This window comes from Hyla sarda, chromosome 3, assembly GCF_029499605.1.
Source record: "Hyla sarda isolate aHylSar1 chromosome 3, aHylSar1.hap1, whole genome shotgun sequence".
Classification (NCBI taxonomy): domain Eukaryota; kingdom Metazoa; phylum Chordata; class Amphibia; order Anura; family Hylidae; genus Hyla; species Hyla sarda.
Genome location: NC_079191.1, coordinates 252,540,223 through 252,612,311, shown reverse-complemented (window position 1 = coordinate 252,612,311; position 72,089 = coordinate 252,540,223). Strand labels below are relative to the sequence as shown.

Here is a 72,089-nt window from a genome sequence, read left to right as displayed (position 1 = left end):
TTATATATATAGATATTCTAAATTGGGAGATGGTAACCGTTGTGTATAAGCCCCCCCTTCTACTGCAGATGAACGGGGCGTCTTTTGGGGATTAATGCGATAATCATATTGTATATATAGCATAGTCTGTTGGGATCCCACTCTACTTATATACATGACATAATAATAATCACCACGAGAAAACTTATTTTAAGTTTTCCTAATAATTAGTATACTTTTATACTGTATCTTACCAAGGAAAAGTTATGGTTAGGACTGGGCGGGGTTTATTCCCTTTTTATATATCTAGAGATAATATGCCCATAGGATGTCATATAATGTGATGATCTCTACACATAGTAATCTACTGATATCTGAACTAACCCACTTCTGTGATTAGGTTTAATCTTTTAATAACTTAATAATATATCTTTGTCTTATATCTGACATAATATCATTGATCTTTTCTTTATATCATTTCATTGATATCATGGTCTGTTTTTATTACTCTCCTTAATGTTAATCATCTGTAACAAATAAATGTATATATCATTTTTATAATAACTGTGTTATTATTTTATTATATTGCAAAAGTTACTTTACCACTACTATAGAACTCATATCTGGGAAAATAGTCGGGCCCAGATGTGGTAAATTGCATTGTTTGTTTATTTTTGGCAATTCATAACGGTCATAATATTTTTCATATTTTTGTTGACCATAATTCATAATTCATAAATGAGGTATTAACCCCCGACACCGTCTCTAGCGCATGCCTAGGCCGCAAGGCTTTGGCCTAGTAATTGTCTTGTAAGCTGCGGAGGTCCTACCTCGTCCAGAGTCAGCAACCCAAGAAAGAGATAAAATGGCACAGCTCCCTTATATGGGCAGGGGCTGGTCATTTTTGATTGGTTCATATCAGCTGTCACTCACCGTTACAATGGATTGTGGGTGATCACCTGACTAGAACCACCAAAGGTCCTCTAGCGAAACCATAGAGCTCTGTAACCCGGTCACATGACCCGCAGGTCCTGCGACGTTAAAACAAGTAAGTAACACCATATACATAGACAATAGTTATAAATATTAAGTTACTGAGGGGTGACTAGGGGTTAATTCGGGAAGCAAACCCTGACAGTCCTAGGGACTCTAACTTTGGGGACTAATAACCAAGGCACAGTATGAAATACAGTGCCGGGACACCACACTGGGAATTGTAGCTTTGCTGGAGACACATTGACACATTGGGGAATATTACTTGCAATCCTGTGATTGCAGACACTGATAGCCTATTGCACAGCACTGATCAGTGTTATCGGCACTCCATTACTACAGCCTGCTAAGGCCTGCATTATTGTAGCGCCAATCGGACAAGCCGGAGGCAAGTAGGGAACCTCCGCCCGTCAGCGGGTGTACTGATCAGCTCCACTGAGTTACCGGCATGTGCTTTTAACATTTTAGACGCCGTGTGTCAACTTTGATCTCAGGATCTAAAGGGTTAATGCCGGACATCACCCGGATCAGTGATGGCCGGCATTAGCCAGTATGAAGCAGCCACCCCACCCAATCCTAGGCCTCCTCACCTGACCGTTGGAGGTTGGAGGCATCGCAAATCCGGTCATAGCTAGGCTGCACGAACTCCGAGGAAGTCTGAAGGCCCATGCCTTAGCAGCGTGGCCCGTGCGGCACAGGGAGGGGGAGTATCATTGTGAGGTGGGGGGCGGTGCTATTGAGGAAATGGTTAGGGGTTTGTTCCAGGGGGGTGGGGGGAGTGTATGTGTGCTGTCAAAGGCATCTTAGCACATCCCTGCTGCTGCCCGCCACCACGGCACCAGTCACAGTACTGGCCCCCAGTTGTGCTGCTGTGTCCTCTATGGTGCACAGTGCTGGCGCCATGCAGCCTGACGGGCGGCGCCAACGATATCCCCCCCCCCCAAAAAAAAGGGCAGGCCCCTTATTACAGCGCCGTGCCTGCCCTGAATTAACACAGTAGGAGCCTGCACAGAGCCCTACTTGTCATGCCCTCACTTTCTGTATTTGGACTCTTCACAGAGACACACATGCAACAGCTGCAGGGGCAGCCTTCTTTTTTTTTTTTTTTTACCTAAAAATATACAATTTTTTTTAACCAATGTATATAGTATTATCTACATTATATAAAACATTTTTGTTAATAACAGGTACATTTTAACCCTTTCCCACCACTTATATGTGCACTCATAGCTCGATAGTATATACTCAGTGCTCTTGAAATATAAATGTTTAGTGTAATGGGAAAATATGGCTATTATCATTCTACTATTACATGGTTAAGGATGCTACATTTCCTTCTATCCCTGCTATGGTGGACTATCTAAAACACTGTTTTCCAGGCAGTGTAGCTGTTGCAAAACTACAACTCCCAGCGTGCCTGGAGCGCAAAATTTAAATAACTCTTCTTTTTCCATTTTACAAATAAAAAAAATGTAAAAAAACAAACAAAACATATTTGTTATATCCGTATGCATGTTTTTGATCCTGCACAATGAACAGTGTAAAGCTAGGTTTCCACACAGGTTTTTTTCTGGAATTTTTGGGAAAACTGCCACTGCAGTCTTTGAGCCAAATTCAGAAGTGGATCCAGTAGGAAGAAGAAGTAAAAGTCCTTCAATTATATTCCCTATTCCTTTTGAAAATAATTCTGATTTTGGCTCATAAACTAGTGGCAGATTTCCGAAAAACGTTGAAATGTAAAAAAAATACCAAAAACAAACAAGAAAATCAATAAATAGAGTATCATTATAATCATATTAACCTACATAATGACGATAACATGTCATTCTTACAGTAAAGTGCACTGTGTAAAAACAAAACGCCAGAAAACTTGCATTTTTTTTTAAAACTTTTTTTTACTGGTTGTACATTTTATGGTAACATATAAGCTGTCCTTACAAAGTACAACTGGTCACGCAAAAAACAAGCCCTCATATGGGTCTGTAAATGGAAAAAGTTAAGAAAAAAAGGAAAATGGTCGGGTCCCTAAGGGCAAAGCAGGCTGTGTCCTTAAGGGGTTAAATAACATAAAAGTTAATATTTCACAATGAAATGAGGACCAGGTGGAGTTGTGCTTTCTTAGTTTTCTCTCTCTCTCTGTGGCTGGACCTTTGTTTGCCAGTCCAACCTAGATTAAGGCCCTTGGGATTGTATTAGTAAACTCCTGGTGTAACAGGCCCAAATGCTGAATGATAAGCCTCTTGTTTATCATTGTGTAGAATTGTCAATACATAAATGTCTACATATTAATTCATAATACGATTTGTGAAATCTTGTCATATATAAATGTTCACCATCTGACTTTTCCTATTATAGTACATCTCATATGCACAGTTCATCCTGTACTTTATTTCTAAAGCGGATTACTCATTGCCTGAGGCTAGATGTTTTATGATGCTTGAGTGAAGTATCTTTATATGTGGGCACCATTCCCTGCAGTGCATTACCTTTTCTCAAGTGTTTATGTTCCCACATTTAGTACACTTAAGCAATGATCTGATATTCCAATCCTTGGAGCACTTATATATCATCATTGATGTTGCCTGATCAGCACATATCAAATATTTTTCCACTGTGTTTTCAGTAATCCAAGAAGAACACATTTTGTCTATGTCAGAGTCTGATATGAAACTACTATGGGTTATTCCAGGTGTCTTAACCACTTTTCAGTTTTTAAGAATAAGGCTGCACATTACACCACTGATGTCTATGAAAGTAAGGGTTTCAATATTTTGCATGCTCTATCGTCAACCTGTGGTAGTCTAGGGAACATGTTGTGTGAGTTACTGATGTGGGTAGTAGTTCCAGATGTGTCATTTGGCAGGGTGGTGCAACTCTGGAGTTCCTTGGTAGGTTTCACAATATAATTTTTCAACTAAAGCTGTTCCCCTTACACAAAGCCCAAGAAAAAGACGTCTAATGGCCAGGGCTTTGGTGAACAACTGTAAACTTAAAGGGGTTATCCAGGAATAGACAATCACAGCTACTTTCTTTCAAAAACAGCTCCACGTCTGTCTCCAAGTTGGGTGGGGTTCTGCAGCTCAGTTCCATTGAAGTGAATGGAGCCAAGTTGTTAAACCACACCAAACCTGGAGACAGATATGGAGCTGTTTTTGAAAGAAAGTTTTTTTCTATTCCTGTATGACCCCTTCAATGTCTGATGCAGATTAATGCAAGACAGATACTTTAAATGTTGTTTCAATGGGGGAGATTTATCAAAACCTGTGCAGAGGAAAAGTTGCTGAGTTGCCCATAGCAACCAATCAGATCATTGCTTTCATTTTTGAAAAGGCCTCTGAAAAATGAAAGAAGCGATCTGATTGGTTGCTATGGGCAACTCAGCAACTTTTCCTCTGCACAGAGTTTGATAAATCTCCCCCAATATGTAAAAATTTAGTTTGAGAAGAAGCAGAATTTTAGTTACTGTCCCTTTTTAAGGTTGTGGGTTGTTCGCAAATTATGCTTTTAGCACACATTTGTCTTTGATGCTTTTGCACATGTCCTTGTATATGTCTGTATATATCTTAGAAAACTGTTGTATTTGCAATGAAGTCCTTGTAAAAAAAATTCTTTGCTGCTACCTCTTTTTGGCAACTTGCCTAAAGATTTACTTTAATCCTTGCAGGGGGACTGTAGCCTAGGCAAACAGGCTGTTTTTGCTTGCAGACAGGAGTAGTGATAGGACTAGCCTGACTTTTGAAGCTCACTATTGCAGTCTACGCAGAAGTGTGACAGGAACTGCAGAGAAACATGTGCTCTCCTGACTAGACCAATTAACTAGCGAAAACTAGAACCTCCTCTTCCCAGGCTAGGATTGATGTTGGGGCATCACTTGCATCTATGGGCTAGGAGCTTTACATGTGACTAGATTCTGTTCTCTTTACAGTTTGCAATGACAATTTTAGCAAAACTTTAACCCTCTGCATGCTGTAAGACTTTTGCACCTGGAAAACAGGTGCAAAAGGAAAACACAATTATATAGACCTTCAGCCCTTTAAACACACTTTTTTTTTAAATAACATTTTATATGGTTTTCTGCATATAAATATAGCAAAACCTTAGAACAGTCAAGAATAATGTGTGATCACAGGAGGCAACAGTAGATCATTAGTAGGAGAAACTAGTCCAGAAAATAGAGCAGACTCCATCAGGGAGAGCAACTCAAGTCCAATGAAGGAAGAAGTACAGGTGTCAAATCTTCTGGGAGGCAGCTGAAACAAAGCAAATTCTGTAAGAACAAGACATTCAATCTACATAGAATGCAGAAAAAAAAGTCTTATCTCCCACAATGTAGCCTAGGTGGAGGGAGGGGGATTGGAGCAGTTGCTAAGGGGGGAGCTGCAGAGCACCTAACGTGCCCCCCAGCACACTCAGGCAGAGCTAAAGGGGCGAACAATGTCTGCTACCTCAACAGGGGTATATTGTGAAAGAATAAAAATATTCAATTTGTCCAAAAATGTTGCCGTCTGTGTATTTTTATGGTGCTCTGTGTTAATTCTATCGGGGTGGTAGCTGCTAACCAAGAAGTGAACAAACAGCGGAAAGCCGCTAGCAGCACTATATGTACTAATTGCGAAACCCTAGGTAGGGGTCAGCGTTGTTGTCAGGGGGTCTAATTTGGTGGTAATGCAGGGCTTTAGGGGTGCAAGGTAAATCAGGCCCCAATCATCCTTGATAAAAGAAAGAATCAGGTGCCAGTATGTCACGGTGTAAGAGCAGGTCCATATCCCATGCCACAATAGGGGTAGAACATTTAGTTCAGGCAGTTATTCTGTCAGGGAAGTAAGGGGATGGTAGGATATTAAACCCATAAAGCGCCTTGTGTGCCAGTTTGAAATATGTTTCGCGCCACCGTTAATTAATGATACAGTTGCGAATCGTATTAACCTCTTAAGGACCCAGGACGTACGGGGACATCCCCGCACCCTGGGCTTTAAGAACCCAGGACGTCCCCGTACGTCCTGGTGTTTTCCGGTCCCTGCCGCGCCCCGGGCAGAGATCGGATCCGGATGCCTGCTGAAATCCTTCAGCAGGCATCCAGGGCAAACGCCGAGGGGGGCCATGTAGGCCCCCCATGTTGGCGATCGCCGCAAATCGCAAGGGAAATCGCCCTTGCGATCTGCGGCGATACCGGGCTGATCGGGTCTCTGGGACCCGACCGCCCGGTAATTTTGCATGATCCTGGCTGTCACAGACAGCCAGGACCATGCTAAAGAATAGGAGCGAGGTGGCAAGCCGCCCACCTCCTCCTATTCCCTGCGATCTGTCGGTTAGTTAACCGACCAATCGCAGTGGGGGGGGGGGGGGGCGGTTACATCCTCCCTTCCTGCCCGGCCCCTTGAAGTCCGGAGAGGACGGGAGGAAGACCGGAGGACGCGGCGGGGGAGTGCTGGGGACCGGCCCCGGTACTTACCTCGTCCTTGAAGACCCGGATCCAGACGATGAAGGCGGCGGCGACAGGTGAGTAGATCTTCAGCCACGGTCGGGCCCGTGAAGCGACATGCATTGCTGTAATGGGACCCTGTAAACTACAACTCCCAGCATGCCCAGACAGCCCTTGGCGTCTGGCATGCTGGGAGTTGCAGTTTTGCAACTTCTGGAGGTCCACAGTTTTTGGACCACTGTGCCCTTCCAGATGTTGCAAAACTACACATCCTCAGCATGCCCTTACTGTCCAAGCATGCTGGGAGTTGTAGTTCTGTAACATCTGGCCCTTCAGATGTTGCAGAACTACAACTCCCAGCATGCCTGGACAGTTTTGGCATACTGGGAGTTGTAGTTTTGCAACAGCTGGAGGCACACTGGTTGGGAAACATTGTCTGTTTCCTAACTCAGTGTTTCCCAACCCGTGTGCCTCCAGCTGTTGCAAAACTATAACTACCAGCATGCAGAGACTGTGCATGCTGGGAGTTGTAGTTTTGCAACAGCTGGAGGTCCCCCCCCTGTGAATGTACAGGGTACATTCACATGGGCAGGGGGCTTACAGTGAGTATCAGGCTGCAAGTTTGCAATGCAGCAAATTTTGCGCGGCAGCTCAAACTCGCAGCAGGAAACTCGCTGTAATCCCCGGCTCGTGTGACTGTACCCTAAAAACACTACACTACACTACACTACACTAACACAAAATAAAAAGTAAAAAACACTACATAAACACATACCTCTACACAGCCCCCCTCCCTCCCCAATAAAAAACATCTGGTACGCCACTCTTTCCAAAATGGAGCCTCCAGCTGTTGCAAAATAACAACTCCCAGTATTGCCGGACAGCCGTTGACTGTCCAGGCATGCTGGGAGTTTTGCAACAGCTGGAGGCACCCTGTTTGGGAATCACTGGCGTAGAATACCCCTATGTCCACCCCTATGCAAATCCCTAATTCAGGCCTCAAATGCACATGGCGCTCTCAATTCGGAGCCCTGTCGTATTTGAAGGCAACAGTTTAGGGACACATATGGGGTATCGTCGTACTTGGGAGAAATTGCCTAACAAATCTTGGGGGTCTTTTTCTCCTTTCACCCCTTATGAAAAGGGAAGTTGGGGTCTACACCAGCATGTTAGTGTAAAAAAAATTACTTTTTACACTAACATGCTGGTGTTGCCCTATACTTTTCATTTTGACAAGAGGTAAAGGGGGAAAAAAGCCCCCCAAAATTTGTAACACAATTTCTCCCGACTACGGAGATACCCCATATGTGGGCGCAAAGTGCTCTGGGGGCGCACAACAAGGCCCATAAGGGAGAGTGCGCCATGTACATTTGAGGTGATTTGCACAGGGGTGGCTGATTGTTACAGCGGTTTTGACAAACGCAAAAAAAAAAAAAAACCCACATGTGACCCCATTTCGGAAACTACACCCCTCACGGAATGTAATGAGGGGTGCAGTGAGAATTTACACCCCACAGGTGTCTGACAGATCTTTGGAACAGTGGGCTGTGCAAATTAAAAATTTTGTACAGCCCACTGTTCCAAAGATATGACAGACACCAGTGGGGGGTAAATGCTCACTTTACGCCTTGTTACGTTCCTCAAAGGGTCTAGTTTCCAAAATGGTATGCCATGTGGGGGTTATTTTGCTGTCCTGGCACCATATAGGCTTCCTAAATGCGACATGCCCCCCCGAGCAAAATTTGCTCTCAAAAAGCACAAATATGACTCCTTCTCTTATGAGCATTGTAGTTCGCCCGTAGTGCACTTCAGGTCAACTTATGGGGTACCTCCATACTCAGAAGAGATGTGGTTACAAATTTTGGGGGGTATTTTCTGCTATTAACCCTTGCAAAAATGTGAAATTTGGGGGGGAAACACACCTTTTAGTACATTTTTTTTTTTTACGTACGCAAAAGTCGTGAAACCCCTGTGGGGTATTAAGGCTCACTTTATTTCTTGTTACGTTCCACAAAGGGTCTAGTTTCCAAAATGATATGCCATGTGGTTTTTATTTGCTGTCCTGGCACCATAGGGGCTTCCTAAATGCGACATGCCCCCAAGCAAAATTTGCTCTCAAAAAGCCAAATATGACTCCTTCTCTTCTGAGCATTGTAGTTCACCCATAGTACACTTCAGGTCAACTTATGGGGTACCGCCATACTCAGAAGAGATGGGGTTACAATGTTTGGGGGGTATTTTCTGCTATTAACCCTTGCAAAAATGTGAAATTTGGGGGGAAACACACATTTTAGTGAAATTAGATTTTTATTTTTTTACATATGCAAAAGTCGTGAAACCCCTGTGGGGTATTAAGGCTCACTTTATTCCTTGTTACGTACCGCAAGGGGTCTAGTTTCCAAAATGGTATGCCATGTGGGGGATTTTTGCTGTTCTGGCACCATAGGGGCTTCCTAAATGCAACATGCCCCCCAAAAACCATTTAAAAAAAACGTACTCTCCAAAATCCCCTTGTCGCTCCTTCCCTTCTGAGCCCTCTACTGCGCCCGCCGAACAATTTACATAGACATATGAGGTATGTGCTTACTCGAGAGAAATTGGGCCACAAATATAAGTATACAATTTTACCTTTTACCCCTTGTAAAAATTAAAAAATTGGGTCTACAAGAACATGCGAGTGTAAAAAATGGAGATTGTGAATTTTCTCCTTCACTTTGCTGTTATTCCTGTGAAACACCTAAAGGGTTAAAACACTGACTGAATGTCATTTTGAATACTTTGGGGGGTGCAGTTTTTATAATGGGGTCATTTGTGGGGTATTTCTAATATGAAGACCCTTCAAATCCACTTCAAACCTGAACTGGTCCATGAAAAATTGTGAGTTTGGAAATTTTGTGAAAAATTGGAAAATTGCTGCTGAACTTTGAAGCCCTCTGGTGTCTTCCAAAAGTAAAAACACGTCAATTTTATGATGCAAACATAAAGTAGACATATTGGAAATGTGAATAAAAATAAAAATTATTTGGAATATCCATTTTCCTTACAAGCAGAGAGCTTCAAAGTTAGAAAAATGACAAATTTTCTAATTTTTCATCAAATTTTGGGATTTTTCACCAAGATACCACAAAATTTTATCACTATGTTAAAGTAGAATATGTCACGAAAAAACATTCTTGAAATCAGATTGATAACTAAAAGCATTCCAGAGTTATTAATGTTTAAAGTGACAGTGGTCAAATGTGCAAAAAATGGCTGGGTCCTAAGGTGTAAAATGGCTGGGTCCTTAAAGGGTTAAAACCCTGAAGTATACAGTTGGAAATGTCGTCATCCGTAATCCAGGAGGACCAGGAGGAGAAAAGATTAGCTGGGTAAATCTTGACAAGAGCATTCCTGATGACCAGACAAATAAAAGAAATGGAAGATTTCCGCGGCTCGTTACCAATTAGACGATCTAAGGCATGGTCAGGGGACTCCATATCCAGGTTTCTCAACCGTTTTACAAGGAAAGAATACATTTGATTCAAGGGAAGTATATGGGATGACGGGAGCTCACGTTTAGACACCAAAGACTGAGGAGATAACCAACATTTATGGGGCCTGTCAATAAACTCCCGGACCGTTTTTAAGCCTTTCTCTGCCCATACCATATAGATTTGGGAGGATATAGCCTGAGGGGCTTCAGGATGATCAGACAAGGGATGATGTTTAGAAACTAAAACAGGAGGTGGAACACTTTCCGTACCTCTATCCATGCCCCTATCGTGTCTCTCAAAAGAACCAAGTGCTTCACTATAGAAGGTAGCTTGGTATAAGTTGTGTGGAGAAGAGCCGATAGGTTCCATGGGGATACCATATTGGTTTCCAGACCATAATTGGCATGGAAAGAGGAACCATGAATCTGATTTGTGCAGTGCTATACGAGGTCTCTTGCCTGTCCATATGAATTTGAGAAACCCTGAGTTCAACCGGCGAACACTATCATGACTTAACAAAAGAGGCAAGGTTTGCCGGGGGCATAGGAGACGAGAAAAGCTGATCATTTTCAGTAAGTGACACCTCCCCATAAAGGAGAGTGGAAGGTTCCCCACCTCAATAATTCTGCCTGTATTTTAGCAAACAGGGGCTGATAATTTAAAGAGTATAATTGTTCTGGAGTTCTGCCTACCTTTATGCCAAGGTACATTACAAAGGAGGAGGCAAATTTAATTCCCAGCCCAGACACCTCAGGAAGTCAGCGAGGAGGAGAAGGGCCCAGTGGGAGTAGTTCTGATTTGGTCACATTTATTTTATAGCCCGAAAAATCCAGAAAATGATTTAAGTGATCAAGAATGTTCCGTAGAGAGGAGCACAGTTAATCTAGAAAAAGCAAGATATCATCGGCAAATATAGTGAGTTTGACTTCCGTGCCCCCCACTTTGATCCCTGCAAATACTGGGGAGGATAACAATGACCTGGCTAAGGGTTCAATGGCAAGATTGAACAGGAGCGGTGAAAGCAGCCCTGTTGAGTCCCCTTGAATAGAGGAAAGGGAGACAAAAGGATGCCTGGCTTGTAAACTCTTGCCATTGGAGCCTGGTAAACCCTCGATAAGTAGTTTGTCCAGCACCAACCCCAACCAGCCCCACCGGACATTGTCAAAGGCCTTTTCAGCATCTAACATTAGCAATGCCAGTTGTTCCTCAGGAAGGGGCTGGTGCTGCAGTCGGTATAGTATCGCTAAAACTGTTTGAAGATTCATGGTGGCCGATCAGTTCCTTATGAATCCGACAGGGCAGAAAGGAATTGGGAGAGATGGTCGTCCAAGATCTTAGATAGATTCTTAACGTCCTGATTTATTAATGAATTTGGGCGGTAAGATCCTGGGTCTCTCGGGTACTTGCCAGGCTTCGGAAGTACTTTTATATATGCAGGCGAGGCTTCCTTTGAAAGCGAGCTTGAGGATATACAGGGAGCGAAGACTTCTGCCATGACCGGAGAGAGTTGGGGTGAGAGAGCCTTATAAAATTCCCCTGATTAGCCAACTGGGCCAGGTGCTTTACCGTTATGCAGGTGTTGAATGACATGTTGAATCTCCTCCACAGTAACTGGGGCCTTAAGAATGTCCCGCTGATCCTCCGTCAACGAGGGTAGAGCAGTACCATGTAGAAATGCTTCGCCGGCAGAAAGATCAGCAGGAGAATCCTAGTACAAATTTGAATAAAATTGTCTAAAATCTTATTAAATAGGTGGGGATTAGTTTGGGTCATTGCAGAAGAATCACTCAGCTCTCCAATATGCGATGGCGGGCAGCACCCCTTAGCTAAACGGGCCAGCAGACGTCCTGCCTTATTACCATAGCGAAATAGACCTACCTCGAATTGAGAGCGTCTGAGGCATTCTCGGCGATCGAGCCACAATTCAAAATAAGATCTAGCAGCCTTCCACTCATCCCTATGTACAGTGGTGGGGGAAGCAAGGAAGCGAGTATAAGCCTCCCGCAACTGATTCTAGTTTCAGGGTGGTCATATGGGCGATCAATCGACTCCGCAGCACTGCCTTCCCAGTCTCCCAGAATAGTTTTGGACTGAAAATTCCGATCACCAAACCTTAAGCTGGTCTACAAAGGATTCATCTCTTGTCAGTAAAGAAGGGAACCTCCATAAAATGTCAGTACCCTTGAGGAAAGAGGGTTGAAGTGACAAAGTCACCGGAGTATGGTCCGAGACTGCCAGATCACCAATGTCCATGGATTGCACCCGATGACTGAGGCCAGAAGTCAGGAAAAAGTAATCTATTCTAGACCAGGAGCTGTGGGCATTGGAGAAATGGGTAAACTCGCAGTCATCATTATAACTCAGACGCCATGCATCTTGTATGTTTTGTTGGTCGAGAAACTAAGGGAGTACACAGTCCCTAGATCTAACTGGTGTCAGGAGAGGGAGTGGGCTATTACGGTCAACCAGAGGGTCTAATACTGTATTAAAGTCACCAGCAATACCTCACCAGAGGTGGTATCAGTCTGTAATCTGTCCGCTAAGTCCCTGAAAAGTGTTATCATCGTTAGGAGCATATATGTTATAAATACTGAGGAGTTCCCCATTATGTACTAAGAGAAGATGGGACAGTCTGCCATCAGAATCTGTGGAATGGGACACTAAACAGAATTGGAATGATTGGAATGATTTGTGAATAAGTGTGAGACATCTTTAGCTGAGGAGCCATAAGCATGCCCTACCCATTCCTTCCGCATCTGAAAAAAATCATGTTCAGAGAGATGGGTTTCCTGCAATAGCACTATGACTGGGCGAAACTCTAAGTAAAGAAAAAACAATTGCTGTGTATGCGGAGGACGGAGGCCTTTGGCATTCCACGTAATTAAATTGACCATGGTAACATCTCAACACAGGAGAAAATAGCATGTAACATATTAGAATGGAGAATAAAGGTGTGACGAGGGAGATGCAGCAGCAAGGTGTCGAGCAGCCGGACCACCAGGGTAACCCACCAATGGAGGATACACCAGACATTGCTAAGGAATAAAAATAGAAAGTACACCCTAGCATTGCAAACCACAACAGGGATGGGGAACAACTGACAGGTGGGTATACAATACATGGTAGATCATAAAAATATCACAAACTTAAGGCACTAGAATAGGACATACACTGATCAAAAAAAATAAAGGGAACACTAAGATAACACATCCTAGATCTGAATGAATGAACTAATCGTATGAAATACTTTCGTCTTTACATAGTTGAATGTGCTGACAACAATATCACACAAAAATTATCAATGGAAATCAAATTTATCAAGACATGAAGGTCTGGATATGGATTCACACTCAGAATCAAAATGGAAAACCACACTACAGGCTGATTTAACTTTGATGTAATGTCCTTAAAACAAGTCAAAATGAGGCTCAGTAGTGTGTGTAGCCTCCACATGCCCGTATGACCTCCTTCCAATGCCTGTGCATGCTCCTGATGAGGTGGTGGATGGTCTCCTGAGGGATGTCCTCCCAGACTTGGACTAAAGCATCCGCCAACTCCTGGATGGATGGCATTGGTGGATGGAGCAAGACATGATGTTCCAGATGTGCTCAATCAGATTCAGGTCTGGGAAACAGGCGGGCCAGTTCATAACATCAATGTCTTCCTCTTGCAGGAAACGCTGACACATTCCAGCCACATGAGGTCTAGCATTGTTTTGCATTAGGAGGAACCCAGGGCCAACCACACCAGCATATGTCTCACAAGGGGTCTGAGGATCTCATCTTGGTACCTAATGGCAGTCAGGCTACCTCTGGCAAGCACATGGAGGGCTGTGAATCCCCCCAAAGAAATGCCACCCCAGAACATTACTGACCCACCGCCAAACCAATCATGCTGGAGCATGTTGCAGGCAGCAGAACATTCTCCACAGTGTCTCCAGGCTCTGTCATGTCTGTCACATGTGCTCAGTGAGAACCTACTTTCATTTGTGAAGAGCACAGGGCGCCAGTGGCAAATTTGCCAATCTTGGTGTTCTCTGGCATATTGTAAGCGCAACCCCCACCTGTGGACTTCTGGCCCTTATACCACCCTCATGGAGTCTGTTTCTGACTGTTTGAGTGGATACATGCACATTTGTGGCCTGCTGGAGGTCATTTTGCAGGGCTTTGGCAGGGCTCTTCCTGCTCCTCCTTGCACAAAGGCGGAGGTAGTGGTCCTGCTGCTGGGTTGTTTCCCTCCTACGGCTTCCTCCACGTCTCCTGATGTACTGGCCTGTCTACTGGTAGCACCTCCATACTCTGGACACTACGCTGACAGACTGCACTACCTGAGCCACTTGTGTGGGTTTTAGGCTCCGTCTCATGCTACCACTAGAGTGAAAGCACCGCCAGCATTCAAAAGTGACCAAAACATCAGCCAGGAAGCATGGGAAGTGAGAAGTGGTCTGTGGTCACCACCTGCAGTACCTACTTTATTGCGGGTGTCTTGCTAATTGCCTATAATTTCCACATGTTGTCTGTTCCATTTTCACAACATCATGGGAAATTGATTGTCGATCAGTGTTGCTTCCTGAGTGGACAGTGTGATTCCACAGAAGTGTGATTGACTTGCAGTTACATTGTGTTGTTTAAGTGTTCCCTGTATTTTATTTGAGCAGTGTATGACCTGAGAAGAGTCAGCTGTCCGGGAAGAACACCATACAAGTCCTGCTTAAAGGCTCGTTACAAGTCCCGGAGGTGTCTTATTCTGGAGAAGAGGGACGGTCACTGCCATAGCAACGGCATGGGGAGTGAAGACGCTTGCAATGATCTCGTGGATCTGGAGAGTGATCTGCGACCAGAGCGTAAGGAAGAACGTTGGGAAGAGGCGCCCAGGAGATGATCCAGAGATGAGGTCTCCGCCTCAGGAGATTTGTAGACGGATATGTTGCCATCCGAATGAAAGACTTGCAAGACCGCTGGGTATTGGAGCTGGAAATGGCAGTTGGCTTTGAAGAGCGCAGTACAAATGAAGCTAAAGGCCCTCCGGCGTTTCACCACTTCCACAGAATAATCTTCGAAAAGCAATAAACGCATGCCATGAAATACAAACGTTGCGACAAGCGCCTGTAAGCTTGGAGGACCTCCACTTTGTCATTAAAGTCCAGGAAACAGAGGATAACTTGTCATGAACAATTCCCCAAGGCTCCTGGTAAGCCTTGAGAGGAGGCTGGAGGCGAGCTAATCAGATGGACCCTCTCCACTTGGCATGAGGGAGAGAGGCCTAGGGCTTTAGGAATGTCGCGCTCACAGAAACGATGAAGATCAGGAGGCGACACGGATTCATTAAACCCCACTATGCGAAGATTGTTGAGCCGGGACCTGTTCTCTAGATCCTCTAGCTTGTCAGTCACTCAAAGTAATTCCGCCTCAGTATGGCGTAAGCATTTGAACATATTCATGTCATCGTCTTCCAGGGTAGATAGCCGGTGTTCAACTTCTGTCAAGTGGGTAGAATGAGAGGCCACATCTAATTGTAGGTTCTGTAGAGTGGCTTTCAGGACCTCCTCCACAATATGTTGTACTGTAGGCATCATACGTTGTGCCACCTTCTCAGCTATAAGCTGATATACCATGTGCCATGCATCCCCTAATTGTGTAGGGGCTGGACCCCCTTGAAATAGCAAGGGCTTATCTGTGCCCTGTGAAGAAGAATCATGGTCCCCCATAAATATGGCTGGCAGGCTAACATCCATTTCAGTCCCTGGTGGTATAGTGGCTTGGCCAGGATCAGAGGGCTCCGGTGGGGGCTGAGTAGCATGCAGAGGCTGAGAGAAGCGGGAGCCGCTGCCATTTTAGAAGCACAGCGCTTGTGGGGAGCCTGTCTGTGGCTGTGAAGCAGGCATGCTGCCGCGCTGAAGATACCTCTCCATCCCTGCGGGTGAGTGGAGGCACGGAGGAGCCAACAGGACGTCCTTGGGACACTGTGGGGCTGGTAAGCATCAGATACTAGCCGGGGAGAGCAGAAGCCCGCCTGAGCTGCGCCCTACATCAGCCGTGCTGGAACCGGAAGTCTAAACACTCAGTTTACTGTCCAGGAAACCTTATAATGCCTCAGCCACCTGACAAAGTTTGTAGGATACCTTCAACAAATGTTAGTCCCTGCCCAATGTGTAAGTTGTGGTACAGGAGACCAAGTACATAATATTAGCATAGTGGTGGACTTGGTGGTTTTGTAATGTTGCACAAGGCTGACCCATGCAAAGCAATGTACCTAAAATAAGAGGTAGGGTTAAAAAATTAAAGTCAACAGGTAGTGTGAAGCATGCTGAGAACACCAGTTATTCATATGGCTTAGTTAGTTAGAAAATAACGTTTAGGAGTTAGGTAAAGCACCCGAGTTTTCAAGGTCCTAAATTGCAGATCCAGGGCTCTTTATTGCATTAACATATTTTCATAGATTTTAATTGGCCTTTATATAATGTGGATTATAGTGATTAGAGGTGAGCGAACTTTTGAAAAATTTGATTCGGCTGATTCGCCGAATTTTTCGAAAAAATTTGGTTCAAAACGAATTTATTTACGGCGAATCTATATTAAAAATTGCTATTTCTGGCCTACAGAGAGTCTCAATAGGGGTGTAGAACACTTTGCTGTGTTCTAACACGCATATGGAGTGTGCTGGGGTAGTGAAATAAAACTGTTATTCAGTATGACATGCAGATTACCGGCATCGCTTTTAGAATCACAGAGCGGCACAATGACAGAGCCTGAAGGTGGCATCAGTATAAGGAGACCATATAGTGGCTGAATGACACAGCAAGGAGTTGGGAGCAGCATGAGTAGACACTAGGGCTTCACAATCCCTAAGATTAAAAGATGAATTCTGAAATTTAACCTGAAGATTTTGGGTAGCTAGTACTACCATAACAACATTTTTATTCCCAGACCCAGGCCCAGCAGCATCAGTAAACCATACATTGCCTGAATGACACAGCCTGGAGTTGACTGAAGCATGAGGAGACCATATAGTGTCTGAATGGCACAGCCTGGAGTTGGCAGAAGCATGAGAAGACCATTGAAATTTATGATTTTGAAATTTAAATGTAAGATTTTGAAATTTAAATTAAGGATTTTGAAATTGAACTTTTAACTCCCAAGTTTTAGTGTCCCGGTCCCCGGCATGTGGGTAAAAAGGACCAAATCTAACAAGGAGTCACATGTCACATGGCAGCACAATGACAGAGCCTGCAGGTGGTATCAGTAGGAGGAGACCATATAGAGGCTGAATGACTGCCTAGAGTTTGTGGCAGCATGGGGAGACCATATAGTGTCTGAATGGCACAGCCTGGAGTTTGCAGCAGATGATGACAGGGCCTCACAATACTAAGAATAAAAGATACATTTTTTAATTTCCATTGAAGATGTATGGTACCTAGTGCTACCATAAACATACATAGGTAATGTCCTAGGCCCAACAGCATCACTAAACCATGTAGTTGTTGAATGACAGTAAACCATATATTGGATGAATGGCACAGACTGGAGTTTGCTGAAGCATGAGGAGACCATATAGTGGCTGAATGAGACAGCCTGGAGGTGGCAGCAGGCATCAGGAGTCCTGAAAGGGACCCGGTGACAGGGTGGTGCAGTGGGGGGTCATACCAGTACCCGATGACGAAGGTAGGTGAAAAAGGGTCTGATGAGGAGGAATGTTTGTAACTGGGGAGCAGCGCCTTAAATCTGTGTGGCACTATCCATATTTATGAAGTGTTGGTGTGGCACCATGATCAATTTACTCTCATGCATCAGGCATTGGTGGTTGGAAATCCTGGCTGATCCATGCCTGATTCATCTTCACAAAGGTCAGTCTCTCCACATTTTTCATGGACAGACGAGTTCTCCTTGGGTTGACTATGGCCCCCGCCGCACTAAACACCCGCTCTAATCGCACACTACTGGCCGAGCAGGACAGATTTTCCAGGGAAAACTATGCTAGTTGCAGCCACAAATCACGTTTGGCTGCCCAGAAGTCCAGCGGATCTTCGAGATGTGTTGGCATGGGCATGTCAAGGTATGCCACCACCTGCTAGTTCCAGTCCTGCTCCAGGTCTACTTGCTGCTGATGAGTTGCTTCACTAGGCGGGTGAAGAAAGATACTCATCAGCGACTGTAGACTCAGGCTGCTGCTGATGGAGCTGGTACTGCTCCTGCCACCCCACCCCTCCCCAGCAGCCATGGCAGTGTAAGGTGAGCGCAGGGCGTCCCCCCATGCGAGAGGATGGACGATGGCGCCGATAGCCATCGGTCAACTGACTACATAGGATGCCTCTGTAGTAGGTCATTTTGTCCTCCCTCTCAGTGGGTGTAAAAAATGCCCCTATTTTGTGGCGGTAGCGAGGGTCCAAGAAGGTGAAGATCCAAAAGTCATCCCGCTGCCGATTGGTGACAATTTGGCTGTCACTACGCAAGCAAGTGAGCATGTATCGTGCCATTTGTGCAAGTGACTCCCTGCCTCCATCTCCACTACATACTGCCACGGTGTGTCTGGGTCCTCTGTCTCACCTTCCTCATAACCCTTTAGCTCCTCTGGCTTCTCCTGCTCCTCCTCTCCTGTCAGATTACGAGAAAAAAACACCCATTTTGTAAAACCTAAACTGTGCTCCACTGTGCCCCTCCCCTCCTCTTCCTCCTTCTCCAGTTCAGCCCCCACAGGGCTCATGAGCCGTGAAATGTAGGCGCCACATCTCCAGTGCAGTGACCAGCCATCGTTTCCAACATGTGTTGTAAGAAATGAAGCAGTGGAATGACGTTGTTCATCCCGTAATCCTGGCAATTTACAAATAATGTGGCTTCCTCAAAGGGCCTGAGCAAACGGCAGGTGTCACGTATGAACTGCCACTGGTTCACATTGAAGTTACACAGGGGAGTACCCCTATCCGCTTGGATCATCAAGAAATCGGTCATTGATTTTCTCTGTTTGTACAATCGGTCCAACCTATGGGGGTGGAATTCCAAAGTGTGGCCACGTCACAAATCAGACTATGTTGGGGGATACAGTTCTGTCGCTGCAGCTCAAAGAGGGTGTGCTTTGCGGTGTACGAGTGGCTGAAGTGCATGCAAAGTTTCCTTCCCATTGTAAGGATGTCTTGCAAATGGGGAAAACACTTAAGGAACTGCTTCACCATCAGATTGAACACGTGTCATGCAGGGTCCATGGCTTCGATTTCCCAGTTGCAGCGCATGCAAGATGTTCTTCCCGTTGTCAGTCACCATGGCTCCCATTTCCAGTTTTCGTGAAGTAAGCCATGCTCAGATTTCTTTACGAATGACTCTTAGCAGTTCCTACCCTGAGAGACTCTTTTCGCCAATGCAAACCATGTGAAGAACAGCGTGATACCGCCATGCCCTACACACATGATATGCTGAAGGGCCACTGAGACTTGTCTGGGCAGTGGACGCTGAGGACATGGTGGAGAATAAGGAGGCGGAGTCGCACACTGTCACAGGACCTACAGCCTGAGATTATGGAGGAGGAAGTGGCGGGACCTGTCCAAGTTGGCGATGTGGCTGTGCAGGAACCACATTCACCCAGTGAGCCATAAAGGACATGTATTGTGATGAAGTGGATGACCGTGTTAACCAATTGACGACGGCAGATGGGTTGTTGGTCGAGACACGACCGCTAGCTGATAACGGGAGCTCAGACTTCTTGCTGCGACTGCTGCAGCCACTCGCCCCTAGTCTGCTGTGACCTCTATCTGAAGGATTTAGGCCTCTGCCACTCCTCTGTGCACGTCCTGGCACTTCTCTGCCTGACATACTTAGTACGTATATGAGCGGAGTACAATATGCTTCACTACGCTTAAAACAGTATTTGTCTAGAAAAGCAGCAAGTGTGCACTTTTCACTGGCCTTTCACAGTGTCTAGGCCCTTGACAGATTAACAGGTACAAAAAAGTACACTACTTAGATGTAGGTATGTGGTATGCACTAAGCAAAATAGACATGGAATCCTCCGTCGGTCATGGGTGTGGCTATGTGAAGGCGGAGCCAAAAAGGGGAGGGTCCAAATGTCAATCCTAGTTGGTTATAATAGGGTACATAATGAAAAAAATGTATATATATATATATATATATATATATATATACACACATTAACATAGGTAGGACAATTTCCCATGAGAAGCACATGTACCTCTAAATAAATCATACAGTGACCAATTAACACCTGTATGTAAGGAGGAATATTATCACCATACATATTACCATTATACTGCTACTGATCAAATCCTGTATACTGAGACCAGTATTACCAGTACCCACAGATTAGACCCACCATCCGTAGACAGGTAGAACCCCCCAATTAACCCCCAGTAGGCAGGTAGTACCCCCAGATTAGACCCCCCCAGTAGACAGGTAGTACCCCCAGATTAGACCCCCCCGTAGACAGGTATTACCCTCAGATTAACCCCCTCACCCCAGTAGGCAGGTAGTATCCCCAGATTAACCCCCCTCCCCCTGTAGGCAAGTAGTACCCCTCAATTAGACCCCCACGGCTGGTACTTCTGCAGTTGCCAGGAATTCAGGGCAGAACCTTCCCCAGATAAGGGCTTGCACAGCTACGCACGGTAATGATGTTCACTTATGTCACGCTCTCAGAATACCTAGGGCCGGCGCCAGGACGTAGTAACGCCGGCCCTTGAATAATGGGAGCGTGACATGAGTGAACGTCCATATGAGGCCGACTCGCGTAGCTGTATGGCACTTAACTGGGGGCGGGTACGTCCTGAGTGAGGCAACTACAGGTGAGCCGAGCACAAAAATAGGAGCCGGAGGCCGAGCGGCTTTAGTCTCTGCCTCCTGCTCCAGGCTCTCGCCCTTCTTGCCTGGCCAGCCGACAGGGCAAGCTGCCAAACCAGGATAGGGGCAGGAGGACGGCCCGGACGATGTGACTGATGGCCAGTCTGGCCCTGCTCCTGTTCCTGTACCGTGCGGTACCTGGCTGGACTGACAGCCAGCAGGAAGAGGAGCTCGGCCACGCTACAGGGAAGGGGAGGAACTCGGGAGGTGATCAGGAGTGCTGCAGCCGCCTGAGGCTCTCTATAGAAAGCTCAGGCGGCTGCAGCCTTATAGGAAGCACAATAAGCACCGGCTCTGCTTCGGGGCCCTGAGCCAGCTTGGGGCACCAAGCAATTGCTTGGTTTGCCTGTCCTTTAGAGATGGGCCTGCACTGATGAGGGCAGAAAAATGTGCTACAGTACACTTAAAAAAGTATCTGAGTACAACATTAGCCAGTGAGTACTTTTGCCTGGACTTTCACAATATGTAGGCCCTTGACAGATTAACAGGTACAAATTAATAGACTACTTAGATGTAAGTATGCGGTATGCACTTACAAGGGCAGAAAAATACCCTACTGTACCCTTAAAAAAATATATTTTTGTAAAACACCAGCAGTACTCAACAGTACTGCAGCCAAAAAAAGCTGTGTACTTAATACAAAATTGCACTCTGTCACAGACTATTAGGAATGGACTGCTGGGTATTATACCGTCTACAGACTAGTAAAACCAGATGATTTTTTGTGGAACAAAGACACTGAATTGCACTGAAAAATTATTCCTGCCTCCTCTGCTAAGGTTTATGAAGTTGAGGTCGCTTGTTGAAATGTATGAGGCAACACACAGTTATGTGCCCCTCTCTGTAATACAAGAAAGTAACTGGGAGGTTAATGCCTGCAGCTGCAGTAAAAATCATTTTCAGGCTAAGTTTCCACTTGGTTTTTTTTTTTTGGCAGTTTTTCGAAAACTGCCACTGCAGTTTTTGAGCCAAAGCCAGAAGTGTATTCAAAAGGAATAGGACATATAAATGACTTACACTTCTCTTCTCTTATGGATCCACTTCTGACTTTGGCTCAAAAACTGCAGTGGCAGTTTTCCAAAAACTGCCAGAAAAAAAACAAATGGAAACTTAGCCTCAGTGAAAAAAAACTGTGCACTCCATCCATGAGAAAGCTGATGGGACTAGGAGGATGTTAAACGCTGCTGAACTGCACTTTTCTCTGCTGTAACACACACACAGGCTCTGCGTCCTATGATCCTTCTGTGTATTGTATAGGGCTGTGACATAACAGGGGTGACTGGCTGCTCATAGGCTGCATCCTGCATGTGATTCAGGGTCATCCTGCCTACTTCCCTTCCCACCTTCCCAGCGTTCCTTGCCCTATGTACTGACATGTGGATCCGCCATTTTAGATGCCCTGGAGCCTGCACCACGGTAAGTGGAGTTAAATGAAGCGATTCGCGCGATAGAATCGCGTCGATATTCGCATTCATTGCGAATCGAATATTTCCTGAAATTTGTAACGAATTCGGGTTCATCAGCTTCGATTCGTTCATCTCTTATAGTGATAAAGAAGAACTTCAATGCCACCCTACCACTAATAATAAAGAGGTAATAAAAAACAGCTCTACCTATAAATGTAAGGTTCTCAAATCTGTCATGTAAATGGGACTTTTTAATGTCTAATTCACAAATAGATAACATCTGGCTACTGCAGTAAAATACCACGGCGGTCAATGTGCATCATAATTACAGTGTGTGAATACGGTTTACAGCTGACTTCGAGTTTACCTTCTACATTGTGAAGAGCTGAAGAGTTTTCGGGAAAATTGAATGTTATGGTATAAAGCTGTACTGTGATTTTTTTTCTTATGAGAAATTTTTGACTTTTAAATGGTTCACTTTCCAAAAAGCTTATTAAATGAGGAATCCAGCTACCTCCAAAGTTTAATATTACCTGATAAACTGCTGCTAAAATTGGCAGATCTAACTGCTTTGTACTACTGCCCATATGCATTATATTGAAATATAATGTAAAATCAGATATTTCTTGCTGCTCTTTGCAGAAAACCATGACACATTCGGTAAGTCTTCAGACCCTTTCACTTTTTTACATTTTAGGTTGTGGCCTTGTGCTAAAATAAAAATAAAAAAAATCTAGATTTCCCCCCCATCATTCTGCACTCAGTGCTCCATAATGACAAACTGAAAACCGAATGTTAGAAACTATTGATCATTTATTGAAAAGAAAAACCTAAAATATTGTATGGACATAAGTATTCAGACCCTTCACTCACTATTTACTGTGAAGAACCTTTGGCAGCTGATACCTCCTTCTGTATTCTTGGGGTTGATGCCACAATGTTTGCACCTAGATTTGGGGGTTTTCTGCAATTTGTCTCTGCACATCCTCTCAAGATCTGTCTGGTTAGATAGGGACCATCAGGGGGTATCTATTTTTAGGTCTTTCCAGGGATGTTCAATTGGATTAAAGTAAGGGCTCTGGCTAGGCGATTCAGGGATGGTATTGTGCAGGTGATGAGCAGTGCCTGGTTTTCTCTAGACATTACATTTATTCTACAGGGATTTGTATGTCAATCTAGGAGGGATTGGGAGGTGAGGACAATGAGGAAGCTGACCAGGCTGTGGCACCTAAGTAACTAGGCACCACCTTCTTAACACTTTGCCAAAGTTGTAAAATTACCTTTTTATTTCTTGGCCACCACCCCCAGCTGCAGGTAAGGTACAGTTAGCTTTCATAACCTAACAGTTCTCCAATGATGTCTACAGCTCTTAGCAGCAATTACAGCTGACTGATTCCTTTTCAGGGTATGTTCACACTACGGATATGTAGCTGAACCTCCGCTATCGGAGATTCAGCCTGGCAGCCGGCAGCGGCGGTAGGACCGCGCGGCACTGTGCCTTTACCATTGACAGCTATGCAGTGCTCGTGGACTGAACATGTTCTTTCTTTGCGCAGAACAATTTGAGCATCAGAATTGTCCGTCGCTAAAATTCCGCAGTGTGAACAGGTCTTGCGGAAGACCCATTCACAATGATGCTAACGTTCACTGTGCAGAATTTTACTCGCAGAACTCCGCTAACGGAATTCTGCACAAATTCCGCAGTGTGAACATACCCTAAAGTAGTTTTCCTATGCTTCGCTACATTTTGATAAGTGGACATTTTAAATCTTGGAATATTCCTGCAGGGAGGGAAGATGCTGATGTTCAAGTAACAGCTAATGTGTGTTACTTTACTGTCTGTGATGATAAGAAGGGCACTGCTGGGAAATGGTCTGTACAGAACAAAAAGTCTCAGCTTAGTTTTAGGCCTAGTATCTGGAATGTAAACCGCAAGATTTCTGGATTATTTTAGAAATATAGGTAGTAAAACTGAAAATTAGAAAAAAACATTAAAACTGGATTTAAACAATAGATACATTTCTGATGACATATTGAGGGAGATTCATCAAGACCTGTGCAGAGAAAAAGCCAACCAGTTGCCCATAGCAACCAATCAGATTGCTTCTTTTATTTTTCAGAGGACTTTTCAAAAATGAAAGAAGCAATCTGGTTGCTATGGGCAACTGGTAGACTTTTCCTCTGCACAAGTTTTGATGAATCTCCCCCATTGTTCCTCATGTACTAAACAGATTTTGTCATGCTTTTTTAACATTTTTTTTAGTGCATGCTGTTTGCGACATGGTTGTGCCATCTGCACCTGCGCTAGCATTTGACATAATGCGCCGGAAAAATCCACAAAACCAACCAAACTTAATTAAAACTTAACGAAAGGGGATATTTGCTCAAGAGCCATAAATATTTATTAAGGTTTGTGACTAGAAAAAGAGAATTCTGTGGGGAAAATTCCTGACCAAAACAAAGATGGTCTGAAAATAACCCTACAAAACCACATTACCCAATCAAAAACAACGTGTGTACAATTACTCATTTGCAATGTAATTTAAAATGTATTTTTTGGTGCACGGAGAAAAAATAAGTGTGCAAAAAAAAAAACACAAACACTAAGAATAAGTAAGGAAAATAAACAGATTATTATTCCTCCAACAGAATACAACCATTGAGGTCCATTGTATTTAGGAATCCCCTAAATTAAAGGGGTACTCAGGTGGAAAAAAATATTTTTAAATCAACTTTTGCCAGATAGTTAAACAGATTTGTAAATTACTTCCAGTACTTATCAGCTGCTGTATGCTCCAGAGGAAGTTATTTTCTTTTTGAATTTAGTTTCTGTCTGACCACAGAGCTCTCTGCTGACACCACTGTCCATGTCAGGAACTGTCCAGAGTAGGAGCAAATCCCCATAGCAAACCTCTCCTGCTCTAGACAGTTCCTAACATGGACAGAGATGTCAGTAGAGAGCACTGTGATCAGACTCTGTAGGATACAGCAGCTGAGAAGTACTGGAAGGATTAAGATTTTTAAATAGAAGTAATATACAAATCTGTTTAACTTTGTGGCACCATTTGATTTAAAAAAAATAAAATAAAAACCACCGGAGTACCCCTTTAAATGTTAAATGTGACTAACATATAAAGAAATACTAAAATTTAGAAATGTAATACTTCTGATCATGGTCATAAATCTGCATATTGTTTTTCTTCATATGTTGAGTTGTCATACTCCCTGTTTATTAATTTATCACCGACATGGCATCCAAGTTCAGTGGCGGACTATGGCAGATTAAGATTGATAGCAGTATTGACAGACCCTGCAGACTTATTCAAGGGTAAGATCAGTAGAGCATTCTTTATACTATAGGACTTTTTACTACATTAGAAAAGAATGAACTATTCAGCTGGGCCTGCTATCTTTTATATGTAATGTTTTTTTTTTTTTTTTAAGTTTTCAATTAGCAATAATCACGCCTCAGATAAACCTCATTGGCTATGATACTGCCAATGTTTTTATACAGTTAGCACAATATAAAACGTTATTGTATATTAGTTATGCACCTTTAACTGATGACTTTTAAGACATCTTGTCGCTCTGCTTTACTGTTGATACATTTGTAGATTATATGCTGCTGTGCCAACTCTGAGAAGTGCAGAAAGAATCTTTAGGGGGAAATGAAGTTCAGATTAATGCATTACATGGAGTGATCTGTCTTATATTTGAGCCAATGGAATTTTCCTTTGAACAGTTGCCTGTGTAGATGCCAACAGTAAAACCAATTGTACACAAACTGGCATTTCCTTTCATCTTGACACATCATTTTACATACACTTTTCATGAAATATCAGTTGCTTGCTAAGTATCTGGCAGTTTTTGAGAAAAGGAAATGTAATTCATGTCGTGTGATTTTTTTTTCGGATTGTAACCCTTGCTAGATTGTATTCCAGTATTTTGACTACAGATGTGCCAATCTACACAAATGTAATTTGGATAGGCTCTGAAGCATAATGTGCACTGAGGTGCGTAAAGATCACAGACGTATTTGCTTTTTGTTATATCTACTGCCAAGAAAAAGAGCAGGGAACAAACTTTACACTTCCACGCTGGTACTCAAATTCTGAATCAAACAGAAAAGGCTTAAATGGATTGCTTTGCCACTGCATGTAGACAGATTTCCTTTCTGAGAATTCCGATTTGATAAACCTTCAACTCTCCCCATATTTTCTTATGGAAAGACATGAGTGTGATTATGATTATGTGGATATCAGCAGTTTTAGTATAGTGAAAAGGAAAGTGTTAGGCTATGTTCATATGCTGTTTTTTAGGTTTATTTTGGGCCTCAAATATGGCACATTTTATGGCAAATTTATAGCCATTTTTGGGCTACAACAAAATATATACTGGGATGTGTTTTGGGCCATTTGAAGCCAAAAAGACATGCCAAAATACACACTGAAATTTGTGTGTATTTTGGCTCGTAAACGGGTTTGCCACTGTTAGTGAGTACTGTGCAGGAATGTGACGTGTGGACAGGGCTAAGCACTGTAAGCCGAGCCTGTATGTCAATCAAGCATGGCAGGGAGGGAAGAAGGAGCCAGGAGGCCAATGATGCTGCAGTACTTTAGCAGCTCAGCTCATGCTTCTTGACACAAGCCCATGACAAAATTTGATTTTATGATTTATGCATCATCAGCAGGGACAAAAGTATGATCTATTTTATTGCCACAATAGCTGTCAGTCTATGTTGGTAGCTGCATGCAGATAGGCTAACAAATCCCTTTAACCTCTTCAGGACATAGGGCGTATGGATACGCCCTGCATCCCGAGTCCTTAAGGACCGAGGGCGTATCCATACGCCCCTGGGAATTCCGTCCCCCACCGCTAGCCGGTTGGGGACCGGAGCCGGATGCCTGCTGAAATCGTTCAGCAGGCATCCCGGCACATCGCCCAGGGGGGTCATTATGCCCCCCCATGTCGGCGATCGCCGCAGATCGCTGGACAATTCAGTCCAGCGATCTGCGACGATTCCGGGTCAATTGGGTCTCCAGTGACCCGATGACCCGGAATTACTGGCTGTTTGGGGCCGTCTCTGATGGTCCCGAACAGCCAGAGCCTGCAGGGGTGAGGTGGCACTGGTGCCACCTCACGATCGCCCTGATTCGTCGGCCGGATTACCGGCCGACCAATCAGGGCGCCTGCTGCGGGTGTCACTCCCGCACCCGCTCCGCCCCTCTTCTGGAGGACGTGAGCGGGTGCGGGACGTGCACCCCGGGTGCTTGGTTACCCCGATCCCCGGCGTTAATGTTGGGATCGGGGCCCCAGGAGCAGCGGCGGCGGCGGGACTGACCTGCAGCGTCTGGATCGTTGGAGGTGAGTGACAGCCTCCTGCTGTTGCTTAGCAACAGCTCCCAGCATGCAAAAAGGGCATTCTGGGAGCTGTAGTTATGCAACAGCAGGAGGCAGACCACCACAACTCCCAGCATTCCCTTATGGGCATGCTGGGACTTATGGTTTTGCAACAGCTGGAGGCACATTCTTTCTATGGAAAAGTGTACCTTCAGCTGTTGTATAACTACAACTCCCAGCTTGCACAAACAGCTAAAGTGCATGCTGGGAGTTGTAGTGGTGCATCTGCTGGTTGCATAACTACAACTCCCAGCATGCCCGTTGGCTGTCGATGACTGCTGAGAGTTGTAGTTTTGCAACAGCTGAAGGCACACTGGTTGTGAAACTCAGAGTTTTTTTTTACCTAACTCAGTGTTTCACGACCGGTGTGCCTCCAGCTGTTGCAAACTACAACTCTCAGCAGTCACCGTACACCATGTACCGTACATGCTGGGAGTTGTAGTTTTGCAACAGCTGGAGGCACACTGGTTGTGAAACACTGAGTTAGGTCACAAACTCAGTGATACATAACCAGTGTGCCTACAGCTGTTGCAAAACTGCAACTCTCAGCAGTCACCGACAGCCAACGGGCATGCTGGGAGTTGTAGTGTTGCAACAGCTGGATGTCCCCCCCAATGTGAACGTACAGGGTACACTCACATGGGCGGAGGATTACAGTAAGTATCTGGCTGCAAATTTGAGCTGCCGCAAACTTTCTGCTGCAGCTCAAATTGCCAGCGAGAAACTACTGTGAACCCCCGCCTGTGCGACTGTACCCTAAAAACACTACACTACACTAACACAAAAAATAAAATAAAAAGTAAAAAACGCTACATATACACATACCCCTACACAGCCCCCCTCCCCTCCCCAATAAAAATCAAAAACGTCTGGTACGCCACTGTTTCCAGAACGGAGCCTCCAGCTGTTGCAAAACAACTCCCAATATTTTCGGACAGCCGTTGACTGTCCAGGCATGCTGGGAGTTTTGCAACAGCTGGAGGCACCCTGTTTGGGAATCACTGGCGTAGAATACCCCTATGTCCACCCCTATGCAAGTCCCTAATTTAGGCCTCAAATGCGCGTGGCGCTCTCACTTTGGAGCCCTGTCGTATTTCAAGGCAACAGTTTAGGGCCACATATGGGGTATCGCCGTACTCGGGAGAAATTGCCTTACAAATTTTGGGGGGTATTTTCTGATTTTACCCTTTTTAAAAATGTAAAATTTTTGGGAAAACAAGCATTTTAGGTTAAAAAAAATTATTTTTTTACATATGCAAAAGTCGTGAAACACCTGTGGGGTATAAAGGTTCACTTAACCCCTTGTTACGTTCCCCGAGGGGTCTAGTTTCCAAAATGGTATGCCATGTGGTTTTTTTTTTTGCTGTCCTGGCACCATAGGGGCTTCCTAAATGCGGCATGCCCCCAGAGCAAAATTTGCTTTCAAAAAGCCAAATGTGACTCATTCTCTTCCGAGACCTGTATGGGGTGTTTTCTGAATCGGGAGAAATTGGGCTTCAAATTTTTAGGGGTATTTTCTGCTATTACCCTTTTTAAAAATTAAAAATTTTTGGGAAAACAAGCATTTTAGGAAATTTTTTTTTTTTTTTTTTTACATTTGCAAAAGTCGTGAAACCCCTGTAGGGTATTAAGGTTCACTTTATCCCATGTTACATTCCCCGAGGGGTCTAGTTTCCAAAATGGTATGCCATGTGTTTTTTTTTTGCTGTTCTGGCACCATAAGGGCTTCCTAAAGGTAACATGCCCCCCAAAAACCATTTCAGAAAAACATACTCTCCAAAATCCCCTTGTCGCTCCTTCCCTTCTGAGCCCTCTACTGCGCCCGCCGAACAATTTACATAGACATATGAGGTATGTGCTTACTCGAGAGAAATTGGGCTACAAATACAAGTAAAAATTTTGTCCTTTTACCCCTTGTAAAAATTCAAAAATTGGGTCTACAAGAACATGTAAGTGTAAAAAATGAAGATTGTGAATTTTCTCCTTCACTTTACTGCTATTCGTGTGAAACACCTAAAGGGTTAAAACACTTACGAAATGTCATTTTGAATACTTTGGGGGGTGTAGTTTTTATAATGGGGTCATTTATGGGGTATTTCTAATATGAAGACCCTTCAAATCCACTTCAAACCTGAACTGGTCCCTGAAAAATACTGAGTTTGAAAATTTTGTGAAAAATCGGAAAATTGCTGCTGACCGTTGAAGCCCTCTGGTGTCTTCCAAAAGTAAAAACACGTCAATTTTATGATGCAAACATAAAGTAGACATATTGTATATGTGAACAAAAAAAAAAGTATTCGTAATATCCATTGTCCTTACAAGCAGAGAGCTTCAAAGTTAGAAAAATGCAAAATTTTCAAATTTTTCATCAAATTTACGGATTTTTCACCAAGAAAGGATGCAAGTATCGACAAAAAATGTACCACTATGTTAAAGTAGAATATGTCACGAAAAAACAATCTCGGAATCAGAATGATAACTAAAAGCATTCCAGAGTTATTAATGTTTAAAGTGACAGTGGTCAGATGTGCAAAAAACGCTCCGGTCCTTAAGGCCAAATGGGCTCCGTCCTGAAGGGGTTAAGGGTACATTCACACATACAGGATCCTGCGCAGATTTGATTCGCAGGATTTGTAACTACAGATTAGAAGCTGCGCTCAGTCATTCAGTTTACATTGAAATCTATAGCGGAAAGTCCTGTGCATCAAATCCTGCGCATCAAATCTGCGTATGTGTGAATGTTCCCTAAAGGGGTTATCCAGGGTTAGAAATGCATGGCTAAGACCACAGCTGTCAACAGGTTTTGTGTGTGGTATTGAAGTTTGGTATTGATTGCTGATGTCTGCTATTACCGGCGGGTCCCTGGCTGCTGATAGCAGCCAGGACCTTGTCACGATGCCGGCTGGCAGGAGGTGGATCCTCTGTGCCAGAGAGGGATAGCGAGGACCGTGCTAGTGGACCGGTTCTAAGACACTACTGGTTTTCACCAGAGCCCGCCGCAAAGCGGGATGGTCTTGCTGCGGCGGTAGTGACCAGGTCGTATCCACTAGCAACGGCTCACCTCTCTGGCTGCTGAAGATAGGCGAGGTACAAGGGAGTAGGCAGAAGCAAAGTCGGACGTAGCAGAAGGTCGGGGGCAGGCGGCAAGGTTCGTAGTCAGGGGAGATAGCAGAAGTTCTGGTACACAGGCTTTAAACACACCAAACGCTTTCACTAGGCACAAGGGCAACAAGATCCGGCAAGGAAGTGCATGGGAGGAGGATAGATATAGTCAGGGACCAGGTGGAAGCCAATTAAGCTAATTGGGCCAGGCACCAATCATTGGTGCACTGGCCCTTTAAGTCTCAGGGAGCTGGCGCGCGCGCGCCCTAGAGAGCGGAGCCGCGCGCGCCAGCACATGACAGCAGGGGACGGGAACGGGTAAGTGACCTGGGATGCGATTCGCGAGCGGGCGCGTCCCGCTGTGCGAATCGCATCCCCAACGGCCATGACAGAGCAGCGCTCCCGGTCAGCGGGACTGACCGGGGAGCTGCAGGGAGAAAGACGCCGTGAGCGCTCCGGGGAGGAGCGGGGACCCGGAGCGCTAGGCGTAACAGTACCCCCCCCCTTAGGTCTCCCCTTCTCTTTATCCGGTAACTGCCTCCCCTGGGATGAGGACACCGGGAAAGGATGGAGGGATTCCTCAACGGCAGGCAGAACAGCAGGAGTAGGAATGGGGAGAGAGGGCAGAGGGCGAGACCTGGCACGGGGCAGTGTGACACCAGGACGAGGGCCATGCGGGGACACAGGGGCTTGCCTGATGGGACTGGGAGGGGGGGAGAGGCATTTCCTGTGGCAGGCAGAGTCCTTAATGACCTTAGGGGGACCGGATACAGGAGGAACCACAGGGTCACGGCAGGGAGTACTGGGAACCGGTTGAAGGCAGTCCTTGGAACAAGAGGGACCCCAACTCTTGATCTCCCCAGTGGACCAATCCAGGGTTGGGGAATGGTGTTGAAGCCAGGGTAGTCCAAGGAGAACTTCAGAAGTGCAATTAGGAAGGACCAAAAATACAATTTCCTCGTGATGAGGTCCGATGCACATTAGGAGGGGCTCCGTGCGGAAACGCACGGTGCAATCCAACTTGGCTCCGTTGACCGCGGAAACGTGGAGTGGCTTGACAAGACGGGTCACCGGAATGCGGAATTTATTCACTAAGGACTCCCGAATAAAATTCCCAGAAGCTCCAGAGTCCAGGCAGGCCACGGCTGAGAGGGAAGAGCTGGCTGAAGTAGAAATCCGAACAGGCACCGTGAGACGTGGAGAAGCCGACTTAGCATCAAGAGACGCCACACCCACGAGAGCTGGGTGCGAGCGTGCGTTTCCCAGACGTGGAGGACGGATAGGGCAATCCACCAAAAAATGTTCAGTACTGGCACAGTACAGACAAAGATTCTCTTCCTTACGGCGATTCCTCTCTTCCAGGGTCAGGCGAGACCGATCCACTTGCATGGCCTCCTCGGCGGGAGGCCTAGGCGCAGATTGCAGTGGAGACTGTGGGAGAGGTGTCCAGAGATCTAAGTCTTTTTCCTGGCGGAGCTCTTGATGCCTCTCAGAAAAACGCATGTCAATGCGAGTGGCTAGATGAATGAGTTCATGCAGGTTAGCAGGAGTCTCTCGTGCGGCCAGAACATCTTTAATGTTGCTGGATAGGCCTTTTTTAAAGGTCGCGCAGAGAGCCTCATTATTCCAGGATAGTTCAGAGGCAAGAGTACGGAATTGTATGGCGTACTCGCCAACGGAGGAATTACCCTGGACCAGGTTCAGCAGGGCAGTCTCAGCAGAAGAGGCTCGGGCAGGTTCCTCAAAGACACTTCGAATTTCCGAGAAGAAGGAGTGTACAGAGGCAGTGACGGGGTCATTGCGGTCCCAGAGCGGTGTGGCCCATGACAGAGCTTTTCCAGACAGAAGGCTGACTACGAAAGCCACCTTAGACCTTTCAGTAGGAAACTGGTCCGACATCATCTCCATGTGCAGGGAACATTGCGAAAGAAAGCCACGGCAAAACTTAGAGTCCCCATTAAATTTGTCCGGCAAGGACAGGCGGAGGCTAGGAGTGGCCACTCGCTGCGGAAGGGGTGCAGGAGCTGGCGGAGGAGATGGTTGTTGCTGCTGTAGCTGTGACTGTACTTGCTGTAGTTGTGACTGGAGTTGCTGTGTCATGGTGGTCAAGTACGACAGCTGGTGATCTTGTTGGGCGATCTGACGAGCTTGCTGGGCGACCAGCGTAGGGAGGTCAGCGACAACTGGCAGAGGAACTTCAGCGGGATCCATGGCCGGATCTACTGTCACGATGCCGGCTGGCAGGAGGTGGATCCTCTGTGCCAGAGAGGGATAGCGAGGACCGTGCTAGTGGACCGGTTCTAAGACACTACTGGTTTTCACCAGAGCCCGCCGCAAAGCGGGATGGTCTTGCTGCGGCGGTAGTGACCAGGTCGTATCCACTAGCAACGGCTCACCTCTCTGGCTGCTGAAGATAGGCGAGGTACAAGGGAGTAGGCAGAAGCAAAGTCGGACGTAGCAGAAGGTCGGGGGCAGGCGGCAAGGTTCGTAGTCAGGGGAGATAGCAGAAGTTCTGGTACACAGGCTTTAAACACACCAAACGCTTTCACTAGGCACAAGGGCAACAAGATCCGGCAAGGAAGTGCATGGGAGGAGGATAGATATAGTCAGGGACCAGGTGGAAGCCAATTAAGCTAATTGGGCCAGGCACCAATCATTGGTGCACTGGCCCTTTAAGTCTCAGGGAGCTGGCGCGCGCGCGCCCTAGAGAGCGGAGCCGCGCGCGCCAGCACATGACAGCAGGGGACGGGAACGGGTAAGTGACCTGGGATGCGATTCGCGAGCGGGCGCGTCCCGCTGTGCGAATCGCATCCCCAACGGCCATGACAGAGCAGCGCTCCCGGTCAGCGGGACTGACCGGGGAGCTGCAGGGAGAAAGACGCCGTGAGCGCTCCGGGGAGGAGCGGGGACCCGGAGCGCTAGGCGTAACAGACCTGTGGTTTATGATATGAGTGTAGCTCCTGCACTTGCTTCATAGCTGTAACAGGACACAGGATGTACATATACATCTTGGTGCACTAAATCCCTGGCTCCCAGGGCGTATCTGTACATCCTGCATCCTTTAGGGATTAAAAGCTGTGAAACTTTTTGATGAAGTAGTCCCAGCGACGTCAAAAACACTGCAAGGCAAATGGTTAAAAACATGTACATCACAGAAACCATGATAAATTCCCCCCATGGTACTTGTACATAGATTCAGGCAGGCTTAGCCAAGGTTTACCCAATGTATGTGTGTGTGTGTGTCTTTTCAAGAGTTGTGTGCACATCTGAAGATTTGTAATGGGGCCATTGGGTAACTTCCCTCCACAGGCTGAACTTTTCCTTTTGCTTTCCTGGACTATACTCCTCTCACATCCACTCAAGTGGAGAGTCTGCACTGAACTCCTCTCACCAAACAGGGTATGCCACTACTATGTGGTAGGCTAAATGATAATGATATGGATACTTGGCTGGCTAATTGTCAAGTAGGTTTGTGTTCGTAGTGAATGTCGGATTATGAGGGTTGTAATTTCACATGGCAGAAGTGGCGCAACCCTATGTAGAGATATGTAGTCCCAATACTTAAATAAAGCTTAAATATGTACCAAGGTCCCAATTAAAATGGCACAGTGGGGTGGAAGGGGGATTAAAATGGCACAGGGGGGGTGAGATAATAAAAATGGCACAAGGGTGGGGAGGGAATTAAAATGGCATGTGGGGGAAGGGGTCATGTTAGTGGGAGACCCATGTAGCAGAAGCAGGCAGGATTGGACACACATTTTGCAGGAGCGGGTTGGAGTGAAACTCACTACTTGCGGGAGCAGGCTGTAATGGTCAGAAAACCAGCAGGAGCGGGATTTAAAAGACAGTCTAGCAGGGCTCTACTTCAGAATGCTATTCTGAAAACCTGGAGACGTCCAGGAAGGGGATGAAAGACCTTACTACCGTCCCTGCCTTTTATCCCATAATCATCCATCCTAGTAAGGGCTTATTTTATGCAGGACCAATTTTACTTTGTATTGACATTACATATTTTTCCAGAAAATCCACAAAATTTTAAAAAACCTTTGCAAATTTGAGGGGGTTTTGTTTCTAGTCAGTGCAGTTCAGAGACGGCTCTTCCATTAGGCAGCTTAGGCCGCCACCTAAGGCAGTGGGTGGCCTAATGGAAGAGCAGCAGTCACCTCTGATCCCCTCTGCCACTTTAAGAGACAAGTGGCTGCTGGGCTAGGAGCGTGCTATGTGCAGGCACATCTCCTATGTTCTTGCCCTGCCCCTGGAGTGCAGGGGAGAAAGAAGGAGCAGCGGCCCTCTACCTCACCACATCTACAGCTGCCTGCTGCCTTCAAGTACGTCCACCACGGTCCATACAGCAGTGGAGGCACGCAACCTGTTGCCTGTGCCCCCCCATCACAGTGCAGCAGCAGCCGGCTAAAGAACATAAGGACCGGCTGCAAAAACATTGCAGACATGATGATAATGCCGACCGTGCCATGGCCAGCTGAACCAGCCCATGCCACCTATCATCCATCATCCTCACCATCTTGTTATACTGTGAAAACACAACCCCCTCATTGTCACAGTACAGTGGGTTGTACTGTGACATACAGAAAAAAGAAAAGAAAAGTGAACAACTCTGATCAGAGAAGATGTCACCTGTGAGTCACTAGATGTAAATGTTACTTATATGGTCTGCAAATCACTCATGTACAGCTGTTATCTACCACTATATGGTTACTGTGTGTGGGAATATTGGTCTTTGTATTGTGGGTATTATACAGTAACAGTATTGTGGTGTTAGTCATTAGTCAGTTGCCATTGTAGTGGTGATCATGGTGTAGCAGTATGATTTGTTCCCCTCTGGTAACACACACAACTAGCAGTGTGCACCTGTACAACATATTTAATTTTGTCTGGAGGTGCTGACCATTTTTCTTTTTTTGTACTGGTTTTATTGGAAATATTGCTGTCAGTATACCAGATTTGGTCAGTAACAGTATGATCGTAATATACATGGTGATAATATTTCCTCTTGTATACTGGTATTATTGGTAATATTGGTCTTAGTATACAGAATTTGTGCAGTAACAGTATGATGGAAATATGTGTGATGATAATATTTCTCCTTGTAAACTGGTATTATTGGTAATATTGGTCTCAGTATACAGGATTTGGTCAGTAAACGTATGAAGGTAATATGTATGGTGATAATATTACTCCTTGTATACTGGTATTATTGGTAATTAGAGATGAGCGAATCGAAGTTGACGAACCCGAATTCATTACGAATTTCATGAAAAATTCGATTTGCAAGGAATACGAATATCGCCGCTATTCTATAGCATGAATCGCTTCATTAAACTCCGTTTTACAGCGTTCCAGGCTATTGGGGACTTAAGATGGCGGATCCACATGTGAGTACATGGGGCAGGGGAATATGGGAGGGCAGGAAACAGCGGCGGTAATGAAGGTAGGCGGGCTGACCCTGAATCACATGTGAGATGCAGCCTATCAGTGTTCACTGACCCCTGTGATGTCACAGCCCCTATATAATCGGCGGCCATCTTGCCTCTCTTCATTTCATCTATGCACTCAGATGGAGAGGACGGGACTGCGTGTGTGTGAATAGCTCATACCACAGCGTTACACTGCAACTGCTAGTCACATCAGCATCAGGGAAAGACAGGAGTGCAGAGTGCTGTGCTGTTACACTGAGAAGGATCATTGATAGCTAAACCTCCTATTCACGTTATTGAGCATTGCAGCAGAGCGGGGCAGATAGCTGTCAGCTGCCTCATACAGATCTCCAAGCTGCCTGAACTTTCTGAAGCATCTTATCTCCTCATTTTTCAGCCCAATTGAGTTTATTTTTATTTGCTCCACAAATCATCTGCTGCTCAGAATTGTGTGACAGAGTGCAATTTAGGGTTTAATCCCTGGATTTTTTTTTTTGTGGTGCTGCACTGTTGGGTCCTGCTGCTGTTCAGAAATACTTGATTGTTCAGTGGACTGTAGTGCATTTGCACCATTTTGTACCAGTTAATCTGTCAAGGGGCTGGCTACATACTGTGCAAGTCCCAAAAATACTATTCACCGACTGTTTCTTTTTTTTAAACAATTTTTTCTGCTTATAGTTACGCATGTATAACTGCCCTCATCAGTGCATACCGCCTAGGTACATGCAAGTATTGTACCATTTAGTACCTGTTAAGCTGTCAAGGTGCTCCATACCGTCAAAGTCCAAACAATAGTATCCACCGGCTGGTGTTTTACAAAAATACAGATTTTTTTTCTGCTAATAGTTAGGCATATTACTGCCCTCATCAGTGCATAACGCATAGGTACATCCAAGTACTGTACCATATAGTACCTGTTAAGCTGTCAAGGTGCTCCATACCGTCAAAGTCCAAACAATAGTATCCACCGGCTGGTGTTTTACAAAAATACAGATTTTTTTCTGCTAATAGTTAGGCATATTACTGCCCTCATCAGTGCATACCGCATAGGTACATCCAAGTATTGTACCATTTAGTACCTGTTAAGCTGTCAAGGTGCTCCATACCGTCAAAGTCCAAACAATAGTATCCACCGGCTGGTGTTTTACAAAGAAAAAAAAAAAAATTTCTGCTAATAGTTAGGCATATTACTGTCCTCATCAGTGTATACCGCATAGGTACATCAAAGAATTGTTTGTACCATTTAGTACCTGTTAAGCTGTCAAGGTGCTCCATACCGTCAAAGTCCAAACAATAGTATCCACCGGCTGGTGTTTTACAAAAATAAAAATAAAATTTCTGCTAATAGTTAGGCATATTACTGCCCTCATCAGTGTATACCGCATAGGTACATCAAAGAATTGTACCATTTAGTACCTGTTAAGCTGTCAAGGTGCTCCATACAGTCAAAGTCCAAACAATAGTATCCACCGGCTGGTATATTACAAAAATACAGAGTTTTTTCTGCTAATAGGCCCTCATCATAGATACCGCATAGGTACATCCAAGTATTGTACCATTTAGTACCTGTTAAGCTGTCAAGGTGCTTGTCACGATTCGGCTTACAGGTTGTGGATCCACTGTGTCAGCGAGGGATTGGCGTGGACCGTGCTGGTGGACCGGTTCTAAGTGGCTACTGGTGTTCACCAGAGCCCGCCGCAAAGCGGGATGGTCTTGCTGTGGCGGTAGCAACCAGGTTGTATCCACTAGCAATGGCTCAACCTCGCTGACTGCTGAGAAGGCGTGGGACAGAAGGACTAGGCAGAGGCAAGGTCAGACGTAGCAGAAGGTCGGGGCAGGCGGCAAGGTTCGTAGTCAATATGGATAGCAGTAGATCAGGTAACACAGGCTTGGACAACACTAAACGCTTTCACTGGCACAAGGCAACAAGATCCGGCAAGGGAATGCAGGGGAAGTGAGGTGATATAGCCAGGGAGCAGGTGGAAGCCAATTAGGCTAATTGGGCCAGGCACCAATCATTGGTGCACTGGCCCTTTAAGTCTCAGAGAGCTGGCGCGCGCGCGCCCTAGAGAGCGGAGCCGCGCGCGCCAGCACATGACAGCCGGGGACCGGGACGGGTAAGTGACTTGGGATGCGATTCGCGAGCGGGCGCGTCCCGCTGTGCGAATCGCATCCCCGCCGGCAATGTCAGTGCAGCGCTCCCGGTCTGCGGGTCTGACCGGGGCGCTGCAGGGAGAGAGGCGCCGTGAGCGCTCCGGGGAGGAGCAGGGACCTGGAGCGCTCGGCGTAACAGTGCTCCATACCGTCAAAGTCCAAACAATAGTATCCACCGGCTGGTGTTTTCCCAAAATACTGATTTTTTTCCTGCTAATAGTTAGGCATATTACTGCCCTCATCAGTGCATACCGCATACGTACATCCAAGTATTTTACCATTTAGTACCTGTTAATCTGTCAAGGTGCTCCAAATCGTCAAAGTCCAAGCAATAGTATCCACCGGCTGGTGTTTTACAAAAATACAGAGTTTTTTCTGCTAATAGTTAGGCATATTACTGCCCTCATCAGTGCATACCACATACGTACATCCAAGTATTGTACCATCTAGTACCTGTTAGTCTGTCAAGGGTCTACATACTGTTCAAGGACAGCCGTAAGTAATCACCTGCTGCTGTTCTAGACAAATACTGTTTAAAGAGTAGTGTAGCGTATTGTAATACCCTCATAAACGCACTAAGTCAGGCAGAGAAGTGCCAGGACGTGCACAGAGGAGTGGCAGAGGCCTAAATACTTCAGGCAGAGTTGGCAGCAGACTTGGGGCGAGTGGCAGCAGGAGTCGCAGCGAGAGGCCTGAGCTCCCGTTATCAGCCAGCGGTCTTGTCTCCACCAGCAACCCATCTGCCGTCGTCGATTGGTTAACACGCTCATCCACATCATCACAAGTGACATCTGACACCCACAGTCAACAGTCGGTGGGTTCCTCAGACACAACCCTTAGTTGGCATGGCCCGGGAGCAGTCCGTGTCCTCCCATTGCCTTTGTCCTATGCTGTTCCCTCTCCTAAAGAAGTATCTTATGCTGTGGGTTCAGCTCCACTATTTACTGAGGACGATCCAATAGAGGACAGTCAGCAGCTACTGGACAGCCAAGAAGGGGAGGAGACATGCGCCGCTTGCTCCGCTATGCGGCCAAGTAGTGATGCGGAGAGTGACGTGGGAGGTGGTGTTGCAAGTGTTCAGGGTCCTGAAGCAGACACTGTTGGGGAACCTGAGGAGGACATCAGTGACGTGCACACAGCTGTTGATGATGATGATGATGAAGCCGATCGCAATTGGGAGCCGGGTGCAGAAGGGGCTTCATCATTATCAGGAGAATAGAGTTGCAGGTTTCCCTTGAGGCAGCAAGGCAGTAGCACGGTTGGCAGTCAGCGTGGTGGCAGTAGTGGAAATTCAGGAGCCAAACGTGCCTGGGGGAGACCACCTGCTTTGCGGCAGCCTACCTTTCCGGGAGGTAATGGAACAGGGGTTCCTGGAGACGGCGCCAGTTGCAGTCAATTAGTGTGGACTGCGGGTGGGAAAATCAGCTACTCGGCGGTGTGGAAGTTTTTCATAAGGCATCCGGAGGAGGTTCACTTAGCCACATGCAAGATCTGTCGGCAGAAGGTGAAGCGTGGCCAGGGTCCCAATGTCGGCACCATGGCCCTGCGTCAACACATGCTTCGCCACCATAAAGTGGCCTGGGAGAACCGTGGCTCCGATGTAGTGGTCCAGCCTGCTGCATCAACCTGGCTCCACCACCTCAGCCGAAGGGAGCTTTGTGTCAAACCCTCCTTCTGTCGCTCCTGCTTCTCCCGCTTTTAGTCAGCCATTCCGCCAACAATCCATCGGTGAAGCCATGTCCAAGAGACAACAGTATGCGCCCACTCATCCAACGGCGCAGAAGTTGAATGTGCTCCTGTTCAAGTTGCTGGTGTTGCAGTCCCTCCCTTTTCAAGTGGTGGACTCTGCACCTTTCAGAGAATTGATAGCTTGTGCCAAGCCGAGGTGGAGAGTCCCAAGCCGTCATTTCTTTGCGAAGAAGGCAGTACCAGCCCTGCATAAGTTTGTACAAGAGAAGGCGGGCGAGTCCTTGAGCCTGTCGGTGTGTTCAAAAGTGCACGGCAGCTCCGACATGTGGAGCTTTAACTACGGGCAGGGACAATACTTGTCTTTTACGGTTCACTGGGTAAATGTGGTTCCTGCACAGCCACAACAGCAACTTGGACAGGTCACACCGCTTCCTCCTCCACGCTCTCGCTCCCAGGCAGTTGGTCCTGTTACAGTGTGCGACGCCACCTCCTCATGCTCCACCGTGTCCTCAGCCTCCACTGCACATCCAAATCTCGGTTGCCATTCATCGTACCATGTGTGTAGGGCACAGCGGTGTCAAGCTGTTGTTCACATGTTTGCCTTGGTGAACGGAGTAACACAGGGGAGGAACTGCTAAAGTTCATTCGTAAAGAAATCCGAGTATGGCTTACTCCACGAAATCTGGAAATGGGAACCATGGTGACAGACAACGGGAAGAACATCGTGTCCGCGCTGCGAAAGGAAGTGTGAAACATGCGCCCTGCATGGCACACGTGTTGAATCTGGTTGTCAAGCACTTCCTCAAGTCTTCCCCCCATTTGCAAAGCATCCTGAAAATGGCAAGGAAACTGTGCATGCACTTCAGCCACTCGTACACCGCCAAGCACACCTTCCTTGAGCTTCAGCTTCAGAACGGTATTCCACAACATAGTCTTATTTGTGACGTTGCCACACGTTGGAATTCCACCCTCCATATGTTGGACAGACTATACGAACAAAGAAAAGCCATCACCGATTAATTGATGATCCAAGCAGATAGGAGTACTCCCCTGTGTAACTTCAATGTGAACCAGTGGCAGCTCATACGTGACACCTGCCGTTTGCTGAGGCCCTTTGAGGAAGCCACATTATTTGTGAGTCGCCTGGATTACGCCATGAACGACGTAATTCCACTCCTACATTTCCTACAACAAATGATTGAAACCATGGCTGGTCACGGCAATGGAGACGTTGCGCCTACATCTCAAGGCTGAATGAGTCCTGTGGGGGCTGAACTGGAGGAGGAGGATGATGAGGGGCAGAGCGGAGCACAGTTTAGGTTGGATGAGATGGCTGATGTTTCTAGTCTTCAGACAGGAGAGGAGGAGCAGGAGCAGCCAGAGGAGCTGGAGGGTTATGAGGAAGTTGAGACAGAGGACCCAGACACACCGTGGCAGTATGCAGTGGAGATGGAGGCAGGTAGTCCCTCCGAGTCACTGGCCCAAATGGCACGATGCATGCTCAGTTGCTTGCATAGTGACCCCCGAATTGTCAAAATTCGTCAGCGGGATGACTTCTGGATCTCCACCTTATTAGACCCTGTTACCATCCCAAAATGGGGGCCTCTTTTACACCCACTGAGAGGGAGGACAAACTGACCTACTACAGAGAGATTCTACGTAGTCAGTTGGCTGATGCCTTTCGGCCACATGGTCCATCCACTCGCAGGTCTGACTCGGGGGGGCCCTCTGTGCTCACCTTCCACTGCCATGGCTGCTGGGGAGGGGAGAGGTGGGAGGAGCAGTACCAGCTCAATCAGCAGCGGCCTGAGTCTACAGTCGCTGATGAGTAGCTTTCTTCACCCGCATAGTGAAGCAACTCATCAGCAGCAGGTAGACATGGAGCAAGACCTGAACCAGCAGGTGGTGGCATACCTTGACATGGCCATGCCAACAACCATTGAAGATCCGCTGGACTTCTGGGCAGCCAAACTTGATTTATGGCCACAACTAGCAGAGTTTGCCCTGGAAAAGCTGTCCTGCCCGGCCAGTAGTGTGTCTTCAGAGCGGGTGTTTAGTGCGGCCGGGGCCATAGTCACCCCAAGGCAAACTCGTCTGTCCACTAAAAATGTGGAGAGACTGACGTTTGTCAAGATGAATCAGGGATGGATCAGCCAGGATTTCCAGCCACCAATGCCAGATGCCTCAGAGTAGATTCACCAAGCTGCTACACCAACATTTCCCAATTATGGTTGGTTATGAAACCCTCTTGGGTTATCAATTAGGGTTATGGAACCCTCTTTGGTACTGCGATTGCCTGCTCCTGGCTCATCCTGTGTCTTTCAGGAACTACTTGCCTCACTGATGCTTCTGGCCATGGGCCTTTAATTTTTGGATGTTTAGCAGGAGCTAAATACATGCTTAATGCAAATTTCAACATTCATCTTTAAATGTAAGGGGTTGGTTAGGAAACCCTCTTGGGTACTGCGATTGCCTGCTCCTGGCTCATCCTGTGTCTTTCAGGAACTACTTGCCTCACTGATGCTTCTGGCCTTGGGCCTTTAATTTTTGGATGTTTAGCAGTAGCTAAATATATGCTTAGTGCAAATGTCAACATTGATCTTTAAATGTAAGGGGATATGAAACCCTCTTGGGTACTGCGAATGACTGCTCCTGACTCATTCTGTGTCTTTCGGGAACTACTTGCCTCCCTGATTCCTCAGGCCTTGGGCCTTCAATTTTTGGATGTTTAGCAGTAGCTAAATACATGCTTAATGCAAATTTCAACATTGACTTTTAAATGTTAGGGGATGGTTATGAAACCCTCTTGGGTACTGCGAATGACTGCTCCTGACTCATTCTGTGTCTTTCGGGAACTACTTGCCTCCCTGATGCCTCAGGCCTTGGGCCTTCAATTTTTGAATGTTTAGCAGTAGCTAAATACATGCTTAATGCAAATTTCAACATTGACTTTTAAATGTAAGGGGATGGTTATGAAACCCTCTTGGGTACTGCGAATGACTGCTCCTGACTCATTCTGTGTCTTTCGGGAACTACTTGCCTCCCTGATGCCTCAGGCCTTGGGCCTTCAATTTTTGGAAGTTTAGCAGTAGCTAATACATGCTTAATTCTAATTTCAACAATGATCTTTAAATTCTCGGCGCTGTGCTAGGGCCTTCTCCTACCCCGCCGGGACCGATCCGAGGACCTCACTAAACCATCCAATCGGTAGTAGAGACATGCGGTGTGTACAAAGGGCAGAGACTTAATGAACCCGAGCCTATGACCGGCGCTTAGTTGTGCTTCTTCTTTCCTGGCTAATAATTGCAATCCCTGATCCCTATCGCGAAGGGGGTTCAGCGGGTTACCGGCACCTGTCGGTGAAAGATAGACACACGCTGGTCCGTTCAGTGTAGCGCGCGTGCAGCCCCGGACATCTGAGGGCATAACACAGCTGTTATTGCTCGATCTCGCGAGTGATCGTGCAATGTAAGGGGTTATTAAAGCCTCTTGGGTACTGCTGATGCCTACTCCTGACTGCTCCTGTGTCTTTCAGGAAGTACTTGACTTCCTGATGCTTCTGGGCTTGGGCCTTTAATTTTAGGATTTTTGAAATACATACATACATGCTTAATTAAAATTTCAACATTTATGGTGCAATGTATGGGGTTATTAAACACTCTTGGATAGTGTTTTTTTCTAATTTTCTGATAATTAATAAGTAGATAGTAATAAACTTGAATTTTCCACAATAATAACCATTACACCATTGAACGATTGTTGCGTGTGATTTTTTAAGTAAAATTTTCAAAAAAAATACGGAGAGGGATGAACTCTGCTTCTTTATTTCATAAAAAATTCTTTTATAGAAGAATGTCTTTTGGTGGTCCACCGTCCTGCATTATAGAGTCTTCTGGACTCTTGGATATGCGCTTGTTCTTAAACAAAGGTACAAAAACCAAAAATGGCCGGTCAGGGCTATGGAAACGTTGCTCCTACATCTTACGGCCACATGAGCCCTGTGGGTGCTTGTGAGATTAGGTCCTTTGTACCCACACGGCTGGGATAAAAATTTTAATTTAAATTTCAAATAAAAAAATCACACATTTCAATGGTCTCCTCATGCTGCAGCCAACTCCAGGCTGCGTCATTCTGATAATATATAGAGAGCACTCGCTGTCCTAAATTTTCGTTAAAATTTTTCGTCAAAAATGTTTGTCTTTTTTATTAGGGATTGTGAAGCTTTGGTGCGTACTCATGCATCAGCCAACTCCAGCCTGTGCCATTCAGGCAATATATGGTTTACTGATGGCGCTGCTGGGCCTGGGTCTGGGAATTTCAAATTTTCTCATAGGTAGCACCCTCTATCCATAAGTCTTCTTAATAAATTTCTACAATTGTTGTGTTTTTTTTTGAGGGATTGTGAAGCCCTAGTGTGTACTCATGCATCAGCCAACTCCAGGGTGTGTCATTCATGCAACATATAGGTAGCACCCGCTATCCTAAATATTCTTAAAATTATTTTAAAAATGGTTGTTTTTTCTTTGGGATTCTGAAGCCCTGGTGTGTACTCAATGCTGCTTCCTGCTACACTCAGTCAGCCCGTTGGTCCTGCGACAGTGTGCTACTCCGCCTCCACATCCACCTCTGTGTTTTAAGCCTCCACTGCCCGGACAAGTCTCAGTGGCCCTTCCATGTGTGCAGGTCTCGGCGGTGTCACGCTGTTCTTCACATGGTTTGCCTTGGTGAGAAGTCTTGGAAACAATGGCCGGTCAGGGCAATGGAGATGTTTCGCCTAAATCTCACGGCCACATGAGCCCTGTGGGGGCTTGTTGGATTTGGTCCTTCGTACCCACACGCTGGGGTCCGGGACACGCAAAGGTTGTTTTAAATTTCAAATAAAAAAACTGATGGCTCTGCTGGGCCTGGGTCTGTTCATTTCAAATTTTCTCATAGGTAGCACCCGCTATCCAAAATCTTCTGCTTAAATTTCTTAATTCATCTTCTAATCTTAGGGATTGTGAAGGCCTAGTGCCTACTCATGCTGCTGGCAACTCCGGGCTGTGCCATTCATCCACTATATGGTCTCCTCATGTTGCCAACACCTCCATGCTGTGTCATTCAGCCACTATATGGTGTCCTCATGCTTCAGCCTCATCCAAGCTGTGTCATTCAGCCACTATATGGTGTCCTCATGCTGCCAACATGTCCATGCTGTGTCATTCAGCCACTATATGGTGTCCTCATGCTGCCAACATGTCCATGCTGTGTTATTCAGCCACTATATGGTCTCCTCAGGCTGACAACACCTCCATGCTGTGTCATTCAGCCACTATATGGTGTCCTCATGCTTCAGCTTCATCCAAGATGTGTCATTCAGCCACTATATGGTGTCCTCATGCTGCCATCACCTCCACACTGTGCCATTCAGCCACTATATGGTGTCTTCATGCTTCAGCCTCATCCAAGCTGTGTCATTCAGCCACTATATGTTGTCCTCATGCTGCCAACATGTCCATGCTGTGTAATTAAGCTACTATATGGTCTCCTCATGCTGACAACACCTCCATGCTGTGTCATTCAGCCACTATATAGTGTCCTCATGCTGCCAACACCTCCATTCTGTGTCATTCAGCCACTATATGGTGTCCTCATGCTTCAACCTCATCCGAGCTGTGTCATTCAGCCACTATATGGTGTCCTTATGCTGCCATCACCTCCACACTGTGCCATTCAGCCACTATATGGTGTCCTCATGCTGCCAATACCACCATTCTTTGTCTTTGAGCCACTATATGGTGTCCTCATGCTGCCAACACCTCCACGCTGTGCCATTCAGCCACTATATGGTCTCCTCATGCTGCCAACACCTCCACGCTGTGCCATTCAGCCACTATATGGTCTCCTCATGCTGCCAACACCTCCACGCTGTGTCATTCAGTCACTATATGGTGTCCTGACACTGATGCCACCACCAGGCTCTGTCATTGTGCTGCTGTGCGGCAGTGATTCTAAAAGCGATGCCGGTAATCTGCATGTTATTCTGAATAACAGTATTATTTCACTAACCCAGCACACTCCATATGCATTTTAGAACACAGCAAAGTGTTCTATATCCCTATAGAGGCTGTATGTAGGCTAGAAATAGCCTTTTTTAATATAGTTTTATAATTCGGATCGAAACAAACTTTTCTGGAAAATTCGGTGAATCGGCCGAATCAAATTTTTGAAAAGTTCGCTCATCTCTAGTCATTATAAGAAAATATACTTGTGTTACGCCGAGCGCTCCGGGTCCCTGCTCCTCCTCGGAGCACTCGCGGCGTTCCTCTCTCTGCAGCGCCCCGGTCAGACCCACTAACCAGGAGCGCTGCACTGACACTGCCGGCGGGGATGCAATTCGCATAGCGGGACGCGCCCGCTCGCGAATCGCATCCCAAGTCACTCACATGTCCCGGTCCCCGGCTGTCACGTCCTGGCGCGTGCGGCTCCGCTCCTTAGGGCGCGCGCCAGCTCTCTAAGATTTAAAGGGCCAGTGCACCAATGATTGGTGCCTGGCCCAATCAGTCTAATTAGCCTCCACCTGCTCCCTGCTCATATAACCTCACTTCCCCTTCACTGCTTTGCCGGATCTTGTTGCCTTGTGCCAGAGAAAGCGTTTATATTGTTTGCCTTACCAGTGTTCCTGACCTCTTGCTATCGCCATTGACTACGAACCTTGCCGCCTGCCCCGACCTTCTGCTACGTCTGACCTTGCCTCTGTCTAGTCCTTCTGTCCCACGCCTTCTCAGCAGTCAGCGAGGTTGAGCTGTTGCCGGTGGATACGACCTGGTTGCTACCGCCGCAGCAAGACCATCCCGCTTTGCGGCGGGCTCTGGTGAATACCAGTAGCAACCTAGAACCGGTCCACCGACACGGTCCACGCCAATCCCTCGCTGACACAGAGGATCCACATCCAGCCTGCCGAATCCTAACAGTAGATCCGGCCATGGATCCCGCGGAGGTCCCGCTGCCAGTTGTCGCTGACCTTACCACGGTGGTCGCCCAGCAGTCTCAACAGATAGAGCAACTTGGACAACAGTTCACCCAACAAGGACAGCAGCTGTCGCAGTTGACCGCCATGCTACAGCAACTTCTGCCACAGCTACAGCAGCAACCATCTCCTCCGCCAGCTCCTGCACCTCCTCGGCAGTGAGTGCCCGCTCCTGGCCTCCGCTTGTCCCTGCCGGAGAAATCTGATCGGGACTCTAGACTTTGCCATGGTTTCCTGTCACAATGTTCCCTACATTTGGAGATGTTGTCGGACCAATTTCCTACAGAACGGTCGAAGGTGGCTTTCGTAGTTACTCTCCTGTCTGGGAAGGCCCTGTCATGGGCCACACCGCTCTGGGACCGCAATGATCCTGTCACTGCCACTGTACAGTCCTTCTTCGCTGAGGTTCGTAGTGTCTTCGAGGAACCAGCCCAAGCTTCTTCTGCTGAAACTGCCTTGCTGAACCTGGTCCAGGGAAATTCTTCTGTAGGAGAATACGCCATCCAATTTTGTACCCTCGCCTCTGAATTATCTTGGAACAACGAGGCCCTCTGCGCGACCTTTAAAAAAGGCCTATCCAGTAACATCAAGGATGTGCTGGCCGCACGACAAATTCCTTGTTACGCCGAGCGCTCCGGGTCCCTGCTCCTCCCCGGAGCGCTCGCAGCGTTACTCTCTCTGCAGCGCCCCGGTCAGACTCGCTGACCAGGAGCGCTGCACTGACTCTGCCGGCGGGGATGCTATTCGCAAAGCGGAACGTGCCCGCTCGCGAATCGCATCCCAAGTCACTCACCTGTCCCGGTCCCCGGCTGTCATGTTCTGGTGCGCGCGTCTCCGCCCTCTAGGGCGCGCGAGCGCGCCAGCTCTCTGAGATTTAAAGGGCCAGTGCACCATTGATTGGTGCCTGGCCCAATCAGCCTAATTAGCTTCCACCTGCTCCCTGGCTATATTACCTCACTTCCCCTGCACTTCCTTGCCGGATCTTGTTGCCCTTGTGCCAGTGAAAGCCTTTCCTTGTGTGTTCCTAGCCTGTGTTCCAGACCTCCTGCCGTTGCCCCTGACTTCGATCCTTGCTGCCTGCCCTGACCTTCTGCTACGTCCGACCTTGCTCTTGCCTTATCCCTTGTACCATGCCTATCTCAGCAGTCAGAGAGGTTGAGCCGTTGCCGGTGGATACGACCTGGTTGCTACCGCCGCTGCAAGACCATCCCGCTTTGCGGCGGGCTCTGGTGAATACCAGTAGCAACTTAGAACCTGTCCACCGACACGGTCCACGCCAATCCCTCTCTGGCACAGAGGATCCACCTCCAGCCAGCCGAATCGTGACATTCCTGCCAACCTGCATGAACTTATCCATTTGGCCACCCACATTGACATGCGTTTTTCTGAAAGACACCAGGAGCTCCGCCAGGAAAAAGACCTTGTTCTCTCGGCACCTCTCTCACAGTATCCTTTGCAATCTACCCCTGTGCCGCCCGCCGAGGAGGCTATGCAAGTGGATCGGTCTCGCCTGACCCATGAAGAGAGGACTCGCCATAGAGATAAAAATTTATGTCTGTACTGCGCTAGTACCGAACATTTCTTGATGGATTGCCCTATTCGTCCTCCACATCTGGGAAACGCACGCACGCACCCAGCTCACGTGGGTGTGGCGTCTCTTGGTATGAAGTCTGCTTCTCCACGTCTCACTGTGCCCGTGCGGATTTCTCCTTCTGCCAACTCTTCCTTCTCAGCTATGGCCTTCTTGGACTCTGGTTCTGCGGGAAATTTCATTTTGGCCTCTTTTGTTAATAAGTTACATAGTTACATAGTTAGTATGGTTGAAAAAAGACATACGTCCATCAAGTCCAACCAGGGAATTGAAGTGAAGGGTGTAAGGGGATAAGGGAAAGGGATGTAGTTTTATAATTCTGCATAAGCATTAATGTTGTTTTGTTCCAGGAATGTATCTAACCCTGTTTTAAAGCTGTTAATTGTTCCTGCTGTGACCAGTTCCTGAGGTAGACAGTTACATAAATTCACAGTCCTCACGGTAAAGAAGGCGTGTCGGCCCTTTAGACTAAACCTTTTCTTCTCCAGACGGAGGGAGTGCCCCCTCGTCCTTTGGGGGGGGGGGGGGGGGGGTTTAACCTGGAACAGTTTTTCTGCATATTTTTTGTATGGGCCATTTATATACTTATATACGTTTATCATATCCCCCCTTAAACGTCTCTTCTCAAGACTAAACAATTGTAACTCCTTTAATAGCTCCTCATAGCTAAGATGTTCCATGCCCCATATTAGTTTAGTCACGCGTCTCTGCACCCTTTCCAACTCCGCAGTGTCCCTTTTATGAACAGGCGACCAAAACTGAACAGCATATTCCAGGTGAGGCCGTACCAATGCTTTATAAAGGGGGAGTATTATGTCCCTGTCCCTTGAGTCCATGCCTCTTTTTATACATGACAATATCCTGCCGGCTTTGGAAGCAGCAGCCTGACATTGCATGCTATTCTGTAGTCTGTGATCTACAAGTACACCCAGATCCTTCTCTACCAGTGACTCTGCCAGTTTAATCCCCCCTAAGACATACGATGCATGCATATTCTTAGTACCCAGATGCATAACTTTACATTTATCCACATTGAACCTCATTTGCCAAGTGGATGCCCAGACACTTAGTCTATCCAAGTCATCTTGTAACTTATGCACATCCTCTATAGACTGTACCGTGCTACAAAGCTTGGTGTCATCTGCAAAGATAGAAGCAGAGCTGTTAATACCATCCTCTATATCATTGATAAATAAATTAAACAACAGCGGGCCCAGTTCAACATCCCTGTGACCTTTCTCGTCAAGCCGCTCTACATTTCCTCGGTCAACGGAGTAAAATTGGACTGCACTGTGCGTTACCGCACAGAACCCCTGCTCATGAGCATTGGACGGCATCACGAAAAAATTGAATTTTTTGTTTTGCCCAACTGCACATCTGAAGTCCTCCTCGGTCTGCCATGGCTCCAACGCCACTCTCCTACCCTTGACTGGACCACCGGGGAGATCAAGAGCTGGGGTGCTTCTTGCCACAAAGAATGCCTCACGTCTGCTCCCAGTCCCGTCAGTCAAACCTCTGCCCCGTGCCAAGCTTCACCCTCTGCCCCCCCTCCCCATTCCCACTCCTTCTGAACTGCCTGCTGTTGATGAGTATACCCAGGAATTCTCTGTCCTCCAGAAGGAGACTCTACAATCGCTCCCAATGTCCTCGTCCCATGTGGAGCGACAACCGGACAAAAAGAGGGGGAGACCTAAGGGGGGGGGGGGTACTGTTACGCCGAGCGATCCGGGTCCCTGCTCCTCCCCGGAGTGCTCGCGGCATTCCTCTCTCTGCAGCGCCCCGGTCAGACCCACTGACCGGGAGTGCTGCACTGACACTGCCGGCGGGGATGCGATTCGCATAGCGGGACGCGCCCGCTCGCAAATCGCATCCCAAGTCACTCACCTGTCCCGGTCCCCGGCTGTCACGTCCTGGCGCGCGCGGCTCCGCTCCTTAGGGCGTGCGCGCGCCAGCTCTCTGAGATTTAAAGGGCCAGTGCACCAATGATTGGTGCCTGGCCCAATCAGTCTAATTAGCCTCCACCTGCTCCCTGCTCATATAACCTCACTTCCCCTTCACTGCTTTGCCGGATCTTGTTGCCTTGTGCCAGAGAAAGCGTTTATAGTGTTTGCCTTACCAGTGTTCCTGACCTCTTGCTATCGCCATTGACTATGAACTTTGTCGCCTGCCCCGACCTTCTGCTACATCTGACCTTGCCTCTGTCTAGTCCTTCTGTTCCACGCCTTCTCAGCAGTCAGCGAGGTTGAGCCGTTGCCGGTGGATACGACCTTGTTGCTACCGCCGCAGCAAGACCATCCCGCTTTGCGGCGGGCTCTGGTGAATACCAGTAGCAACCTAGAACCGGTCCACCGACACGGTCCACGCCAATCCCTCGCTGACACAGAGGATCCACATCCAGCCTGCCGAATCCTAACAACTTGTGAAGAAAATGGAAGGGAGGGGGACTCCTCACATATCTTCCTTCACCACCTCTCATCTACAACACACATCTACCTGATATATACACTAACATCGCACAGGTGGACTCTTCACAGCATACCCCCACATGTTCCTTCCCCTTGACCCCTTCTCTTCTTAGTGCTGTTAGTTTCATATTTGCATAGACTTCAGGCATGCACAAACTTCTTTTGGATCATGTAAAGTGAGTACTTTTTCATTATATACAACATGCAGTCTTACATGAAGAACAGTTCAATATAAAATGTTTAATTTCCAGAGTCTCTTCGTTACTTCAAAGAAAGACATTCTATTCCCTGAGTTTCTTCTGGCAGATTGTCCGGAAATATATTAATTTTCATTCTGTTGTACTGTAATTCTTTATGGTTTCTGGCGTTTCCTAACAAACTGTCTGTCTCCTGATATCAAAACTTTAATAAATGGGTGAGGTCTATTTCCTGGAGTTAATGGTTTCAAGAATACTCTGTGTGGAAATGTGTGAAAAATAAATCTCTGCAGAATTTTTGTTAAATCTAGTTCATATTGAAATTATCAGGCCATTTTTTTTACATCCTTCAATTAATCCAACCTTTCTCATCTTTTTAAAGGTTTGTTAACTTGTTCTTGCACACCTTTATTTGGCGATTTCACTTATTTCTCAGTACCTAGTATCTTATCTTATCTTATATACAGTATATCGCCTGAACCTGGTTTTCAAGCAAAGTTCTTCTTTCTAATTTTTCAGGTTTTTCACTCTTAACCTCAGGGAAAGCGGTGTGTATCGAAGTGTCAGAATCATTTGGATATGTTAACTACTTAAAAATGTGGCCAATTTTGGCCCAAGCCTATTTTGGCCCAAGCCCAAGCAATGCAGAGGCCTTGGGGTGCCAAATTTTTTTGTGAGACAAATTTTGTGTGGCCACATAAATTTTACAGCTCTGCCTCTTGGGCATGGAGTTCATCAGAGCTTCACAGGTTGACACTAGGGTCCCCTACCACTCCTTCATGACGATATCACAAAACTGGTGGATGAAAGAGACCTTGTGTTCCCTCACCTTTTCATTAAGGGATGCCTCACACGTCCGGAATTTCCGCATCGGTCTTTCTGATGCGGAAATTCCGCATTCTGCATAAAGAATGGTCATGTCCTAAATTTGTGTCGAATTCTGATGTGGAATCTTATTGCAGTCAATGTGCAAAATGTCAGCGGAAATAATACGGAATTGATGCAAATTACATACACATGAAAAGCACCTTTTTCCGTGCACTGAGAATTCATGTGGAATTCATGCAGAATTTCTGCATGAATTCTGCAGAAATTCTGCATATATGCAGAAAGATGCGGAATTCCGCATCCGCATCATTTGGCTCAAATTGCGCATCTTCATGGGGAAGTTCCTGACGTGTGAACATAGCCTTACCCTTAGCTTCTTTAGCAAGCCAGGGATTGTCTTGGATGTGTGTTTGGGATTGTCATCATGTTGGAATACTGCCCTGCGGCTCAGTCTCTAAACGGAGGGAATCATGCTTCAGTATGTCACAGTTGATGTTGTCATCCATGGTTTTCTTAATGAACTGCAGCCCAGACCTTGACATTCTGATCATCATGCTTGACATCACCTGAACCAGGGACCACAGGACATAATCTTTGTCCTTATTCTGCCCCACCCCTTCAAATGCTTAAGCAATGCTGGCAACAGGCCCGTCGCTACTGGACCGGCAAACCAAGCAATTGCTTGGGGCCCCGAGCTGGCTGGGGGGCCCCGGGCGGAGCCGGTGCTTGCCCGTCCTGTAGCGACAGGGCACTTCGGGGGGCCCGCACATTTCAGTGAAATTACCTTTTTGTAGGCCCCTTAAGAAACAAAGCGTGAGGTGAAGAATTCAAACCGGCACCGGACAGGTCAGGGGCTGATTGGAGTAGAGACGTCACGTGCCCCGCGCAGGTACGCACGTCTACGCCAATCACCTGACCTGTCCCTGCTTACGTTCCCACGCGAACTTCCAGCATCCTCCGTGCAGTGGCAAGAGCAGCAGCAGACTCACGCCGCTACAACGATCCCCGGCTTACCAGGGTAAGTAACATGGCGCGGGGGGGGGGGGGTTGTATTATGGGGGTCATGAGAGATGCAGGGGGGGTGTTATGGGGTTCATGAGAGATGCAGAGGGGTTGTTATGGGGGTCATGATAGATGCAGGGGGTGTTATGGGGGTCATGAGAGATGCAGGGGGTGTTATGGGGGTCATGAGAGATGCAGGGGGGTGTTATGTGGGTGATGAAAGGTGCAGGGGGGTGTAATGGGGGTGATGAGAGGTGCAGGGGGGGTGTTATGGGGGTCATGAGAGGTGCAGGGGGGGTGTTATGGGGGTGATGAGAGGTGCAGGGGGGGTGTAATGGGGGGTGATGAGAGATGTGGGGGGGGGGGTGTTATGGGGGTGATGAGAGGTGCAGGGGGGTGTTATGGGGGTGATGAGAGGTGCAGGGGGTGTTATGGGGTTGATGAGAGGTGCAGGGGGGTGTTATGGGGTTGATGAGAGGGGCAGGGGGGTGTTATGGGGGTGAAGAGAGGTGCAGGGGGGTGTTATGGGGGGATGAGAGGTGCAGGGAGGGTGTTATGGGGGTGATGAGAGGTGCAGGGGGGTGTTATGGGGGTGATGAGAGGTGCAGGGGGATGTTATGGGAGTGATGAGAGGTGCAGGGGGGTGTTATGGGGGTGATGAGAGGTGCCCCCCCTCACCTCTCCTCATCACCCCCCCATAACCCCCCCTGGTTATAATAGTGATGAGGAGAGGGGTGGGAGTTATAGTAATGATGAGGAGAGGTTTGGCGGGGGGTTATGGGGGTGATGAGGACACAGAGGATAAGAGGGGGTGTATATGTATATATGATGTGTATGCATGTGTGGCAGTATTGTATTTAGTGGATACAGTGTGGAGCAGCAATATATTCAGGGTACAGTGTGTGGAAGGATTATATTCAGCGTACAGCGTGTGGCAGGATTATATTCAGGGTACAGTGTGTGGCAGGATTATATTCAGGGTACAATGTGTGGCAGGATTATATTCAGGGTACAGTGTGGGGCAGTATTATATTTAGTGGGTACAGTGTATAGCAGTATTTTATTCAGGGTACAGTGTATGGCAGTATTATATTCAGGGTACAGTGTGGGGCAGTATTTTATTTAGGGTACAGTGTGGGGCAGTATTTTATTTAGGGTACAGTGTGGGGCAGTATTTTATTTAGGGTACAGTGTGGGGCAGTATTATATTTAGGGTATAGTGTATAGCAGTATTATATTTAGGGTACAGTGTATAGCAGTATTATATTTAGTGGGTACAGTGTGTGGTAGTATTATATTTAGTGGGTACTGTGTATAGCAGTATTATATTTAGGGTACAGTGTGGGGCAGTATTATATTCAGGGTACAGTGTGTGTCAGGATTATATTCAGGGTACAGTGTATAGCAGGATTATATTCCGGGTACAGTGGGTGGCAGGATTATATTCAGGGTACAGTGTATAGCAATATTATATTGAGGGTACAGTGTGGGGCAGTATTATATTGAGGGTACAGTGTGGGGCAGTATTTTATTTTTTTTGGCAAGGTTATAATGATTACTGTCTTCATGCAGAGGATGAGGATCGGCTGACAAAGTGAGGAGCCAATGATGTCTGGATGTCAGACTCTGCAGAGAAGATGGAGCTGGAGGAAGACCTGGTCTCTGGACCAGATGAAGAAGAAAAGATAACAGAGAAGATATCACTCAAGTCAGAAGACGTCACTCAGGTCACTGATATCATTGTGTATTCTCCTGACTGTCCCATCAGAGCTGTAGTCACTTGTAAGTTCTGCAGTGATGATGGGTAAAACTGTGTCCAATCTGTGTCTCTCCAGCTGTTACAAAACTACAACTCCCATTGCCAGAGGCTCTTCAGACATGATGGGAGTTTTAGCTTTCCAACAGCTGGAGAACCACTTTAACCGAGGTGATCGGTGGGGGTCTCAACAGTCAAACCCCCACCAAAACATATGTGGCCCTGGGGGGGGGGGGGTCCTGGACAGGAGGTATGGGTAGGGAACACTGCTGCACCTAATGTGGGGGGAACACTGCTGCACCTAATGTGGGGGGAACACTGCCTACCTAATGTGGGGGAACTCTGCTGCACCTAATGTGGGGGGAACTATGCTGAACCTAATGTGGGGGGAACTCTGCTGCACCTAATGTGGGGGGAACACTGCTGCACCTAATGTGCGTCGTATCGACGGTCGCTCACGTTGCGCTCCCAGAATTCAAGGGTTGGCGTTACTATGTCCTGACGCCGGCCCTAGAGCGTGACTTGCGTGAACATCAAAGGGGGGGCCTCCATGTCCATTTTGCTTGGGGCCCCCAAATTCCTTCAAACGGCCCTGGCTGGCAACACTTATTCATCTATTTTGCAAAGACAATCTCTGGATATGACGCGGAGCACGTACACTCAACTTTTTTGATCAGCCATGGCGAGGCATGTGGAACCGGTCCTGTGAAACCACTGTATGGTCCTGCCCACCATGCTGCAGCCCAGTTTACAGGTCTTGGCAATTTTCTTATAACTTAGGCAATCTTAATGTAGATTTTTTTCAGATCCTCAGAGAATTCTTTGCCATGAAGTGTCATGTTGAACTTCCAGTGACCAGTTATGAGTCACATGACACCAGGGAGAGAAAATGGCTAATTTGGCCCAATTTGGATATTTTCCACTTAAGGTTTGGACATTAATGGCTGTGTGTTGAGTTATTTTAAGGGGAGAGCAGCATAAACATTGTTATACAGGCTGAGCACTCATTACTTTATATTGTACCATAGTGTCATTTCTTCAGTGTTGTCACATGAATAGAGACAATAAAATATTTACAAAAATGTGAGTCATGTACTCACTTATGTGTCCATTTGCGTAAAGGGGTTAAAATATATAAAAAAAAAGTTATAAGCACACAGGTCAGATTTGAAAAATAAGCCTTGGTCTTTAACCCCTTCCCGCAAAATCAGGTACATGTATGTGGTGATTAGGGATGACTTCCCGCAGCACCACGTACATGTACCTGATGAGAATAAACTGTCAAAGCGCTGCCGTGTGCTGTGACAGTTTATTAAGCTCTGCTGTTCAGCCCAGCCAAGGCCCCCTGAACCCGACCTGGGACCAATTTCATCGGTCCCCGGCCGGCGATCGCTGCTACTGGTCCGTCAGTACAGGACCTGGTGCGGGTCTCCTCCTTTCCCCTCTCCTCCATCCCTTAACTGTGGGAAGCGATCGGTGAAAGCAGAGCGCCGATGGTTGCCATGGCAACTGGAGGCCTTACACTGGCCTCTGTTGTCATGGCAACATGAGCGACCAGTCCCTACCCAAGGCAGGGACTGATCGATTATCCTATGCCTGTCAGTACTCACAGACATAGGCATAATTCAATGGAGTACAGATATGTACTCCATTGAATTATGTGTATAATAGCAAAAAAAAAGGGTGAAAAAAGTGTGGAAAAAGTGGAAAATTATGTAAATAATGTGAAAAAAATTAATAAAAAATAAATTATATATGCATATAATACACCCCCAAAAATCATCCCCCCAAATCCATCAACATGTCCCGCAAAAGAAGAGTCCTCACACAATTGCATCAGTGAAAAAAAAAGTTACAGCTCACAGAATGTGGCGACTTACAAACATGATTTTTTTTTAAATAATAGTTTTTATGCCATAAATTAACTAAAATATAAAAAAAAGTATATTAATTTGGTATCACCATAATCGTATCAACCTACAGTGTAACGATAACATGTCAATTATACTGCATGGTGAACGACTTAAAAAATAAAAAACAACCGCAGAAGAGATTTTTTTTATGTATACCACCTCTAGAGATGAGCAAATCGAAGCTGACGAATTTCAAATTAGTTACGAATTTCATGAAAAATTCGATTTGCAACGCCAATCGCGATATTATACTCCATTTAGTGCGGTCCAGGCTCCAGGGCATCTAAAATGGCGGATCCACATGTCAGGACATGGGGCAAGGAACTTTGTTAAGGCGGGAAGGCGGATAGGCGGGATGACCCTGAACCACATGCAGGATGCATCCAGTCACCCCTGTGATGTCACAGACTTATATAATGGGCAGCAATATTCCGGCTAGTCACTTCATTCATTACACTACAGAGAGATAGGACGGACAGCCTGTGTGTGTGTGTTACACAGAAAAGCTTTTTCCAGCAGAATTTCACCTCCTAGTCACATCAGCGTTCTGGTGGACAGAGAGCAGTGCTTTTTTTCACTGAAAAGGATTTTTACTGCAGCCAGTAACCTCCCAGTAACTTTTTATAGCATTTTATTACAGAGAGGGGCACATAGCTATGTGTTGCCTCATACATTTCAACAAGCTGTCTCAACTTCATAAACCTTAGCAGAGGAGGCAGGAATAATTTTTCTGCGCAATTCTGTGTCTTTGTTCCACAACAAAACATCTGCTGGTTATACTAGTCTGTAGACCGTATAATACCCAGCAGTCAATTCCTAATAGTCTTTGACAGAGTGCAATTTTTGGTTTAGTACACAGCTTTTGTGTGCTGCAGCACGTTTGTAATGTTTTGCAAAACTACGTTTTTTTTAAGCGTACTGTAGCTAATTTTTCTGCCCTTATGTGCATACCCCATACCTACATTTAAATAGTGTACTATTTTGTACCTGTTAATCTGTCAAGGGCTTGATACTGTTAAAGTCCAGGCAAAAGTACTCACCGTCTGGTGTTGTTCTCAGATACTTTTTTAACCCCTTAAGGACATAGGGCGTATCCATACGCCCCCGTTTCCAAGTCCTTAAGGACCGAGGGCGTATGGATACGCCCTGAGCATTTCCGGCCCCCACCGCTAGCCGGAGGGGAGCCGGATGCCTGCTGAAATCGTTCAGCAGGCATCCCGGCATATCGCCCAGGGGGGTCATTATGTCCCCCCATGTCGGCGATTGCCGCAGATCGCTGGACAATTCAGTCCAGCGTTCTGTGGTGGATTCCGGGTCAATCGGGTCTCCAGTGACCCGATGACCCGGAATTAATGGCTGATCGGGGCCGTCAGAGACGGCCCCGAACAGCCAGAGTCTGCAGGAGTGAGGTCGCACTGGTGCCACCTCACGATCGCCCTGATTCGTCGGCAAGATTACCGGCCGACCAATCAGGGCGCCTGCTGCGGGTGTCACTCCCGCAACCTGCTCCGCTCCTCTTCTGGAGGACGTGAGCGGGTGCGTGAAGACGACCCCCGGTGCTAGGGACCCTGATACCCGGCGTCCCTGTTGGGATCGGGGCCCCAGGAGCGACGGCGGCGGTGAGGGACAGTCCTGCAGTGTGGATCGTTGGAGGTGAGTGACAGCCTCCTGCTGTTGCTTAGCAACAGCTCCCAGCATGCAACAAGGGCATGCTGGGAGCTGTAGTTATGCAACAGCAGGAGGCAGACCACCACAACTCCCAGCATGCCCTTATGGGCATGCTGGGACTTGTAGTTTTGCAACAGCTGGAGGCACATTCTTTCTATGGAAAAGTGTACCTTCAGCTGTTGTGTAACTACAACTCCCAGTTTGCACAATCAGCTAAAGTGCATGCTGGGAGTTGTAGTGGTGCATCTGGTGGTTGCATAACTACAAGACCCAGCATGCCCTTCTGCTGTCCGTACATGCTGCGGGTTGTAGCTTTTGCAACAGCTGAAGGCACACTGGTTGCAAAACACTGAGTTTGTTACCAAACTCGGTGTTTCACAACCTGTGTGTCTCCAGCTGTTGCAAAACTACAACTCCCAGCATGCACTGATAGACCGTACATGCTGGGAGTTGTAATTTTGCAACAGCTGGATGTTTCCCACCCCAATGTGAACGTACAGGGTACACTCACATGGGCGGAGGATTACAGTAAGTATCCGGCTGCAAGTTTGAGCTGCGGCAAATTTTCTGCTGCAGCTCAAGCTGCCAGCGAGAAACTACTGTGAACCCCCGCCCGTGTGACTGTACCCTAAAAAACACTACACTACACTACCACAAAATAAAATAAAAAGTAAAAAACACTACATATACACATACCCCTACACAGCCCCCCACCCCTCCCCAATAAAAATGAAAAACGTCTTGTACGTCACTGTTTCCAAAACGGAGCCTCCAGCGGTTGCAAAACTACAACTCCCAGCATGCACTGATAGACCGTACATGCTGGGAGTTGTAGTTTTGCAACAGCTGGATGTCCCCCCCCCCCCAATGTGAACGTACAGGGTACACTCACATGGGCGGAGGATTACAGTAAGTATCCGACTGCAAGTTTGAGCTGCGGCAAATTTTCTGCTGCAGCTCAAGCTGCCAGCGAGAAACTACTGTGAACCCCCGCCCGTGTGACTGTACCCTAAAAAACACTACACTACACTACCACAAAATAAAATAAAAAGTAAAAAACACTACATATACACATACCCCTACACAGCCCCCCTCCCCAATAAAAATGAAAAACGTCTGGTACGCCACTGTTTCCAGAACGGAGCCTCCAGCTGTTGCAAAACAACTACTCCCAGTATTGCCAGATAGCCAATGACTGTCCAGGCATGCTGGGAGTTTTACAACACCTAGAGGCCCCCTGTTTGGGAATCACTGGCGTAGAATACCCCTATGTCCACCCCTATGCAATCCCTAATTTAGGCCTCAAATGCGCATGGCACTCTCACTTTGGAGCCCTGTCGTATTTCAAGGCAACAGTTTAGGGCCACATATGGGGTATCGCTGTACTCGGGAGAAATTGGGCTTCAAATTTTGTGGGGTATTTTCTGCTATTACCCTTTTTAAAAATGTAAAATTTTTGGGAAAACAAGCATTTTAGGTAAAAAAAAATATTTTTTTTACATATACAAAAGTCATGAAACACCTGTGGGGTATAAAGGTTCACTTAACCCCTTGTTACGTTCCCCGAGGGGTCTAGTTTCCAAAATGGTATGCCATGTGTTTTTTTTTTTTGCTGTCCTGGCACCATAGGGGCTTCCTAAATGCGGCATGCCCCCAGAGCAAAATTTGCTTTCAAAAAGCCAAATGTGACTCCTTCTCTTCTGAGACCTGTAGTGCGCCAGCAGAGCAATTTTCACCCCCATATGGGGTGTTTTCTGAATCGGGAGAAATTGGGTTTCAAATTTTGGGGGGTATTTTCTGCTATTACCCTTTATAAAAATGTAAAAATTTTGGGAAACCAAGCATTTTAGGTAAAAAAAAAAAAAAAATTCACAAATGCAAAAGTCGTGAAACACCTGTAGGGTATTAAGGTTCACATTACCCCTTGTTACGTTCCCCGAGGGGTCTAGTTTCCAAAATGGTATGCCATGTGTTTTTTTTGCTGTTCTGGCACCATAGGGGCTTCCTAAATGCGGCATGCCCCCAGAGCAAAATTTGCTTTCAAAAAGCCAAATGTGACTCCTTCTCTTCTGAGACCTGTAGTGCGCCAGCAGAGCACTTTTCACCCCCATATGGGGTGTTTTCTGAATCTGGAGAAATTGGGCTTCAAATTTTGGGGGGTATTTTCTGCTATTACCCTTTTTAAAAATGTAAAAATTTTGGGAAACCTAGCATATTAGGTAAAAAAAAAAAATTTTTTTTTTACATATGCAAAAGTCATGAAACACCTGTAGGGTATTAAGGTTCACATTACCCCTTGTTACGTTCCCCGAGGGGTCTAGTTTCCAAAATGGTATGCCATGTGTTTTTTTTTTGCTGTTCTGGCACCATAGGGGCTTCCTAAAGGTGACATGCCCCCCCAAAACCATTTGACGCTCCTTCCCTTCTGAGCCCTCTACTGCGCTCGCTGAACAATTAACATAGACATATGAGGTATGTGCTTACTCGAGAGAAATTGGGTTTCAAATACAAGTAAAAATTTTCTCCTTTTTACCCCTTGCAAAAATTCAAAAATTGGGTCTACAAGAACATGCGAGTGTAAAAAATGAAGATTTTGAATTTTCTCCTTCACTTTGCTGCTATTCCTGTGAAACACCTAAAGGGTTAATACACTTACTGAATGTCATTTTGAATACTTTGGGGGGTGTAGTTTTTATAATGGGGTCTTTTATGGGGCATTTCTAATATGAAGGCCCTTCAAATCCACTTCAAACCTGAACTGGTCCATGAAAAATAGCGAGTTTGAAAATTTTGTGAACAATTTCAAAATTGCTGCTGAACTTTGAAGCCCTCTGGTGTCTTCCAAAAGTAAAAACTCATAAATTTTATGATGCAAACATAAAGTAGACATATTGTATATGTGAACCCAAAAAATATATATTTTGAATATCCATTTTCCTCACAAGCAGAGAGCTTCAAAGTTAGAAAAATGCAAAATTTTCATTTTTTTCATCAAATTTGGTGATTTTTCACCAAGAAAGGATGCAAGTTACCATAAAATTTTACCACTATGTTAAAGTAGAATATGTCATGAAAAAACAATCTCGGAATCAGAATGATAACTAAAAGCATTCCAGAGTTATTAATGTTTAAAGTGACAGTGGTCAGAATTGCAAAAAACGCTCCGGTCCTTAAGGTGAAAAAGGGCTCGGTCCTTAAGGGGTTAAGTGTACTGTAGCGCGTTTTTCTGCCCTCATCAGTGCATACCACATACATACATATAAGTAGTGTACTATTTTGTACCTGTTAAACTCTCAAGGGTCTAGATACTATGAAAGTCCAGGTAAAAATAATGAACGGCTGGTGTTTTACTCCAAACCTTTTTTTTTTGCATACTGTAGAGCATTTTTCTGCCCTCTTTGTTCCACAAGAAATGGTCTGCTGATTATACTAGTCTGTTGTTGGTATAATACATACTCAGCAGTTCATTCCTAATAGTCTGTGAGAGAGTGCAATTTTGAGTTTAGTACACAGCGACTGTGTGCTGCAGCACTGTTGTGTACTGCTGGTGTTGTGCAAAAATAAGTTTTTTAAGCTCATAAGTGCATACCACATACCTAAATCTAAGTAGTGTACTATTTTGTACCTGTTAATCTGTCAAGGGCCTAGATACTGTAAAAGGACAGCCAATAGTACACACCTGCTGTTGTTCTAGACAAATACTGTTTTAAGTGTAGTGAAACGTATTGTACTTCACTCATATACGCAATAAGAATATCAGGAAGAGTAGTGCAAGGTCGTGCACAGAGGAGTGGCAGAGGCTTAAATTCATGAGGCGCAGACAGAGGTCGCAGCAGAGTAGGGGCGTGTGGCAGCCGGAGTCGCAGCGAGAGGTCTGAGCTCCCGGTGTCAGCTAGTAGTCGTGTCTCGACCAGCAACCTAGCAGCCGTGATTGATCGGTTCACTCGGTCATCCACTTCATCCCAAGTGACATCAGACACCTCCAGTCAACAGTCAGTTGGTTCCTCAGACTCAACCCTCAGTTAGCATGGCCCTCATGCTGCTTCTGCCACCTCCAGGCTCTGTCATTGTGTTGCTCTATTGTCCCCTCATGCTAATGCTACCACCTCCAGGCACGGTCATTGTGCCGCCATATGGTCTCCTCATGCTGATGCTGCCACCTTCAGGCTCTCTAATTGTGCTGCTCTATGGTCTCCTCATGATGATGCTGCCACCTCCAGGCTCTCTAATTGTGCTGCTCTATGGTCTCCTCATGCTGATGCTACCACCTCTAGGCTTTCTTTGTGCTGCCATGGACACTGCAAAACACAATTTCGGTGCTGGTCCCCAGTTTCAGAAATTCATCTGCATTAGACCACAAGTAAGTATTGAGGATATGCATTATGTAAAACTTAACTTTTCTTAGGATAAAATATTAATTTAATTAATTTTTCTAATCTTACAAAAGGAAAGGTGTGCAAAAAACACCATGTGCCACCAATACCACCAAGACCTCTAAAAGGTTAAAGGGAGCAATGTATATTTCATTGTAACAGGTTTGGATAAAAACTTCCCCTTTAAGGCCCTACTCTCACACTATTAATTCCCTTCTTGGCAAGTGTTACTAGTCCTACTAGTTACTACTAATTTTTTTAAAAATCTAACAAAAGGTCCTAAAAAGGGCTGCCCCACACAGGAACCTCTCCCTATTTCCAACTAAAAACCATGGGAAATGGCAGTGTTTTTAGGTGGAAACAGGGATAGGTTCCTGTGTGGGGCCACCCTTTTTAGGACCTTTTGTTAGATTTAATAAAAAATTACGTTACGTTTTACGTAATGCATATCCTCAATACTTACTTGTGCACAACAATACTTTGACAAAAATGACAATTTTCTTCTGCCTACCTGCCTCAGCTACTATTCTGATCCTTCCACCCGCCTGATACCACACATTTGATGCCAAGTTCTCCTTTTACGCACCTTCGTCACCGGGTACTGGTATTGCTACCCACCGCACCACTCTGTCACTGGGTCACTTTCAAGACTCCAGATGCTGCTGCCACCTCCAGGCTGTCTCATTCAGCTACTATATGGTCTCCATGCTTCAGCCACCTCCTGGTTGTGTCATTCAGCCACTATATGGTCTCCTCATGCTTCAGCCACCTCCAGGCTGTGCCATTCAGACACTATATGGCCTCCTTAGGCTTCAGCCACCTCCAGGCTGTGCAATTCAGCCACTATATGGTCTCCTCATGCTTCAGCCACCTCCAGGCTGTGCCATTCAGCCACTATATGGTCTCCTCATGCTTCACCAACTCTAGGCTGTGCCATCCAGCCACTATATGGTCTCCTCATGCTTCAGCCATCTCTAGGCTTTGCCAATCGGCCTTCTATATGGTCTCCTCATGCTTCACCACCTCCAGGCTTTGCCATTCAGCCACTATATGGTCTCCTCATGCTTCAGCCAACTCCAGGCTGTGCCATTCAGCCACTATATGGTCTCCTCATGCTGCCACAAACTCCAGGCTGTACCATTCAGCCCCTATATGGTCTCCTCACGCTTCAGCCACCTCCAGGCTCTGCCATTTAGCCACTATATGGTCTCCTCATGCTTCAGCCACCTCCAGGTTCTGCCATTCAGCCACTATATGGTCTCCTCATGCTTCAGCCACCTCCAGGCTGTGCCATTCAGACACTATCTGGTCTCATACTATTACTCCACAGGATTACATAGTTTAGGTTGTGGACTACATCATAATTTTTTAATGTTTAACCAACAATTTTATCTTCAGATTACAGGTGCTTCGATGGGGCGAAGTTCTCCCCCTCTCTCGCCAACATTTACATGTGTTGGTGGGAGAGGGGGACAATATTCTCCCCTTCAAATCCCTTTTTGTCATCTGTTGTTTGGTATGGTCGCCACATAGACGACCTCCTGTTCATCTAGAGGTCGGGGGTGGCGACCATACCAGACTTTAATAATTATTTAAACGACAACGTCCACAACCTGAAATTTAATTTTTGGATCTATGCATGGTGGGTGATGAGAGGAGTCATTGCATGTTTACTTCTACATTTAAAAAGGCTATGGCCGTTAATTCTATATTACATGTGTCCTCTTGTCACCCTTACCATGTAATTAGAAACTTACCTGCAGGCGAGATGATCAGGGCCCGTAGGAACTGTTCTACGGACCCAGACTTTGAGAGAGAGGCTGCTGATATAGAATTGTGGCTTCTATCTCGGGGGTATTCCAAACAGGATTTCTCTCTTGGCAAAGCCATAACTTCTAGGAAGGTAAGAAAAACCCTCATCTCACGGAAAAATAGGCCAACAGAGAGTATTAATTGTCAGAAAGTTGAATTGCCCATTATTTTCTCTACGAGACACAGTAACGAATTTCAACAAATATGCGGAATCATACATAAATACTTGCCCATAGTTGTCAATGATTCTGCATTTAAGAGAGTTTTCACAGCAGGCTATAAATGTGTTTCCAAACGTGCTCCTATAATAGGACAACTTATTTCACCTGGCCTTTTTTCAGAGCGAACACATGAACATAAACCCACCTGGTTACGCCATAGTGGATCTTTTAACCCCTTAACAACAATGGACGTAAATGGACGTCATGGTGCTGTGGTACTTTCAGCAGCCAGGGACCCGCCGGTAATGGCGGACATCCGCGATCGCTCGGATGTCCGCCATTAACCCCTCAGATGCCATGATCAATACAGATCACGGCATCTGCGGCAGTGCGGTACTTTAAATGGATGATCAGATCGCCTGCAGTGCTGCCGCTGGGATCTGATCATCCAGGATGGCAGCCGGAGGTCCCCTCACCTGGCTCCGGCTGTCTCCTGGAGTCTTCTGCTCTGGTCTGAGATCGAGCAGACCAGAGCAGAAGATTTCCGATAACACTGATCAGTGCTATGCCCTATGCATAGCACTGAACAGTATTAGCAATCACATGATTGCAATAAATAGTCCCTTATGGGGACTATTAAAGTGTAAAAAAAATTAAAAATTAAAAAAATGTAAAATAAAAAAGTAAAAAATGTGAAAAATCCCCTTCCCCAATAAAAAGGTATAACTTCCATTTTTCCCATTTTACCCCCCAAAATGCGTAAAAAAATTATTAATACACAGATTTGGTTTTGCCGCGTGTGTAAAAGTCTGAGCAATTAAAATATATTAGTAATTATCCTGTATGGTGAACGGCATAAACGTAATAAAAAAATTTTAAAGTCCAAAATTGCTGCTTTTTTGTCACATTTTATTCCCTAAAAAATTTATAAAAAATGTATAAAAAGTTAAACCTAGGCAAAAGTGATACCGATCTAAAACATTATGGTGCACAAAATAAGCCCTCAAACCGTCCCATATACAGAAAAATTAGAAAGTTATAGGTGGTCAAAATAGGGCAATTTCAAACATACACATTTTGTTAAAATGGTTTGAGATTTTTTTAAGCAGTACAATTATAGAAAAGCATATATCATGGGTATTATTTTAATCGTATTGACCCACAGAATAAAGGAAACATGTCATTTTTACCGTTAAGTGTACAGCGTGAAAACAAAACCTTCCAAAATTTGCTAAATTGCTGTTTTCTTTTCAATTTTCCCACATAAATAATATTTGTTTGGTTGTGCCGTACATTATATGGTAAAATACGTGATGTAATTACAAAGAACAATTGGTGATGCAAAAACCAATCCCTCATATGGGTCTGTGGATGGAAATATAAGAGTTATGATTTTTAGAAGGCGAGGAGGAAAAAACGGAAATGCAAAAATAAAATTGGTCTGGTCCTTAAGGCCAAAATGGGCCTGGTCCTTAAGAGGTTAAATGCAGACACACTAGGTGTATCAGTTTTACATATAGGACCAATTCTAGTTTAGTTATATCTTCCTCCACTGGTGACACATTCAGGATAGGACAATACATTAACTGTAACACCACAAATGTAGTATACGTGGTCACATGCCGGGAATGCAAGTTACAGTATGTGGGTTGTACCACCACCCCACTGAAAGTCCGCTTTCGCAAACACATTTCAGATGTATGTCATTTTAACTCCCGGAATGTATTCATGGTATTGAAACACTGCACTGAGGCACATGCAGGGGATACATCATCACTTATTTTACAAGGTCTAGAAAGAGTTACACCTCCAGTCAGAGGAGGCAATACTAGATCTAAGTTATTAGACCGTGAGGTCTATTGGATCTTAAAATTGGATATTCGTATTCCCAATGGGCTTAATAAAAGAATGGATACCATTTTACATCATGAAATACAGTTTCCCCACTTCATTCCACACATTCCACTCACAGTAGAGGGTATTAGAGTATATACATGTATTTTCATATATTCCTATTTATCTGCTATTATACATTTATCTATATGCTGGATCTTCTCCATAACAAACGTATCCTTTATTATACGTTATTTATATGTTGGATCTTCCTCATAAGTAACAAATTCTCACTCATATGTTTTCCAATGTTGTTGGTAGCTGAATATAGAAATGTGAATATATATTAACAATATACTATTTTTGTTAGTTTTTCGCTACTTTTGTCCCCTCTTGTCTAGTTACAATGGTTTTAATTTTATTTTTGTACATATTTTTCTTTATATGGTAATATACATGCACATTATTCTTCTTTTTTAACAATCAATAAAAGTGTATTTAATAGTTTCTCTTTTTATATATGTTTGATACAAATGTCATGTATTTGTCAGGGGGTTTAATCTCCATGTTTTCTAGGTTACCCCAGACTGCACAGAGATATCAGGCCAGAATTTGAGACTTGATGCACCTGTGCAGAGTGGGAGGAGAGATTATCCCATACTGCGCCCCTTGGATTGATTGGGTGAGTGTGATTTTACAATAAAGTATTCCGTTCTGTACCTATCTGCGCTGGACCACTTCTTCTTCTCTACTATATGGTCTCCTCATGCTGCCACAAACTCCAGGCTGTGCCATTCAGCCACTATATGTTCTACTCATGCTGTCGCCAACTCCAGGCTGTGCCATTCAGACACTATATGGTCTCCTCAAGCTGCCACAAACTCCAGGCGGTCATTCAGACACTATATGGTCTCCTCATACTGATGCCACCTCCAAGCTCTGTCATTGTGCCACCATGTGACATTTGACTCCTTGTTAGATTTGGTCCTTTGTAACCACACTCCAGGGCCCGGGACTTTAAAACTTGGGAGTGTAATCTTAAATTTCAATTTAAAAAAATTGATGTAATCTTTTCATGACTGAGGTCCTATGGTCATTGACGTCATATAGTAGCTGTGGAATTGCCACAAGAATCCAAAGAAACAGGTTGAAGTGATCACAATGAACCATTACTGATTAAATGAAATTTTTGCAGTTACACAAAAGTAATAAAATAAAAATTACATTAAAAAATCTATTTACTCTCTTCAATTTTGACGCCATATGGTCTATCTTCTGCCATATTCAGATGCTCTGCCGCATTGATTCTAATAGTGATGCCTGTAATCTGCATGTCATACTGAATAACAATATTACTTTACACTACTGAATAACAATATTACTTTACACTAATACAGCACACTCCCTATGCGTGTTAGAACAAAGCAAACTGTTCTACACCCCTATTGAGGCTCTCTGTAGGTCAGAAATAGCAGTTTTTAATACAGATTCGCCACAAATAAATTCTGACTGAATCAAATGTTTTCAAAAGTTTGCTCATCTCTAACCACCTCATAAAAAATAAAATAAAAAATGATCAGAGTGTCACATTTGTCTGCCAAAAATATTTTTGCACCCCAAGGTCCCTGTAATTTTACAGTATGTGATGGCAACAAAATATCCTAAACTAAAAGGATGCCCCAAAATTCACACAGCACGCCTTCATGTCTGAAGCCTGTGTGAGAGACACGTAGCCCACAAAGGCCACATATGGGATATTTAGTACGTCAGAATTCGGGGAATAAATCTTGAGTTTTATTTCTTTGTCAACATCTACTGTGTTACAGAAAAAAATTGATTAAAATGAAAAATCTTCAAAAAATATATATATATATTTTAAATTCCGTCACCACTTTTGCTTTTATTTCTGTGAAACACCTAAAGGGTTAATACACTTCTTTAATGTCATTCTGACTACTTTATGTGGTGCAGTTTATAAAATGGGGTGATTTATGGGAGTATCTAACATACAGGCCCTTCAATTCCACTTCAGAACTGAACTGGTCCCTGAAAAATCGAATTTTGCTATTTTCTTGAAAATCTGTAAAATTGCTATTTAACTTATAAACCTTCTAAAATTCAAGTAAAAGAATGTTTATCAAATAATGGGAACATAGAGTAGACATTTTGTAGATGTGAATTAATCATTAATTTGGTGCGGCATGGCTATTTGTCGAACAAGCAGAAAATATCAAATCTAGAAAAATGCTAATTTTTTTTTACAAAAAACGCTAAAAAAATTAATCTAAATTTACCACTAATGTAAAATACAATATGACACAAGAAAAAAACAATCTCAGAATGGCTTTTATAAGTGAAAGTGTTCCAAAGTGATTACATAATAAGTGGACGCATGTCAGATTTAGAAAATTTGCTTTGGACATTAAGGTCAAAACAGGCTATTGAGTAAAGGGGTTAAGGGGTTCAACTCTTAATAGCATGATCATAAACAGTGTGTGAAATTGAAGTATTCGCTGTTCCTACAAGCACTTAATGTTCTCAAAATGAAAGACAGCATCATTAACTTCAAGATTGGCCTAAGATACCTACAAAGAAATACCAGGAAATCAATATTAAACACAGTATGTTCTTAACACTATAATACAGGGAGAGGCTAACATTCCTGAATTAAAATGGATTGTGGTATCTGACTATTGGCACAGTAACAATAATATAATAATATAAACAAAATGTGCAAAGTGCTGTTCAATTCATTTTGCCGGTAATATTTAATGTGTACTCATCTCTGGCATTTACCCTTCATAAGGCAAAAAAACTTCCTGATTCTAAGGTAAGTGGCAAATGGCACAAACTCAACATTCCTCCAGCCATGCTACAATGCCTACTGTAAATGATCTCTTCACACTTCAAAGGGGTTTCTGGTGAATTATGTGAAATTATTTCTTATATTCTCATATTTCTACAAGGGATGTACAAGCATTTTTGAAAATGTACCAACTTTTCTACCACCTTTGCTTCTTCAAGAAACCCTTTGTCTCACGTCAGCTAATAGCTTTTCCCAGCTCCTCCGGCCGGTTTGTAGTGGCTGGAAGTGGTTTAAAAAGTGGAAAGCAGGGAACAAAGCTTCACTCCAAGGAAACAGCACCAGTCACTAGGTCCGGTTAAAGTACAGCATTCATTTTTCCGGTAATATTTAATGTGCAGCAGGGAGATTGCGGGGACCCCCACCGGCGGGACTGCTGCGATCAGACATCTTGTCTCCTATCCTTTGGATAGGGAATAAGATGTCTAGGGGCGGCGTACCCCTTTAAGGTTTTGATTTAGAATTAATGTTAAATATGACTGATTCATTTTTATTTGCTTGCAGCCAAATCTAACTGATAGGGAGGGCACCTAGAACCTCCTCCACCTAGGGGAACATAGCCCTCATTTTTGGCAGATTGCGTTTTTCCAACATTTTCTTAAAAAAATAAACAGTTATAAAAGACCACATTTATTTGATGAAAAACATTTTAAAAGAGTTTCATTTTGCTGCCATTTGTCAGTAATTCTGGCAGAACTGCAACAAGGAGAATGTAGGACCCTTTTTTAGTTCCTAGCAATGGAGAGGACTGCAAGTCTGTCACCTGCTATACTCAGGTGACAGATTAACAACAACCGTAATAATTTTTACGATATAAGTGATTACAGTTATATCCAGTGATGACCCTACACATAAGGCCTAAATAATACTGCCCCACCATAACTGCTATAATTACTATTACAGATTATATAAGCAGTGGGGTAACAATAAATTCCCCTCCCCCTGCAAGACCTACTGAGGAGGCCCCTAAACCCCTCCCCCACAATGTATGCCACACCCATGCCAATGTAGCCCCCCCATACCAAATTGCTCCATCCATACTTATTTGCGCCACACATAGGCATTTTCTATGGACATATGAAGAGCATTTGTAAGTAATACTTACATTTGTTTTTTTAAATGTCACTGTAGTGTTCAATATATAGCATAGATAAAATAATAATACAATTATCTATGTTTTAAAACCTAAGTAAATAAACAAGTGAGGACTTCCACACACTGAACCCTTTGAATATAATACGGCCACACACTGCACCCTCTGAATATAATAATGCGCACACTGTACCCTCTGAATATAATACGGCCACACACTGCACTCTCTGAATACTGCCAGACACTGTACCCTCTGAATATAATACTGCCACACACTGCACCCCTCGAATATAATAAGGCTGCACACTGCGCCCTCTGAACATAATACTACCACACACTGCACCCTCTGAATATAATACAGCCACACACTGCACTCTCTGAATACTGCCAGACACTGTACCCTCTGAATATAATATTGCCATACACTGTACCCTCTGAATATAATACTGCCAGACACTGCACCCTCCGAATATAATACTGTCAGACACTGTACCCTCTGAATATAATACTGCCACACACTGCACCCCTCGAATATAATAAGGCCGCACACTGCACCCTCTGAACATAATACTACCACACACTGCACCCTCTGAATATAATACGGCCACTCACTGCACTCTCTGAATACTGCCAGATACTGTACCTTCTGAATATAATACTGCCAGACACTGCGCCCTCCGAATATAATACTGCCAGACACCACTGCCTGTCGTAAGCATTGAGTGTCTGGCTACTGTTGCACTATATAGTAGTAAAGGTTACGGTGCAACATGCTGCGAGTTGTAGTTTTGGTCTGGCTGCCAAGACATAGGCTATGTCAAGGAATGCTGAGAGTTGTAGTTACTGACTACAATGCCCAAATGCCCAGCATGCCCTGATACAGCCTATAGCTCTGCAGCTGACCCAAAACTACAACTCCCAGCATGTTGCACCATAACCTATACTATTATATAGTGCAACATGCTAAGTCAGCAGTAGAACCATAGACGGTGTCAAAGAATGCTGGGAGTTGTAGTGACCCAAAACTACAACTCATGCAGCACTAACCTGTAATTTAAACATTTACAGCAGGTCTGGCTGCCACTTCCCCTTATAAAGAGTCAGGGCCTCCGCACTGATGGCATCCTTCCTGGTAACAGACGTTCCTGTGCGCGGCATGCACGTCTGTTACCAGCATACCCTCTGCCCTTAACCCCTTGAGGACCAAGCCCAGTTTGACCTAAAGGACCAGAGCATTTTTTGTAAATCTGACCTCTGTCACTTTATGCATTAATAACTCTGGGAGGCTTTTTCAAAAAATTAAAAAAATCTGAATGTTTCAAGAACCAGTTCAGTTTTGAAGTGAATTTGAGGGTCTTTATGTTAGAAACCCCCCATAATGGACCCCATTATGAAAACACCCCTCAAAACATTCAGAATATTTGTTAACCCCCTAGGTGTTTCACAGACATACAGTAGCAGCAAAGTGGTGGAGAAAATCCAAAATCTTCATTTTTATACCAACATGTTCTTGTAGACCCATTATTTTTTCATTTTTACAAGGGGTAAAAGAAGAAAAAGACCCCCAAAATTTGTAACCCAATTTCTCTTGAGGAAATACCTCACATGTGGATGTAATGTGATCTGTGGGTG

The 72,089-nt window shown here is 45.5% G+C and overlaps 1 pseudogene; it reads right to left on the bottom strand.

Moving 5' to 3' along the window:
* Window positions 1-25,544: 25,544 nt before the first annotated feature.
* LOC130363386 (U4 spliceosomal RNA) lies at window positions 25,545-25,626 on the bottom strand (annotated as a pseudogene).
* Between the last annotated feature and the right edge of the window lie 46,463 nt (window positions 25,627-72,089).